Source organism: Vanellus vanellus, assembly GCF_965231255.1.
Source record: "Vanellus vanellus genome assembly, chromosome: 6".
Lineage (NCBI taxonomy): Eukaryota > Metazoa > Chordata > Aves > Charadriiformes > Charadriidae > Vanellus > Vanellus vanellus.
Window position 1 is genome coordinate 12,492,175 of NC_138911.1, and position 64,199 is coordinate 12,556,373.

The window sequence follows — 64,199 nt, forward strand, 5'->3', positions numbered from 1 at the left end:
AGCATGCAGTTGCAGACTCTCTCTAGAGCAAGATGGAGCATGCACTGAAAAGCTGTGGAGTAAGAGCATGAGACTGAGGGTAAAATGGCTACTTCATTCCTCAAACTGAACCTACCTTGGGTCACTCAAGTAGGAAATATGGAATCTTCTGTCTTTTTATTATGGCAAATATCTGGTGATAGTTTTTGGGGTGCTTTCTGTCCCTGATAATTTTTTATAATAAATTCTTCTTCAAGGTATACAACTACTAAAGTCTATTCCTCCTTTTAAATCCTACATTGCAGGTATTTTTAGCAGTCAAGGAAAACCCTGTATTGTCCCTCCTCAAACTCTCCTCGTGCCATTCTTTGTTGAAGTGGAGAAATGCTTCAGAGCCATGTCAGATGCTTTCGGCGTGCAGCCGCATGGACAAGCTGGCCCCAGGAGCCAGTCCAGCTCCAGGTTCCCACCCAGCAAGATGTCTCCCATCACACAGCGAAGCAGCAGCCAAAGGCTGTCCTCACCCACTGCAGCGCCTCAGCTTACCCTGTGAGTCATGCGTCGCGGGAGGGTATCTCTTAACCATAAATGGGACGTTTAATAAACCTGAGGTTTTTTAATCTTTAGATGTTCACGGCTATTCACAAAAAATGAAGTGCAGTCCAGCATGATCAGCTACATGCTGGGAAAAAAATACATTGCATTGAAGCATTGTACTTGTGCAGGGCCAGGATCTCTCAGTGGGTTCTCTGGCAGGAATTGAATGGTTGGCATCATATTTTTCTAGGTAAAAATACAAAAAGTTTATTCAGTAATACAGCCTGATGAATTCAGAGCAGCCTGAAGTCTTGTAACACCCCCTGCATGCACACATGCCTGTGTTGCCAGTAGAAACACCACATTTAAGAAATGGAGAATGACTTGAATTCTGCTATTTATCCCTTACTTTTCCCCTTTTCCTTACCAGTAATTTTTCGTCTTCCCATTGTGGAAATTGTGACCCTGTGGACACATGGTTGAAGTGATTTTATTTTTATTTTTATTTTTATCCGCTCTCCCTGGAGAAAGGGATACTGGGGGGTGGGGGTGTGTGTGTGGTGGCAGTGGCGTTGGTGGTGTGTGCTTAGACCAAAACAGGGGATGTTGATGTTGGGAGCTGCAGGTCCCAGTCTTTGTTGTGCTGGCTCCTGGGGAGGCATGGATGTGTAAAGCCGTTTGGTATGTGCTGCTGCAAGAAATACATGTGCAAGCATGATATGGTACCTGTGGGTGCAGGAGCATCTCTTTGGGAACTGGTTTGCTGACAGTATTGCTCCAGTGAAGCAGCTTTTAGTTGCTTCCCACCTCAGTTTGTTTATCTAAAAATGGGAATAGGGAACTTCCTAGAGAACCTAGAGCTAAATTTTTAATTATTCATAGCTTTTGCATACCCTTAAGGAGAGTATACGCTGCAAATCTCTGAAGCTGCATACCAACATTTCTGTGGTTTAAGCATCAGGGGAGCCCCTCTTCCAAAGACACTGCTGTATTTTCCAGGTTTATTTGTTTTGTGGCAAGCCTGTGTTCAACTGTTGGCATGCAGTGTCTCAGCATCTAGACCCCGCGACCCCTTTCTGTATGCAGACCCAGTATTTTTTCTCAGTGGAGCCTGTCCTTCTGGGGGCTGCATGTTTGCTGTTGGAGCTAGGAAGGTGCCTATCGTGCGTGCTGTGCTTTTGAGGTGCAGAAAGCAGCAGACCTGAACTCCACAGTCTGTTGAGAGGCAGGCAATGGCCCCCTCCCAATATTGGCACTGCCCTTACCCAAGGCACAGCTACACTCTGCACACAGAGCCATTCGCTGCTGGGGCTGTGGGCATGCACAGTGCCCCCCAAACCAGCTGGAAGGTCAGTTGGGTCACCCTGTGCCTCTTGGGAACAGGCCCTAATGCTTTACCATCAGCTCCTGGGAGACTGTGACATTTGAGCTTACGCTGGCTGCCCCAGCGCAGGGAGGTCAAACAAATTGAATTACTCTTCAAATTAGCTGGATACAGCTTTGATCACTGTCCATTTGAGACCTTGTGTGTTTTAGCTGGAAAAATGCACGCCACGTTCCAGCCACCTCCTCCAGCCAGGGGAGCTGTGATGCCACTGGCAAACGCGTGTGCTCGCAGAACATTACTTAGCTGGAAAGTTATCATTGAAGCGTGTCCTCTATCGAGAACAATCTCAGCTTCACTGGGCTTATCTCTTACAGATGTTAATTCCTTATTATCTTTACAAGTTCCAACAGAATAGTAAGCTGCAGTAAAGAGGGGATATGTTCAATTTAAGCAATGAGATTATTATGCTCTGAATAAAGCCACTTTTATTAATAATTACCTCTCTGCCGTGACTTTAAATTCAAACAGCTGGACAGCCTCTGCTCTTTATTAATTTCCTTGGATCCTTTGGCACAAAGCCCTCAATTCCTGTGATGTAATGGTATAAAAAGTTGGCTCCTGCCTGAGCTTCCACCCACAAGTTCTAAATTTGGAGCATGGCAAATTTCTGCAGATTCCAGAGACAGGCTATGCTCAAGACGTGCTGATGCCTTCAGTCCCATCCTATTGCACCAAACAACAAGATTGTGTGCTTTTTATAACTGGGATCATAAATATGACTCAGATGCACATGCTGTCTATGTAAGCACTTGGGGTTGGCTATCACTTTATGGCACTGGGAAGAAGCCAAGCCAAATAAAAATTGTTTTGAGTAAATATTACATTTCTAGAGCATGAATAACTTTTCTCTGCAGCCAACATGTCACTAATGGGAATAAGGAAGAAGACGGGGTGGGGGGAAAGCAGTAACTAAATCATCCCACTAAACACAGACAGTCTGCAGCAAGACCTGTTGTTTCGACTCGTCTGGGGTGTAATATCCCAGATAATTCGTAGCAGGTCTCAGCAAGGCCACAAGTGATGGAAATAAAAATAGCTATATACTTCAGCACCGTCCTGCTGCACGGCTCTCTCGGGTGGGATCTCCTCCAGTGGTATGTAAAGCAGGCGACCAAAGAACCAAGTGTCCTTTTCTCCCCCGCTCCCAAATGTGCAGAGGCTCAAGCATGTGGATTGCTCCACGGAGATCAGTGTTGCTACTCACATGCTCAACGCTTAAGTGTGTGCATATGTCTGTTGAGGATCTGGGCCAAAAGGAAGGATGAGTTTTTCACCCTGTGACTTTGGGACCCTGGGGGATGTCTGCATTGCAGAACACAGGGAAACAGAAAATGAGCCCACATGCAGCTTTGCACTGCTGCACCAGAAGGTGAAGCGGCTTATCGGCAGCTCTCTGGGGCAGTGATATGCCATCCCACCACCAGCAAGTACCACTGCAGGGCTGGTCAGCATGGCTGCTGGCTCTGCTCCAGCTCTTCCAGCAAGTTGATATGTCTCAGCCTCCCCCCACTCCCAAAAAAACCCAGTTACTCCTGCCCTTGAGCAGTGGTCAGCAATCATCTTATGAAGTGTTTCATCTACCTGAAATGCAAAGGGATAAGAGCAATGCTCTTTCTGTGCAAAATTATCAGGAAACATTCCCTGATAAAAGGCATCTTCAAGTGTCCCCAGAATAATAGCCACGTAGAAATAACAAGTGAGAGTCTAGCTTTGAAAGTCATTAGCAGCTTTCCCATTTTCCTGATGGGCATGTAATCCTGAGCATTGTGCGTTCCTTCATGTTGCACCTGTGAGCCTTTGCATATCAGATAAGTGCTTTCCTGAACTTTGCTGTCTTTTCCTTTTTTATAGGCTTCTTTGGCATAGCAGAAAGAAAACCTGGCTTTAAAAGAGGCATTCACACAGGAAGCAGTGATGTTGCAGGAGGATTTCTGAGTGAAACAGGAGAGCATCTGGCTTCTCAAAGTGCGTATTTCAGAGATTCCCTAAAACACGCTGCTGCACAGTTGGAGCAGGTGAGTGGGGAGGCATCAAGAGCACTCAACATTCTCATGTCCCAGCAGTCCCTATCAGAAGCGTTTGAAGAGCTTTTCTGTGCAGTGGGCTGGACTAGGGCTTGCAGATAAAATGTTTCGAGGGCTGGGAGCCCTGCAATAAGATGACAGCCTTGACGTCAGCAGACCTCTACCTCCAGGGACTAGTGCTGAGAAATCAGTGCCGATTTGCCCAGCTAAGGCAGCTTTGACTGTGTTTCCAGGATCTGGGCGATAAGTCTTTTTTTCCATGCCTTGCAAGCTGCCAGTGGTCATTTTCTGCCAGGAGAGCAGCCCAAGCAGTGTACAAGGGACTGACTCCCTCCCCTTTGTAATGCATTTTACTATTCAGAGAAACTTTTGTAACACAAGAAAGCATTTTTACATATTAGAGCTTCTAAAGTGCTAGAACAGTTGGAAAATCCTAATTGCCCTTAGTAGACAAGAAAAAAAAAAAAAACAGCAAAGAAAACATTTTGGACTGCAGTATTAACAAAACTGGGAGCTGAAGATCAGTTTCCAAGACCAAAAACATATTCAGGGAGTCCTGTTGTACTTGCAAGTTTAATGCAAACACTCAAGCCTTCAACAAGTGATTTGCACCGATCTGCAAAACTTGTTGCTCTGAGTTGTAGAGCTGAAGCTCTGAAAACTGTCCAGAGGTGCAGTGTCCAGGTCAGTCATGTTTAGATTTACTCCAGGATGTTTCTGGGGCTCCACATGCACAATGGAAGGGAAAACCTACCTGGGATTGATTCAGCATCCTGAATTAGAGATGATGAAAGAGGGCTTGGCTGGAGAGCAGCATGACTTTATGACTATGAGCTTAATTTTCATGACACTTTGGGGGTAGCTACGTGGTGACTTAGCTCCAGTTAATTAGAGAGCTAAAGACTGCTTCAATTTGTGGTTGTTACCCAAGAGCTCAGAGGAGATTTTCTGGCCACCAGGGATCGTGCATAACGGTGGAGGCACTGGAGGTGCCCCTGCGAGAGGCTGGCAGGGGATGGTGCCGTGGGGGCTCTTGTTGTGCAGGGGTTGCCCGGGTACACATGGCCATTTCCAAGGCCTCACACAGCAATCTCTGATTTGCACTTTGTGGGCACAATTTCAGTTTATCATGGTATTGCTTAGAGAGCTCTCTTTTTAGGGACAGCTGAGTGTTTTGAAGATGTCTGCGTGCTTTTTTAATGGGTAAATATCACTCACATTTCATCAATGGGCAACTGAGGCATAAGGAGCTTAAGGGACCTGACGAAGGTGATAGCAAGTCAAATGGTTTGGAATTTTGTAGCTCTGAAATATCATCTTTCTAAAACAGGAAACCCTCTCAGGAGTAGTAGGTTTTCATTAAAACAACAGTTCAAACCTGTCGATCTTGATATATCAGGAAAAAAAGGAATGTAGAAAATGTGAAAATTAGCTTAGTCTCTCTTAAACTAAACCACCAGGTTCACGTTCCTATGGAGAAACAAATACCCTGCAGGCATCACGGTGTCTTTGATTTATTTTTGGTGTCTGAGCTAAGAAAAAAAAACAAGGATTTTGTGGGCCAACAAAAGGTTTCCTGGAGGAAAAAACCTCCAGTCCCACTTCTCAAGAGTTTATGACATGAGCAGTTAAGCTCATGTAATCCAACTTAGCCTCCCCTACATTTCAAAATTGGATTAAAGTTCGTAAGTCATTGAGGGAAAATGTTACCCAACAGAGTAACTGTATGACTCTCAAATTAGCGTCAGGCCTTTGCAGCTGTGGGTGCAGACCCTGGTTTCAGTCACCTGAACAAATCGGGGTAACCAGTGTGCCCAGAGCACACGAGGGGGTGAGCTGCATCGCTGCTGCTCAGCCTTTGCAGTTAGGTGGAAGCCCACCAAGCTGTGATGACTGGGTATGCTGACAGCCTTGTCGTTCGTAAGCTGCCTGGTCCCTCGCCCTTTTTACTTTTCTTTGGTGAGATAAGTCATCCAAACCCAAAGAAAAGGTTTTGGTTTGGTGGTTACGTGTGCTTTCCTTGCATAGGAAGAGTGGGTTTTTCCGCCTGCAGTAGCAGTGTGTTGCTGCACGTACACGAGTGACGCAGCTCCGAGCGTGCTACCGACTCAGCTGTAAAAAACCCATGTAGTACCGCATCTGTGTGAAGCTGCCTTTCAAAACAGGATCCGCAGATGTGATTAATTACAAGCTTGCCGAGGAGAGGCTTTGCTCCCGTGAGCGGTTTCGGAGGGCCGTGCGGCGGTGTCCGGCTGCCATCTGGTGTCAGGGGCCACGGCGGGACAGGGCCCCACAACGCACCCCCCAAGTCACCCCGGCCCGACGACAGGGCGGTTGAAGTGGCAACCTCTGGTCTACATCCAAGCCGTGAGCAAACCCTGCCCAGACTCACCAGGGCCCCCCGCCACGGTATCTCCCGCATTCCTGCGGCAGATCTGGTATTTCTTATTGTTCTCCCCGTCTCTGGGGGAGCAGCTGCTGCTGCCTGGCCGGCCTGCCGGGGCAGGAGCTGGCAGAGTCCTGTGCTGCGGGTCCCAGAACTAGCCGGGGGCTTTGGAAAAATCGTGTCAGTCTTCTCGCCCTGTGTCGGCATGTAGGGAGTCGGGGCTCATCAGGAGGGGTGAGATAAAAATGAGAAAAGAACGGAAAACTGGAAAAGCAGCAAGTGGTCATGCAGCACCACTCGCCTGGAGGTGGCGTGGGCTCTGTGCGCCCTGCCCTGGGCCCAGCGCTCACCTGGCAGCTTTCCGCTAAAATAGCTGCACCGGTCTGCAGCCACAGAGCACATCTGATTTGGCGGGTGGTAAATGCCTGCTGACTGGTGCGCTGTCAGCTGGGTCGCAGGGACACCAGCAGGAGTGAGTGACTGGTCAGAGCAGGGTGAGGAGGGGAGGCAGAGACAGAGCTGTCTTCAAAGCTTTGCAGGACCGGTCCACACTCTGCAGAGACAGCAGAAATTCTGGGGAGCGGCCTGGCCCAAGGAGGGTGTTTGGCACCCAGTGTGGTTTTCTTTTTCCCTTTTCCTTTGGTGCGCTGTTCCGCCAAGCTGGTTCTCGTACTGCGCCCCACGCTTGCGCTCAGCCCTTGGCTGCCCAGCCCTTGGCAATATGATTTCAAGGAATGTATGCTCTGGATTTTCTTCTGCTGGTGGGGAGGATTTGCTGGCTGGAGGTGGCCTGAGAGCGATTGTGGGTTTGGCTCTTGCCATCTGTAATGGTGACAGTGAAAGGAGCGTGTGGGAGCACGGGCAGGCAAGTTTCTTTTGCAAGTGGGGCCACGTACAGCTACGCTGCGAGACCAGACGTGGGCTGATGGTTGTTCCTGGCCAGCCATCTCCTCAGGATGCTGCATGGGCCAGCAGCGACCCCCTTGGGCACTGTGCAACCCTCACAGGCAGGCAATGGCTATGCTAAAGCAAAATGGCAAATGCAAAAGATGCCATCTCCATCCCCACAGGAAGCAGCCCCACACTGAATGCCTGGGCCCCAGCACACCACTCAGCTATTTGGGGCGACCTGTGTGTGAGCTAGACGTGCCCCCCCCCCCCCATAATTTCCCACCTTTTCATAAAAAAACAGCCCAGGGCCAACACAGTCTTTCTGGCAGAGGAGAAAGCCCGGCTGTGAAATGGGGCATGCTCCTCCCTCGCAGGCAGACATGGTGGTCAGCTTCATGGCTTGAAAAAGAACTGAACGGCCCAATGCGTGGCTGGCAAAGGAAAGGGTTGGGAAAACACAGCTTCAGACTGCTCCAAATGCAAAATTTCAGTCCCAGCTATGCCATGAGAGGGACTTTCGAAAGGTGTCTAAGTACAGTCTGACCTTAAATAGTTTTTTAAGTGTTTTTTTGTTTTTCTTTTTCAGTCAGGACCAAGGAACCAACACCCCAGAGGCCCTGGGCTTCCTCAGCATTTGCACAGAGTGAGGGCTGAGCTGCACAAGCCTCTTTGGAGTGGAAAGAGAAATCCCCATGCTCTGGTAGGCATTGAAACAGCTAATAAATGTCAACACCAAGGAAGCCCAGGTGGCTTTTGAAACTGTCTCGTGTCAATGCTTGAGTTTTTAATCCCATCTGAGATACTAACATGTTCAAATTAGACTTGCTGGTCAAGTTAGGTGAAAGGACACGGACACCTTGGGCAACTGTGGGCAAGAGCAGCCAACACAGACCTGCGTGAATCTCTCTCGAATGTCCTCACAAACACCATGGTAGGTTCCCTGTGCTGAAATCTGCATTGCCTGAGCAAATCGCTGTCGTGCGCTCAGAAAATAGATGACAACAGGAATAATGGTAGGTGACCATTTGCACAAAGACATTAGGCCTGAATCCTGTAACAGCTGTTTGGTTGCTGTAGCTGTGACACGTTGCTCTATTAATTATCAATGATATTAATAACAGTGTGTAAAGCTGGTGCTAGAGCAAGTTCCTTTGGTAGGCAGAAGAGCGATGTGAGCAATGAGCATGCTGACTAATGTAGAAAGGGTTATTTTTTTGTGTGCTTGTTTTATTTATTAAGGAATTTGAAATAATGTCCAATGGGGAAAAGTGAGTGCAATTGTTCTGGGGTTTGTGATTTTTATTTTTTTTTCCTTTTGTCAACATTCTGCCCAGTCTGTCATGGGCTTTCGGCTGGCCAGCTGCTCATATCCTTTTACATTATCTCTGTCAATTAGACTAAAATATCAGAAAGAAGGGAGCAGAGGGGCTCTCGTCAAGTGGTCTTTCTGGAATTGTGCATGTAGATGTTAAACTGCCTCATTAAATCTCCCTCTCAAGACTTTTCAGGGTATATTTATGTGTTGTTTTGCATCATACTGTTCCAATTTTAATTTCTTTTGGACGTGAGAAGCAGTTACCTTGTTCCAAACCTTTTCTTTTCATCTTGAGTGTTAAAACAAGCACTGGCCTTGCCATTTTTTGAAGGATGTGTTCTATTGACGTACACAGAAAGCCAGTTCATAAAACGGTGCTTTTCTACACTTTCGCTTCCCTGGCATTTCCAAGTACTTTCGTACGCAACGTATGAAAGTCATGATAGTCTCTAAAGTCTTGTAGTGGCACAAACTTTCTGTTTGCATTTTACTTTGAAACTCACGGCCACATTAGCACTAACAGGAGTCCTCAAGACATGATGTCTGTATGGCTGCTCACCCTGCCAGGCAGGGAGCCCGAAAGGGTTTCAAATCACAGGCTCGTCTAATTTTTTTATTCTTTTCTTTTTTGTTGTTCTTTTTCTTCCCCTCATCTCCTTGCAACTTGAAGGGATGAGTCTGCGTCCTGCTCCCAAAAGGGGAGTACGTGTGAGCTGGCACGTTTCACTTCCTTCTCTCAGCTCCACTCCTGCAGCCTCGGGGCTTTTTTATCCTGCAAGTCAATGAACACTTCTCAGTAGGAGGAGGGAGAAGGAGGTGGGGGTGAAGCATAAAGGAGGCATGTACACGAGGCACCTGGGAAAACACTATTTACAGGTAAGTAACCTTCCTTACACATACATTTTTCCTTGCCCTGCTTCACTCCCATTAGGAAAGGTGTATGGCAGCCCAAGCTTTGTGCTGCAGCTGAGAGCTTGCTGGATGATGTATCTGACTGTACACGTTGTCCTTCTGTGGTACAGTGGGTTGCTGTGCTTTTTTTTATAAATATACCTGAATTAGAGTCAAGGCTCTGAGCATAAATTGCTCCTAGGCCAGTGGTAACGCTCGTGTTGTAAAATCCTTTTTCCTAGGTTCATGGGACATCTCTGGGACCAGATATATTGAGCGGAGATAAAGGAAGAACCGAACTGGCTCATGAACTCAAGGGTGATAACATGCTACAATGCCGGCAGTGAGGTAATCGTAATGCAGCAGGAGACCTGGTTCACTTTAACATTTTTCCAGCCTTTGTACGTCACTGTACTTCTCTCTTGTAAGTGGCTGTTGCAGTAGTTGAAGGGGAATGAAGCTGAAGGGTGTTTTTCATTGTCTCGGGACAAGTTCACAAGGTAAAACCCGTTAATAAGGCAAGCTGGGGCGCTTGAAGCCTGATCCACCACCAGATGGCAGCTGGAGCCCAGAGATGAGCCCGGCCCCGGCTTTTGTTCCTGCCTCTGCCGCCCACCCGCCCCGGGACGAGGTCGCAGCGGGTGCAGCCGGGCGGGGAGACGCCGGGGGAGGGCCAGGGGGGGCTCCCACTCCGACGTGGAAAGGTATTAAAAAAAAAAAAAAAAAAAAGGAGAGAGAGAGATCCACAATTACCAATAACCAGCATACGGTAGGCAGAGTTGGAAAGTCCCTAATTGATGAGTGGGGGAATTAAAGTCTTGCTACTGTTGCGGGAGATTTTCGTTCTATTAGCAGTGACAACTTTATGGCACATTATAATGCCTCACTTCTGTGGCCTTTACTGTATGAACAAATAATGACCTCTGTCCTCGAAGCAGCTAAAAGACCTTACGGAGATCCCCATTCCTGGCTGTGCACTGGTTTGCTCAAAAATTGTTTACTTAACTGCTTCACATATTTGAGATAAAAATCAGAGCAGTTATTTTCAGTTCACTTTTTCACTGAAACGGGTGGTGTGGCTCCTGCTGTTCCCCCCCCCCGCCCCAGGATACACAGCTTGTTCTAACACACTGTTGCTTTCCCATATAGGCTTTGCTTTTGTAGCTGTTCATGCAGGACCGCAAAACAGAAGTAATGTGAGTTGCTGGAAACTGGCCTGCTACAGTTTGGGAATGTATAAGTGCACGTCTCATAAATCAGCTCCATAAAATGGTCATAGGGCCAAAAAACCTCCGGTTTTAGGAGATAAAAGCATGGTATTGTGCTAGCGGTTTGTAGGACTGTTCCACCATCAGCAGCAGGTAAACCTGAATTGGATTGAGCCCTCCAGTGCATCCTCCTGAGGGTTCAAGACCAGCAGACGCAGCTTTCCAGTGGCCTCTGCATAGGTAAGCCTGGCATGTATTGAAGGCACAATGTTGCAAGACTTCTCCGGACAGAACAGAGACATCCACAGCATCGCGTTTCGTTGAGGATAGCCTCACCCTTCGCAGTCTCATTGGTTTCTTGAAGCAAGAGTGCTGTAACCCTTGGGCTCACTGGAAATGATACCACACCAGGGGTGCAGTTTTCCATGCTGCACTGTTTTGTGAGATGTGGTGATTCTGACTCACAGTGCATTTAGTGTAGCTTTAATGGACTTACTCTAACGTGGTATGTTTTGCTCAAAATGCAATTGGCTAATTTTTAAACCAACCTCTTCCCCCACTTTTACTGTGCTACACTTTGCACAATTTTCTTAATTTGTCAGAGCAATTGGGACAACAAAGCTAAAAGGGGTGACTTGTCTCATTGCCTCTTCTAACGAAGACTAAGAAATAAATTACTCAAGGCAGAGGTATGCAGATGACATTTTAATGAAGGGCTGTACCTGTACTCAGCAGACATGCTCCCCATTAATGTGCTGGTAGGAGCAGGTGTGCCCTCAGCCCAGGGCTAGCACTCTAAGCCTTGACGTGCAACTGCTGTATCAATTCATTTCCCAGCTGGCACGCTTTTTGCTTCAGAAAACAGCTAAACTGCACCCTCAAAATACGGTTATTGAGCAATGCTCTTTGTAATAGCTGAGCATCATTATACTGTATCAAGGTGTACTGAATACAGTGTAAGAATACTGAATGCAAGGTGTAAGAGAAGTGGTGCTGTTTAGATAAATTATAATGTATTATCTGTGTGACCACTGCCTTTATTATGGCTTTAATCCAAATTGCGTTGATCAGACCATTAACAGTGTATTTCTTCCATCACAGTAATACTTCCACACAACAGCTACTGGATTCTGAACTCCAGTAACCCAAAAGAAACCCAGGCAAAAAGACATTAATAAATTCAGAAACATAAATGACTTTGTATTACTTTATTAAATAGCCAATTCTAAAGAACAGTAAAAAATATGAAAACATGCAGCATTTGGTGTTCTTAAAAAACAACATTTGTCCAAAATAAAGACTGTTAGAAAAATTAAACAAGTTTAGCCCCAATACACCTTCTGCTCTCCACATAAAAGATGTTTGGTATTTATAAATACTGTTCCGTCTCCTATAGCAAAGTTTAACAATGTATACATTAGTATTTCTAGTACAGTTTTTTTCACATTTCTTCTGTAAACATAATCAATTTTAAAAATGCCTCGTTAGCAAGCTTAAGGAACTACTGCTTTCCTGTACAGTAAATACAAATAGGAAGATCCTGGATTTTCCAGCCATTCTAATCAGCACTCCATTTACTGAAACACTTAAGATTTCAATTAGTATAAAAATATAACTGGAGAATAAATGTCTGAGAAGATTCAGTATTTGAATGAGTCTTAGTTAGGCAAATTAAATGCTATCGACTTCCAAATCTGAAGATCACTTCTGTACAGCTTCTGCTCTTCTGAGATCCAAGTATCACAATGCCGTACACAAATGCACTGGTTATCCGTCTGAAACATTCGCTTCTTAATAACTAAAAATAATTTAACATTCAGCTGAACTAAAAAGCAGGTGCTAAGAGATGGATGTCCGTGTTTGGTGTACATACAAAGGGCAAAGCTGACTAACAAGCCACACCAATGGACACCTACTCTTCAGGAGAGGGGACTCAGTTCTCAAAATGTCTGTACAGTTAGGAAAAATACTATTTTACTTACTTCTTGTCTGGCGTGGGAGATCTACAAAGCAGAATCACAGACTTATTTCTGTTTCTGTAGGGAAAAGGAACAACTGGCTTTGTCCCTGGAGAGAATTTGGAGGCAGAGCAGTAGGTTCTTTGGGAAGCCTTGGTACTAGAAATGCTGAAATTATTTTACTGACAGGAATTAATTTCTTCTAAAGTAGTATTACTACATGTTTATCATTTCTATCTAAAACAAAAAGGTCAAATTTAGTTTTTCTCTTGCATTTTTTTTTTAATCTGGCCTCCAATTAAGAATAAGACAGAAGTGCTGCATCTAAAATAGCAGTATGTTATAATCAGATTTCTTGCACAAACGTAGCCTTGACGCAGATGGTATTTGGCCTGTACGTGCTACCATCTTCCATTCATTTGCTCCAGAAATCTGCAAGTCAAAACTGTGCATCTTTAAAACTATGAAGAGAACTCTCACATTTTTTTTTAGCACTTCGCAAGTATGAGACAGTACAAGAATAATCTTGCATGACTACTTTTTCCAAATGTTTTTTACAGCAGTATTTTGTACATGCCTATTTCCAGTTCTTTTGTTTGGTTTCCTGCAAACAGAGGAACGCCGGACACAAAATCCGACCAGCCAGCAGGTACCCAGTGATGCCAGTCCACCCTCGCTAAGGAAGAACGTATCTGAGCACTAAGCACCGTGCAAAGAGCAACAGACAGAGCAAAACTAAAAGGAGACTCAATGGAAGGAAAGGTAATGCTCTATCTCAGAGTTGGACAGAACCTCCAGGATTGATTTATCCTGGGTTCAACTTATTACTGAACCAGTGAAACAATTGCTTCCCTCACTTTTTCTAATGAAAGTGACACTGCGTGATTGGTTAGATGCTGTCAGAGTGTTACTGGCCAGTATGGAAACAACTCTGTCACAAGCTACATTTAAATAAAAATCTTCAGTTGAGAAGTTTTTTATAAAAGAACAGAATTTCTGGAAACATGAGGGAAAACAGCAAGTACTGTCAGACACCACATATTATAATTAATGAGCTCTGAGTAGACACTTCTATGTGGTAAACAGTATTTCCTTCGTAGAAAAGCCCAACCTGCTGAGCAAACTAAGATCTTTATAAGCGAGAAGCTGCTCTGTGCAAAGCAGAATGAACGAAGACGGGCTTCTATTCATGAACGATACATCAGCTACTGTCGTTACTCAGAAGTGCCTTTTTTCCCTTTCCAGCTCTTTTGTCTTTGCTCGAGTTCAGCTTCAGTGAAGGCGGCCGGGCCCCAGTTTGTGATTAAGTGAGGATTCTTGGAGCCTGGAATAGAGAGTACAATACTTGAAACAGGTGTTTCTGACAGGGACATCGCTCACCCACCATCAGTGGGACAGGCCGAGCGTCGCCACAGGATGATTTGGTAAGTGCTGTCTCTTCTATGACCAGAAACCCTCTCAAAGGTGACCCGAGGCCCTGCCTCGCCAAGGAGGAAGGAACACCTGGGACACTGTCAGTGAAGGTGCTTAATAGGAGTTGTCAACTGCTGCAGTCTTTTGCATCCTTGTCTCCTGCTTTCCTCCTGCACCCCAAACAGTTGTATCTTAGTAAACCCCTCTCCTTCTTGCCTTTAGAGATGTCCTTCAAGGAAAGCGACCCTTCCAGCACTGCATTACAAAGCCACTTTCCTCAGGGCTGGCACACTGTAAAGGCAGGAAATAAAACTGTTCCCCCAAGTCAAATATTTTAGCTATCTTTACTTCATGTTTTTGGCAATTAGCACTTACACTAACTGCATTAAAAACCCAAACCATGCAGTGTTCAGGTTGATCCTTGATTTGTTTTACATAAAGAAACAAACAATAATAATTTAAAAACTTTTTATAATATAGGGCCAGTAGAGGTAAAGACTTGAAAGTTATCAGCAGTTCTCGCAAATGTGATATTTATAGGCTACCGTGAAACCAATACGCTACAGGAAGAGGCAGACGTCAGTGCCTCACTAGGTGATCTAAGTATGAGACAGAAAGAATACCTATTTTTTATAACTTTTCTGTTAATAACTTACCAGGCTCTATTAGTCGAATTAATCCCTCATGATGAGCTACTTTATCTTTCCAACTCTTGGTGTTATTAGCTGCCGTTTCCAACTTTTTCTTAACCTCCTGAAATAAGATACAGCCCACTTGAAAACAAGAACAACTTTACTCTGTTTGTATAAAAAGAAAAAAAACATCCTTTTAAACCCGAAGACAGAACCACACTAATTAAGCCGGCACTCCATTTAAGTGTAGAAAGGAGAACTTCATTTCTAACCACCCTGAGTAATTTAATCATCACTAGCTGTAAAAAAGTAAGCTGTCAAACCAGAATCCAAAAATAACTAGGTTTTACAAGATTCTGTAGCTGCGCATAAGTAGGGTTAGTCTTCATGAAGACTGAAAGCATAAACTGCAGTTTCAAAACAGAAAGATGCATTTTCTGTTCCAAACTAAGACCAGCTAGTGGGTCTCTCTCACTATCAGAAATCATAAAATGTAAGCTGCAAAAATGACCGCTGCTGTTACACCCAAGCAAGAAAGAGGTATTCTTCAGTCTAAACTGGTCTTTGGCTAATTCCAAATGGTAAGTCAGAACGTTTAATTATTTCTAAAATAATGAGTCAACTATCACAGTGATGTACTCCATTATTTGTTTTGTGGATTTTATTTTTGGTTGGTTGGTTTTTCGGTTAGGGTCTTTTTATGTCTATTAGATTCAGCAATTTACTTCAGCAAGAGTAGTAAATGATGCTTCATATACAAAAAGCCTGAGATGTCATCTAAAAAAAAGTCAAGCATTAGCCAAAAACAATCTAACGATGGTGTTAGACGTAACATCAACATGCAAGCTGTAAAGTGGCCAGAACTACCCCACCAGGGCCCTTGCTTGCAGTCACTGCAGTATTTGTATTCTGCGCCAGCCAAGACAGCTCACTAGCTTGTCCTTCACAGAGCTAACCTCAACGGCACAGAGACAGCATAAACACACTCCCTAGTTAAACAGAAATCCAGTCGTGTTTTGTTTCCTGACCTAAATACACACAGGATCAACACCTCCCTAGCCCTAGAAAGTACGCAGCACTTCAGACCGTGTACTTGCTGGATTCTGACTCTTATTTCTTCCATGAATACAGGTACTGACCTTCACCAAAAACACCCAGTGAGCAGAGAACAGGCCTGGTATTTGGGATGCAAGGTACTGCTGCACATGGAGAGTCTGAGCTAATTCCTGGCTCTCCTTGACATCAGTTCAGCGCTTAAATAACTTTATGAGGACCAAGGGCCTGCAGTAGCACACTGATTTTTTTATCTGTAGAAGACAATATTGCCCCGTCACATCACCAAAACATTAAAAGAATAATAACTAATTCAAAAGCATAGGGCATTTAGTTATGACAGCAATGGGACTGCCTAAGCAGATAGGCTACAGTAGAAGACAAAAGTATACGGAGTATTTCAGGATATGACTGAGCTGGCTTGTGTGCGAATTGGGGCAAAAGAAGAATGGAGGTGGTGTCTCTGAAATGTGTCCTCTTCTTCAAACATATCCACTGGTCTAGGCCAAAAAAAAACCAAAAACGCAACACAACTATCCTACCTGTCACTGTAATTTTTGTGCCATACTAATCCTTAAAGCAGCATGATATTGATGAACTACTGAGTACCTGGCTAAGTAGACAGTTTGATGAACAGCTCACCTCATATTGCTCAAGGGCCTCCTTCCTTTCCAGTTCAAGTTGTTCCAGTTGCTGCATAGCAACCTGAAGAGCCTGTTCCTTTATCATTCTCTGGTTTTCTAGCTCTTGTTTCTCTGCTTCTGTCATCTGAATGGTCTGTTGCTGCTGCAAGTGCCATTTTTCCAGTTCAGCTCTCTTTGCTGACTCCTCTTCCAGTAATCTGCAATGGGGATTGCGATGTTAACTGCACTTTAAAGTAAGCTGTACACATTATGTAGCATACATACAGGGAAGCCAAGCTAATTTTCTTCTTTCCTTTTTTTTTTTTATTAAAAAGAAAATAAAAGATTGGGAAGCCAGGACAAAGTTATTGCTTCTCGGCCTGTCTTCAGCGTAAAGCTGAAAATCATGCCAGCAGTGTAAGCAGTCTGACTGCTACAAAGGGCTATTCAGAAAATTTAGTCAATAATGCAAATACACAACACTGAAAACCACAGAAGAAACAAGTATGCACAAGCCATCTTAATTGTCTTAGGAGGACTGAATAAGTGAAGAAATAAACCACACTAAAAAGAGCCCATGTGAGTAAGAGGAGATTCAACCCCTTATCAATTACAATTTAAACCTGTGAAAAATACAGCAGAAAGTCATATTTACAGTTACTGCTTTATAAAATACACAATTGAAAAGTCTGTACAGAGTGATCTCAGTTTTTCGACTGTTGACATGCACAACACATGATAGAAAAATAAGTGCACCTGCTTTTCTGAAATTGCCAAGTGCTCCCACTGCTAAGGGCTAATCAAACATATTTAAAAAAAATCATAAATACCAGCTTTAGCCTTCATAGCTTAAGGAAAAAAAAATAAAATCTATCCTGTGTTTGGACTTCAACTAGTCCCCCTTTCCAGCAGCATGTCCAAAATGGAAACAATCTATAATAGTATGGCACAGCTACTTATTATTGTGAGAGGGAGTGGGGAACTGAAATACATTTCTACTAGGTCAAAGCCACACCTGGCTTGAAGTTTCCTTACAGTCTCTTCATCTTGACGTGCCTGCTTCTCATCTTCCAAAGCTTCCTGTAGCTGTTTATACATTTCTTCCAGTTCACGTACTCTCTGTAAATACTGTTCCAGTTCAGATGATTTCTGAGCAACCTGCTCTTCCATTTTTTGTCTTACCTAGCAGCATAAATTGAGGACATGTATGAGCTACCATTCAACTCAGGTTTCCGATTTTTAAAATTATCCACACTTCCTTTGGATAACGTTTTCAGAGACAACCCTTTTCCTGCTGCCTGCAGAGCAAAACTGGTAAAATTGAGTCTAGATTTGTAGATGTGTAACTAAGAGCATTAAAAAAAATAAATTAAAAAATACAGGTTACTTACATTGCCCTACTTCATGCAGCACAGGATTTTCACATGTAACTTCAACCAGTTTGAACTTGTCACTTAGTTTACAGACACACACTAAACTGAAGGAAGAGAAAGCTTGTGGAGTGCCCAGACACAAAGGTCAGTCTGGTTTAACTATACTGTTTCTACATCACTGTGCTGGGGACAACAGCAGTCAGCTGGCTTTGGACCGAGTTGGGATAAAGCACCAAAACCTCAGCATTTAGCAATACATAACGTGTACTTCACAGAAGATAAGCACAGCTCCTGAAGTCAGCTTTCTGTCAAGTGTGCTAGGATGGCATGTCCCGCTCCACTGCTCTGCAGTCTGCTTTCCCTCAGCTAACCTAAATCCCACTGACCCAGAAAGTGATCGCATTCAGGAATTCACACTCAGCCCATAAAGCAGCACTGTGTGCACTTATGTATCTTTGAAAACTACAAGGATAACTTCAGTCTGCACTTATCCTTCAAAGTCAAATTTTTCCCATTTTCCAATAATATTTAGGCTTCGAATGCTATACCAATTGTACGCAAGCTGTTCCAGTATTTGAATTCACTTGTAAAAATATTTTATTCCTACATCTCTAATAAACGCAATGAGGGTTGCATTCTCCAGCCTCCTGCAAAATCTGCAGGATCCCTTCAGTGACTGCCTGCGAGGGAAGTCATTGCTGAACGCATTGCTCATGCTATGTAATTGTAGCAAAACAAACACATGCATCACTCACCATTTTTTCTCTCTCCAGCTCCAAACTGAAGCGATCTTGTAATTCAACTTGAGTCTGAAGTCTTTTCTTTTCTTCCTCAGCAGCACGAGCAGCTGCTGCTTCCAGTTGCTGCAAGAGAAGGGCAAGGGGTGGGGGGGAAGAAAAGAAGGAAAAAACAATTTGTCAAAACGAAAACATTTGGAGGGAATAGAATTTTATTTAACAATTTTTGGTTTTAACAAAAATGGAAGAAACCTTCAACATCATTAAGGCACCACCTTTTTTTTTTTTAAATGTCTGAGGCTATTCTCAATCTCTAAACGTAATTTTTAATCTTGTTACTTGCAAGACAATTTTGAATTCACCAATGAAAAGTCAATTATCAGACTTCCTCCAAGTTTCCTTTGAGTGCTACTTTGCACAACTGACAGAAATCGCTATATTTCCTTCTCTATCTCACATGGGATAGAAAACTATTATGGAAAACCACATCCCAGGCAGGACTACGCAGGAGTTCCAACAGTGAAAACATGTCAGCATGCATAGCGTTCATACAGAAACAGAAGTGAGAAACACGAAAATTGCCATGGGAAAGCAGAAGTGCCATTAACTTTGACTATAATAAGTGATTGTGCTATTGTGAATCATATCCCTTTAACATCCCCTAAATTGCCATGTAAGGTAAATAAAATTCTAGTCGATAATCATCACTTGAAAATAGGGGGAAAATTAGCCTAGTCAGAGCTAAGGCCTGGAGACAGCTGCTGGTACCTTCACACCTTTGTGCAACTTATTTTTTTTTTTTGGCATCTTGATTTCACAAATAAAATATAGTCTTCCCAGTTTTTCCTTTCATCAGGATTTCAATAACATGTATTTGTAGAATGCACGGAAGGTTAGAAATGTACAAGTACCAGCCAAAACTTTACCAATGCTGAAAACAAAACAATTCTTTCACAGAATTTTCCTAAGAAACTTATCCAATGGTTCAGAGGAAACATAAAGCAAGCACCCTTCTACATGTTTTGTAACACACTAGGATGGCGAAACTGCTTCCGCAGACCTTCAGGAAGCATGGGACACCCATCTTCTTTAGTATTTTTGGAAGGTACCACATTTAAACCACCTTCCTTCACACAACCTAGATGAACTAGTGAGATACCTAAATGCTTAAAACTGCCAAGCTAAAACTTTCATACCTGTAAGTGCTTGTGATATCACTCTAATCTGAAATAGATAGGAAGAAGGGAAGCAGAAGGCTCCTAGTTTCTGGTTTTAAGCTGTAGAAGACAGTACAGAATTGCTCCCCTTTGAAAGGCTTAAAGGATGCCAGTCTGTTAGAAGTAGTATTCTTCCCCTGCCAGAACATTTAAAAGCATGTAATTGTAGTCAAATCCAAGATGCCTATTTAAGTGAAATTTTCCCTTGATTTCCTTCCCCACTTCAAAATTAAACAAACATTGCCAATACTGAGTTGAGAGGGCGAACGTGCAGAGTCACAGGCAAGGGTGGGTGCTAGGCTTTTGCCAGAGAGCTCAACAAGAAAAAACATTGTGCACTCTTTATCAGCAACTTCCTGCCTAATTCATGTCAGAGGACATCATTGATTCCTGGCAGGTAAGGTTACTGGCAACAACCATGCAGTTTAGGGAGAAGTCCCAAATATTGGGGGTGGGGAGGGAGGGGGGAATCAACAGGAACACACCATTCCAGCAGGGGTTAGTTAACACAGAGTCTCCGAATCCCATGCAAGACCCCAAATTGAAACCGAAAAGGGTGCACAAGTCTTGCACATGCTCTCTTGGTAAGAAAACTTACCTTTCTGTTGGTTCAAACTCTGTACCTCAAAATTCCATTAAAAATATGAAAAAAACACTACTTTAGACAAAGACGCTTATTCTTTGGAAATTTTCTACTTCAAGAGCTATCAGTCACAGAGTGCACTTTGGTAGATGCTGCATAAGTGGTGGCTCACTGCCATCGGGAGCCAATCTAACTCTAAGCTTTTCAGAACAATTCAGCTTCCTGAACCGTTTATAAAGCTTTTTCCTTGAAGACTATTTTTCTAACTAATCAAACACTTCAAGTTCCTCCAACACAGTACCACCCCACTAATTCCACTTAGTCAAAGTGTAGTAGCTCATGTCGGAGACTAAACTACTTTCCTTGAGAAGTCATTTTAATCCAGTCCACTTCCAAAGGTGCTTCTTGCCACAACTCTTTTCAGTTTACCCATTGTGATTTCTACAAAACTCCCTGGAGCCTGTCAACATCCTACTGCTGCTTTGGGGTTGCTCTCATGTTGTCTTACCCCCTAACTTTTTCTCCATAAAGTAAACTCAACACAGAAATCCTATGATTTCTGTTAACAGGTATACTACTTACCAGTAACTTGCAGGTAACACAGGCTACCCTTTAAAGCATATTTTGCATTCTGAATCTTAAACACATGGTAAAATATAGGTGCTAAAAATAAATTTTAAAATGGTTTTCCACCGTCAGGCTCCATTTAAGGCAAACAGAATAATACCCACATCAATACTGTCAGTGCAAGGTTAATTAAAAAAAGACAAATTTCTCCTCACCACAAATTGTGACTTAATGACAAGACTTAAAAAAAGATACATTTTTGGATGATTTTATTTGCTTTCTAGATTCGGCACCTTTAACATGCTCTTACTATATTTATAGCCCCCCCCTCCCCCCCAAGATCATTTAAGTTTTTTTCTAACTGAGGGCTAAAATTAGTTAGTGTTTTTCACTTACGAAAACTCAAGCAATGATGCAGACTTGTCCTAATGGGAATGCAAAAAAAAGCAAATTAATTTAGGAAGGTAGTGAACAACAGAGTTTTAGACTAAGCACAGAGCAAAGATCGGACTGCTCTAGCAGCAGGGACTCAGCAGCTGAAATGTTAGGCAGCAGTGGGGAGGGAGGCATTTGACGGCATTCTGAGCTATTACCAAGGCACGCTCCTCATTAAAAGGTATCATGGCAGTAAAAGCCATAGTAACTCTTCTTGTAAGTCTTTAAAAAGAAAGATAGAAAGTGTATCTGGATGGTTATCAAGTCTCTGGGGAGAACTAGTGCAGAGGTACCAGTTGTTCCAAAGTACAAAGCTCCATCAGCACGCTCAATCTACTGTTAGAGCGTGCAGCCACAGCAAAGGCACCTCGGTGCCTCCTGCCAGCCGCCAGACTAAAAAGCTGTCTACAAGGAAAAGAATGTATTCAGCAAGTCTTCTGCTAATGTGCAAAGATTTCTAGGCCAAGTCTCAAGCTTTTAGAAGTCAATCCAGCATGTACAAGGAAGATGCATTTGAACAGTTTATAAATGGTTGCTATATGTCTCAGCTCTATAAATCTCTCCCAAACTAATCAAATTATGTCTATACATACTCACAAAAATCACTTTGCACCTTTGGAATCTTTGTAAATTGAATTTGTATCTCTGGAAACTACGTCTGTGTGAAGAGCTCCCCCACACATACAATTCACATAACATAACTTTGGAAAACTACGTAAGAATATCTTAATGGAAAGCCCCAAGTTTGACAGACACTTCTGACAGAAGAAAAGAAAAACCAAAAAACCCACAAGTAACTGAAAATACTAGATTCTCCAGTCCCCTAACACCATCCACTCAGCTGGGGCTTTCTTCTACACTAGCTTGGCAATACCCTCATGACTACAGGGGACAGGGCAGGGCCATGCAAGTTACCCCGCGCCTGCTGAACAGTCCTTAGGAACTGCTGCAGCCAGTGCAGAAGGAGTTACTGCAGGCTCAACCAGCAGATCTCTTGCTCAGGGGGCTGATGCCGACACCAGCTCACCTCCTCTAGAGGGGTTTGCTCAATATGTCTGAACACCTGAACAGGAAATAGATGCCTAATTATACTTCAAGAAGCTCAGCTCGACCACAGAGATTAAGCTTTAAGCTTGAAGGTTAGCAGCTCCCACTCTCACCTTTCGCACGGTCTCCAGTTCCTTCTGCTTGTTCTCGTTGGCCGTTTGCAGTTCTTTCATCTGCCGCTCCAGCTCTTCTTGCTCAGCTAACAGCTTCTGGCGCAACTCTTTTCGTTTTTGGCGTGCTTCTTTGTGGGGTGGAGGGCTCCCCGCTCTCAGCAGGTTTACAGTGGTCTGTATGGCTGGAAAAGAGCAAGACAAAGGGAGAAGAGAACATCAGTGAAGGAAAATACTAAACTTTCTGGATAGCCTCAGTGAATAATTACTTGTGGCGTTGTGTTGTTTGTTGGGGTCTGTCTTAATGTACTTTTAAATCTGAAATAACTGTTGTCAGTTCTCCTAATTCTCATCAGGCTAGCTGTCAACACAAACCAAAAGAGAGAGCCACTTGGCTTTCAGTATTGCCTGTGTGCCACAAGGATAAGGTCCGGCAATTCCAGTGCATTATGCCAATTTCAATATTGACTTCTAAGGGGCCGTGGACATACAAGTCACTTGTATGCCTAGCTGCAAAAAACACCCTCCAACACTTCAAGATTTCTTACAACCTAGATTCAGTGACTCTTATCAAGCGGTAAGATGTTATTTAACATATATATCACTCAATTCCCTAGAACCAACCTTAAATACTTTATTCTTACTGATACTCCAAGGGAAAACTTTCTCCCAGTAAGACAGTAGCTCTCATTCACTTATATTCAGTGAGAAAATATTCAGAGAGCAAAGCTGAGGAGTGCCAGATGATTTTTATATTTTATTCACCAACTACAACTGTGAAAAAAAATCTCCTTTCGGAACCAAGTAATCATTCGTCATACATCTGACTTTGGTGCAATTATACACATGCTTCAGGTAAAGAGGGAAGTACAAATGAAAGCACATAGCTCCAAATATTTAAATGTTGTACATACTTCAATACCATTGGCAACAGTGGCTTTACCTCACTCCACAGAAGAGGAGTGTGACTATCACTCAGCACATATCTGGGAAGGTCTCACAGGAGTACCTTCTCCATGGGAATAGAAAAGGAAGCCCCAGTTCCCAGCCTTATCCTCAGCTTATCAAACCATACTACCTCAAGCAAAACTGTAAAAGCAAAGCCAGTATTTTATGATGCTGAAATAAACAAGCTTTCCCTTTCTCCCCAAAAGCAACATTTTACAATGTATTCCGCCATCCCTTCCCCATCCCTAAAAGTACAGCCAATACAGAAAAAGAAAATAATAATATCCATTTAATTTTGGTTATGGCTGCCTAAAATGAGGCACCTAAATGACAGAAACAATTCCCCTTACATGGATCCTTAGTTCTTCCTGAGTCTCAGGCTCCTTAAAAATCCTTTCAATCTGCCCAAAACAGACGTCAAAAATCACAAGACCAAGATTTTAAAATTTGAGCAAAGCACAGCTGTAAGACTTCAGCTTACCTTAACTTTCACATAACTAAGATTTTTGAAACCTCACCTTGAATCCACTCCTGCTTCTTCTTTTTATCAGAGGCACTGATCTCAAAGCTTTTATCAAGACATTTTATGAGAAAAAGGCATTTCTTTCCATCTTTGTCAGGCAAGGCCTAGAATGGGTAACAAAAGGATTAGCCTAGCAAACACTGAAATCTAAGTTACATTGTCAAGCCCCATGTACGCAGTTATCTGTTACAGAGCCACAAATACCGGCACTAAATACCTTTTATTAAAAGGGTGTTTATAAACTGTTATATATAAAGTAAAAAAAAAAAAAAGGTCCATTAATGAAAGATATCAGGACACAAAAAAAAAAAGGATTAATTCTTATCTTTAGAGATATTCATAGCTTTTGGTGGCTTGGGTTTTTTTTACCTCTACACAACAGTTGCCATCCAGTATGATGTCTCCCTTCTTGTCCTTTAAATCTTCACTTACATAGTAGGAAATAATATTGGGTTTTAGCACAAACCATCGTTCCGTCCAATTTTTCCTTTTGTGACCTTTTTTCAACATATAGCCCTGTAAAAAGCAACACATCAGCTGAAATGCCCGGCCTCTGTTGAACCACCTGGTCTTTTGGTTATGTGGCTTAAAGGCCCAATAGAGCACCCAGAAAAGTTAGCTCAAGGCCCTGAATACTTCACCTACACGCTTCCGCTCCTAATACCAGCACACCGCTAATTGTTTAGCCCATGAGAAACTACTCCCTGTTCTTGTATCCAGTTTTTAGGTAACTGAGTTATCTGAAGAACTGAACACTTATCATTATTATGTCATTATCAAGCCATTATCATGACTCATCGGTCCTCCTTGGTGACCTTTACTATTTAATTATCTTCAGTCAAGCAGCGACGTTTGCCATTGCTAAGACTCACCTGCAATACTTTAATGACAGCTGTTATTAAAAATCAGTCCCGTGTGGATGCCTGCATCTATGCACTGTAAATCCAGCCTGTTATGGGACATTCCCAGGGACAAAGCAGAAGCACCTTTGTCCCGAGAGTGGCTCTACCCTGCCAACACACTCATTTAGCTGCACCCCATTGAAGAAGCGATCTCATACAGGATACTTCAATGAGAAACTGATAACAGAACCATACTCCTGGCATCTTTATTGAATGGGATATGGGAACACTGGTGAAGACTGGATTTTCCCTTAAAGGAATAGTTGTACCTCATTTTTAACAATGCCAAGATTTCGCTCACAGTATTCTATTTTCCTTGAAAGATGATCAACTCAACTTCCTATATAAGAAAAACATTTGTAAGCCTTAACAAGACTATTTCAAAAGAAGGACGAGAAGCCTATACTTTGCCACTGAGCTTTATACAAATAAAAGAATAAAAATTATAATCTTCTGTAATGACAATAAATAGGACTGTCATCATGAGCAAATCATCCAAGTCAGCCTCTATTGAATATTAACATATCTAAAATATAAGCAGGAATACTAAGTGCAGTTATAATAGTAACCCTATTATACATCATCCAGCATGCTTACGGCAACTCAAAGACCATCTCATGGAAAAGGGTGCACAGAGAATGATATAATAATTGGTCATTCTTTCAGGCGTTTGATTTTTAGTGATCTTATCAGGGGCACTGCTCTGACCTAGTCAGTTCTTAATCTAGAGTTTCAAAGTTTGCCAGTATTTCAGCTATACCTGCCATTTCTGAAACCGTATTCCCTAATTAGTTACATACTTTTGTCTGACTTCTAACTTCAGAAAGAAGTCAAGCCACAGATGAAACTGGAACACCTTCACCAATATAGCTATGAATACGCCATACAGAAAGCGCTGTATTCAAAGTATTACAAATCAAGAGGATGGAAAAGTTGGAAAGGAGACCAAGGAACATTTTTTCTGTACTGGCTTTTAGGTATAGCAATTTTGGATACAAGCAAACAAATAGATATGCTGTGGTATATTTAAGTCAAAGGTGTCTTTCTGTACATGCCTAAGGGGAAGAAAAATTCAGGACAGCTGGAGAAGCTCTTTTGTTTAAAAAAAACTAAAGAAACTAAACAAAAAAAAAACCAACCCCCCTACACATGCAGCTTATCTGTGCTCAGCTTTTCTAGACAGATAAAGGTGGCCACAGCCAAGGCCGTGCCTATTCCCCTGTGCCATCCCACCCCCTTCTCCTAAACAGGAATGCGCTGAGACATGGCTTTGTTTGCCGCCTCCATGCTCGGGCCTGAGGTCTGGGTGGTCGCAAGGGTGTGTGAAGGACTCCCGCAGCTTCACTCTTTCATGCCTTGCACAGTCTAAGTCATAACCAGGTGTTTTTCCCCTTCCTGATATACTGAATTGGCTTTCAAAGCCAAGTAATTCTGATATTTTCCCCTCAAATTTCTGCAAAATCTTTACTTGTTATTTCAGTCCATCAGCTGCCTCTCATCTTCCAAGAGCCCACTGATAGCTCCTGGGGATCTTTTCACACCAACTATCACATGAAGGACACAGCTTTCAGAAAACTAAATATCACAAATTTAATTATCATTGCTATCCACCATAAGCCTTGGAGAACCAGGATAAGTATATAATAAAAAGGACAGTACAACACTTGGTTACAATACAATATGTCAATAATTAATACCTTGAAGTAATCATATACTGCAATAAACAGGACAAACAAATAAACAGGTATCAGGGTACAAGCTGTGACTGAACCAGATGTCTGTAAGACACACAGGGAACTCTGTTCTCCATTAGGCCAGTGACTGTCCGGGAGGCGCTGGGCCAAATCTTGACACAAACTATTTTTAAGTGTCAAGGAACCATTCAAAGGCACTCAGACATCCTTGAGAATGAGGCCCAGCCACCAAGAGAGGAAAGAAAGGAGACAGTAAAAAAAAAAAAAAAAAAGGGGGGGGGGGCAAAGAGGGGGGAAGAAGAGGCACAATGCAGTATCAAAACTGAAAAGAAATCTGATTTCCTCACAAGTTTCAAGTGGAAGGACTGACCTGACACTGGTTATTTTATTTTCATGGTATTAAACAGCAGAATGACTTCATTTTGCCCTCGACACCTCAACAGACACAGAGTGTGTGTGCGTCCCCAGCTCTCACAGGCAACCAGCAGTTAACAAAAATAGACTTTTGCATTGTTCTGTGGATATTCTGAAAGAATTTCCTGTGCCAAGACCTTCTGATGATTTCTTCAGAACAGCTTAGGAAAGCCTGCCAAGAAAGCCTTTGTTTCTCTCCTCACCAAGAAGCCAAAAAATCAAAGATGAAAAAAACCCACTGTCAGGTGAGAGTCAATTTTAAATAGCTCTCTAGGTAAGCTCTGCTGTGAACCCTCAAGTCCCTGTGATATTTATACTTCCCATGAAGGAAATGCAGTTTTTAAAGCCATTCCTAAACTGATAATCCAGCCACTGAAAATCTGAAGAAACTGAAGTTTGCTAAGAACATAAAGACTACTGTGACTTCTTGTGTTTGAGTACAGGTAAGTTGTCTGTCACGTAGCCCGCTACACAGAACAAGAAGGGAGAGAGCTCTGGAGCTCTTCTACACCTTTTTGCCCTCTTGAAATGGGGCAACTTTTTACTAGGGCGTGTAGCGATAGGATGAGGGGGAATGGCTTTAAACTGGAAGAGGGCAGGTTCAGATTAAACATTAGGAAGAAGTCTTTCACTTTGAGGGTGGTGAGGCACTGGAACAGGTTGCCCAGAAAGGTTGTTGAGGCCCCATCCCTGGAGGTGTTCAAGGCCAGGCTGGACATGGCCTTGGGCAACCTGGTCTAGTGGGAGGTGTCCCTGCCTATGGCAGGGGGGTTGGAACTCAATGATCTTCAAGGTCCTTTCCAATCCAAACCATTCTATGATTCTATGAACTTAGAAGCAGACCTTTCAGCTGGAGCAATCCCTTTGTCCAGAACCCCTTGTTTGCATACAGAGGTTACCATCAGCACAACTCATATTTGCTACAACATAACTGAAACTAGAAAAAAAGCATTTTCAAAGATTGAAGAGCTTTCACCAGTTTAAGAACTGATTGTGAGTTGCAGCTATTGTCAGCTAACAAGCAGCTGATACGAGTACATAAAAGGCTGTATTTCAAGTCAGAGTACACTCCTTTTACTTTCTAAAAACAAACTCTCCCAACAAGCAACTCATTCATAATACTGCCACAATTACAGCAACCTGAACCGCAGCACAATTTCTCTTTTATAAAAATAAACCCATATTAAAGAAGCCTTATAAGTAATTTACCTGATTTCCCCCTGCTCATTTTCAATCAGGTTAAGAAATTTCAGTACAAGTTGAACATTTTCCAATTATTCAATAAATTCTTCTGCTTTAAAACATTAGTTCTCTGTGGTTCTTACCTGTTTGAGTACATCTAATATGAGCTCATTAAAGACTTCATTGATTGCCATGGACACCGTCTGTCGGTCCATCCCTTTACTGAACTGCCCACTTCCGATGAGATCAATCAGCTCCCATGCAGAAAGACCTTCTCGACTGGTGTTGAGAGCAATCTTATAATGGTCAAACTGCTCTTGCTGCCAGCCTGCTCCCATTGCTTCAGTGAGTTTTTTAAGTAAATATTCAATCTGTAAAGAAACACAAACAGAAATTAACCATTTTCAGCTCAGCAGGCATAGAAATCACGAGTTTCAGAGCTGTAATCTAAGCTTCTCTAGAGACTATCATTATAGCTAGATTCATGCTTTCACATGTAGGCCCCTAAACATAGGTAGTTAAATTAATAAAGATTTCAGGCTCCTGACACAGTTGAACTTTTGACTGCCAAGCCCATCCTGCAGCTACTCTCTTCTTAGTAAAGAAACAAAGAATCGAACCTGACAGCCTCTTTTAATATTTTAGATTCCTACAGAACACATGGGACCTCCCCTGCAACAGCTTCCAAACCAAGTGTGAGAAAGCAAGAACTCTCAGAAAGTATTCATGCAAGATAAAAAGCAAACAAATTAGAAAACATAAGAAAAGATGGTAGTTTGGACAAGAAGTGAAATGAAAAACTACCGGGATACAGTCACATATCTTAGTCTTCACCTGACCCTTCTTCTCTAGCTCTCAAGCACTCCATCACTGGACACAATCTTGGGAGATGTATCAAGAGAAGTAAAAGAACAAATTTTTCATGTCCACTTTTATTCTTTCCAAAATAAACTCATTTTCTTTTAGTCTTTCATCATTCTGTAAGCATTACCATGCACCGGGTAATAACACGAACAAGACTAGTCAAAATAAACACAAGAATGAAAAAGAGGGAAAGGCGGCTGGATTTCTTCTTTTGTCTGTTTTTTATGTTGTTTTTAAACCCATCACTGTTCTCCTTTTAAACTAGTTCGCAATATTTTAAACTAAGCCCACCTACAGCTCTGAGCACATGTAAAATGCTTTTAATGGCTCTTTAAACAAAATAATTGGCAAGAGCCTTCCTATAAAGACGTCTACACAACAAAGTAAAACCCGCGCTTCTAACTTTCTTTAACTGAAGTCACAGGATACCAATTATAGCATTTAACCCAGTTTTGAAGACAGACCAGGCTGACAGACCACGATACTTTCAGGTGCACACGGAAATAACACAAATTTCCTCAAGTGCTGCTTTTCTGAAGGTTACTCCTTCAGGACAGTCTCCTCCACTTTCAGTTTACCTATTTTAGGAGTGGTTTTAGAAACACTAAGTGACCCGGGAGTCTGGATCCCATTGTCAAAAATTACTATGGTGTAGAGCATGAATGTGCCTCAGTGAAAAGTGGTGGAAAACAAATTCACCCTACAGCTTTGTGGGCTTTTCTTACTATTTTAGCTCAGTAACTGTTCTTAGTCTCAGGGCGCCTACTCTAGTAGCACATGGACTAATGCTACAGCAAAATGGAGAAGCTACTGAAAGCTGCTGCATTGTCTGGAGGGAAGTTCCCGCTTGGTTGAATGAGCAGGAAGCACTTAACCCTCTGAGATGTGGCTGCAGTACCCTCCTCCTAAAGACTGTCTTAAGAGAAGATAGGCTGGCCACGCACAGAATACGCCTCCAGGGTGGGTACAGAAGTTGCAGAGAGCACTGCTTTTCATTTCAGCTTCACCAAGTAAGTAATTTCAGTATTTTTAGCTCCTCATGCAATTCTTACTAGCAAAGACACGATCTGAACAGAGGCCTCTGCAATAGTGGCGTTCACATTGTAGACAAGCACAACTAACAACAGGGTACGAGGCTTACGATAATCAGCAAAGGCAACTTTCAGCTCTGCGCTCTATCTCTCTGCCATTTGAGGAAAGCATCCCCCGGAGAGGGCAACTCCCCGCAGGCTGGGTGCCCAGGACACAGAGGGTGGCACGGGCCCCCTGCTGCCGCGGCGCCAGGGCTCTGCTCTGCGATCTTCATTGCTGCTCACGTTCAGACCGTTCACCAGAACGGGTCATAAAACTGTGCTTTGCAGTGATTCCACGCGCAGCTCGAGTCGCTGAAGTTCATACAGTCACATGATTGCAAGGAAATTTTAGCATGCCCTCCCAAGCAGCCAACGTATAACTTTTACTAGATGTCTGTACCTAATTCCTTTAAAAATCTTTAAAACATACTTTGCTGACTTTCACTCTCCAAAATCCTTAAGTAAAAAAATTAATACAAGGCTTTTGAGCATCAACTACCATAAATCCTCAGCATTCAGTTAAAGGCAGGAAGCAGCTTACTTCCTACCCCAGACATGTTTTACCAAAAAAAAAAAAAAACCCAACCAAAAAATGCCTTTCACAGCATGCAAGAACAGTAGCACTGTGAAGTTGTTTCAAAACAAACCTCCTAAAATCTGGATTTGAGGAGCTGAAATGAGCTCTAGCATCAATGCAGGAGTAACTTTTTTCCCCATGTTGAAAACGCATTCTGCCACGAGCTCAGTGCTTCTGAGCAGCATCAGTTCTGAACTATCGTCCTGTACTTTAGCTGAAAGGAAAGCTAAAATAACCGAGTCTTAATTAGGTAGATAATATATCTGCCAAAATGCCAGACAGCAATTTAAAGAAAAAAAAAAAATCATTAAAACTTAATGAACTTTAACTTTAAAATGTATTGTTCCAAGATTTCACAACTTATTACACTGCTTGAGGCATGCGGCTCTCAAATTCCTTTGGTTAATTATCTCAAAGTACTAGGACTCACTTGCAAAAGGACACACACACAAAAATCATACCCGAACAGATTTTTTCACTTTTTTGCCCAAGCCATATGAACAAAATGTATACCAAACTAATGGTCTGGAAAAGAAGCAATGCAAAACTCTTCACTAGTACACATTGTCATGTAAGGCACTAAAAACAAGACCACATATCCTTTCCTTTAGTGTAATTTCTACACATTTTACCTTATTTTGACTATTAGAACAGATTTAAACTTTTAAGTCTGCTAAGTCACCATCTACAAGTCACTAACATGACCACAAATATCCTATAATCCCATTAAAGTACATAAAACATTTCATTATTTTAAAATACATTAACTCTTCTTAACTGAAGAAAGACCTCTGCATATTACAATTTAATTTCTAAAATAAAAAAATAAAAAGCTTTATCTTGCATTCAGGTAAGTACATGGCTAACCAAAGTCCCCTGGAAAATTTTATCTAACATATCTAACATTCCTGCTCAACAGCAACAGTAAGTGTCGTGACGGGGTATAATTATGGAACAGTGCAAGGTAAATATAAAGAAGCAAGTTGGATCAGCGTGGAAGCAAATAAGAGACAATTCATTATGTGCTCAAATGAGGAACATCTGAGAGCAAACGACATTTCCCCTCCTCCACAAAGAGACATGTCAACTCAGCAAATAACTGACAAATTAAGTCTACTGGCTCAAACATAACCTACTCTTGTGGTTAAAAAGTAGAGTCTCGAAAAGCAAACATGAAGCAACATTTGCTGCTATTCTGACTGGACCTTACTTTTGGATGCAGACATAAAAACACAGTTGCTAACACTACCTACTCCAGTACAAATCAACTGGCTCCACAGTACGAAAAACATCTTCCATCTCAAATCCACAGAAACTTTCCAGCCAGAATTTTGCCAAGAGAAAACAAAAATAATATAAAGAACAGAGGCTCTTTAACATGAGCTACACAGCCTGTTTGGCATCTTCTTCAGTGGGCACTTTCTTTTCCCATGTTTCAATACCTATTTGTTTTTCTTTTCCAGGTATTCCTGGCACTATCCTCCATGGGGAATAAAGTATCATAGATGTTTCACATACTTTTCTGATATACAAGTGGGTCTCTTAGAAGATGAAAAATGAAAAATAACTCCAAGGAGGCCTTCATGCCCAGCAGAGCACGGCAGACAAGGCTATTCTGGTTCACACTATTCAAATAAGATTTGTGATATTAACCGAGCAGATGTAAAAAGTCTATTTGATGTCGAAAAGAGCTAAAAATCCACAAAATTGAGTGACCATGACGGCCTGCTCTGAAACCACAGCAACGGGAATAGAAAGTCCCTAAACCAAAAAGCCCATAAACACAAGTAATCCTATCTTGAAGTTAGCCATTATTCCAATTGGAACCCCAACAGAATACCTAGCAGTAGCTGATGGGATGAAGGTACAGCCTCTAGTTACCTTAGATAATTTTAATACTAAAAATCACACCTCTAGGAGCAGACTTAATGTGTCAATGTAAGACCACCTTAGTATAACGAGCCAGACAGAAATTAGAACATGCACAAACAATTTTTGTTATATAAGTGACAATCAGCTATTTTAACGTGATTTTTCCTTATTACCTTTTTGTATAATAGACCCTATGTGTTTCCCAAGAGGCATGCTGGCTGTGTTTGATGCCTAGCACCCAACTCTGCAGAACTGAAGTAAAGACAAATATCTAGACTCAGTGCGTTGATTGGCTCTTGGACATCGGGTGAAGAACCCTTATTTTTTAGGGACAACATATTCACATTGTACAAAATTCTGTGGAAGCCCATGTTACTGGAAAAGAGACATGAAAGCAATCATAACCCCTTTCACAGTCATCATCAATTCCTTTTTTTCATACCATCAGAACATCACTTACTTTTAAGCCAAATATGTTTCTTCCTTTCCACCAACAAAACTGCATTCATTATCCAGTGTAAGCCATTATCTTCTTTATTTTTTAAAAATTAAGTTACCATTAAGTAGTAAAATAAAGGTCAACTCAAAAAACAGTGTACATGTAAACATGTAACTCCTAAGGACAACTTGCTGCGTAAGCTGAAAAATATCTTAATTTTTGCAGCAATCAAGGAAAAGAGTAGTGAAATGGGAAGAACTGATGCAAGTCATGACTAAAAATCTTTCTAACCATCAACTTGTAGAGTCATCATGCATCAATTAAAACCCCAGACAAGCAGCTTTCATTCTAGTTGTATCGGTTTTCCTTTTATTTCTGAATGACCAAGGTTCAATTCCCAGTATTTCATTCACTGTATCAGTTTCTGATACTAGAATGCAGAACAACGAAGCAAACGTGGTCACAAAAGAACTTTTTCTGCAAGAAATGTCTCCAGAAGAATTACCACTGTACAGCTTCAGACTTTCCCCCTCCTCAGTCTAAAAAACACCACCTCATTTTCAAACGCACAGAAAGTCACGCAAGGTTTAGACCCTCTTCGTCCTAACTAGGAGGATTAGAAATGCCAGTTGAAGGCTAGAGGACCAGTGAGAAACAACTATACAAATCTTACCTCAAGAAGCCAGGTTTAAAAAGCAAAGACAGCAAATATGTTTGGCTTAATTAAAAGAAGTTATGTGAACACTAGATTACAACACACAAAGAGTATACAGCTTGCAGCGTACATATCTGCGAGTTTCACCATTAAGGACGGCCCAGAGACACAGCTAACCACAGGCCACAGCTTTCAGGAGATAAAGCATTCCCAAGGCTGCAGTCACATGTCCAGAAATAAGAAAGGGGAAGTGTTTGGAAACCTTTTTATAAACCAGAGAACGTCTGGTTAAACAATACCAAGGCACACAAATCATTCTGTAACAACCAAGAGGTGAACTCATGACAGACTAGAAATATTTCTCCTCTTATGGCTGCAGTTCTCTCCACCTTTGTTCCCTTTATTTTATCCTTCTCATGGAAGATGTAATGCCCACGAGAGCTGAAGGAAACACACACTTGGATGTCTACATCTCATGATCTAGTGGAAAAAATGGGTTGCAGGGAGGGGAAGGAGCTCCCCTCCCAGCTTTCCAGGCACATTAACCAGTATAGCTGCTTGGTAAAGCTCTGCCCACTACACCAGGAGGCAGTTCTGTTATTAGCTCAGAATTGCATTGATTCTGAAAGCTGTCCACCAGGAATAATTTTAACTACAGCGAACAAAATACAGCATCGTTTTCCTCCAGTCCATCTGTATCTCTTCAAAATACCACATTTACACAGTTCACAGAAGCATTTTACTTTGTGCGCACCAAGGCTTCTCACTTGGAGGAGGAGGGAGCTTTCAGATTTTTATACCATTTTGCATTTCCCTAGCACATAAGCACCTTTGCAAAATAGACATTCATGGATCTTTGCTCCTTCCCAACTCTCCTAACTGCCCACCAGTGTCCAGCAGAAGCAACACTGGAGCCCAAAACCATTACTAGCTGAGCCCAGTGCTCTGCATAGCCACCAGTTCCCAGCTCTTTGTGATCTGACTTCTCATAGCATAGAGGGATCCTCTCAAGCTTGAAGTCACATCCCAAAACTGCACACCCCAACACAGGCCCTTCCCCATGCTGGATTTTACTAACCTTATTCCCATCAAGTGCAGGGCTGCCATCTCTCCTTCCACGGCCTGTGAGGAGCGCAGGCCAGACACTGCCTCTGGCTTTCAGTCTGGTCTCTACTAAATAAGAAACTTCTAGCCCTTTTGTCACCTCTCTGCTACTTTCAGATACCCTCGTTGTAACCAGTTTCCTCACTTTGCTCTTTCTAAAGCTTTCCTCAGCCCGTGTCTCCGAAATCTTTCCAAAGTAGCCTATGTTCCTTTCTCTGGTTGAGTTGCAGCTGCTCTGAATTTGCTGCCCATTTAGCACCTGGGCAGGGAATCAAGACTTAATACTTTGCACATGGGGGTAACAGTCCCCACCACAATCACTTGTCTAATATGAAAGCAGCATAGTGCACAGCAGCACTAGTGCAAAAGTACATAACACGGGCAAGAAGGAAGAACAGCCTCAATCTTTAGTCAGTGCAGTGCAAAGAAAGTGAAACTGCACCCAAGCAATTTCCAGATATGAAATTGTTCAAATGAGTGCAGAAACCACTTATTTAAAAAAAATAAAAATATAAATAACAGACTCCCAAGCAGGTCTCAAAGAGCAGTTCCTCTGAGAAGGAGGAAGAGGAGAAGGTATCCTCATAGCCACATGAAGTTTTATCAACACATTCACTGGAGACCTAAGAAGTTCTCTCTGCTATAATCTTCCCATCCACAAGATGGGTTGCAAAAATCTTCAAGGGATCACCCTTCCAACCTGAAAGTATGAGGCAAGTTTCCTAGTTATTTATAAAGAGGAAATAAAATCTCCAAAACCCAAAAGCCTATGAGGTGGAAAGGAGGAAGGAGGGGAAATGGATGGATCCCACACAAAGGGCTCCAAGCCAGAAACTGCAGTAAATTGCAAAATTATCAGCCAATGATAAGAGCAACAGACAGGAGCGAAGGAAAGCTTGCTCCCTGGCGGGGAAGCTATAGTCACCCATGAGAGGTTTACACTGGTCTCACCAAAACATAAACATCACAGAACAGCAATGCTTCCATCACCCTCTCCTCCGTTCTTCATTTTGCAAAAATCCCTTCACTTTATACATGACATGCCAGCCATTTTGTAATTAAATGACAGCATGCAATAGAAAATGGTGAACACTAAATATATAATCAAGCTTTATTATGACTTCAAGAGGCATAAAAAGTGGAAAGAAAAATACCTTTACGAGGTACCAGTATCATTATGAACACTATTCAAAAGAGTTATTTTCAGATAGAAATTCACAGCACTAAGACAACAACTACAGGTTTGTAAATAATATGCTTTGCAAATCTGGAGTTTAGCTTTAACATTAAAAAATCCCAGACATAAGAACTTAAAAGGCTGATATGAAAGGTCACACAGAGAAAAAGCAAAACTGACCAAAACTGGGACTTTGCATCTTTACTTCTGGAATTTTGTGTAAAAGCGTAAACGAGTAGATGTGGAATTTTCCAGAAGCACAGAGAACCCCAGGAGGACAATGCAAACTAGAAACAAGTGTGTTCAACAGACGGCAATTCCTCCACCGGCTGATTACATTACCTGTGTGGTGTAAGGCAAAAGGTTAGAGTGAATACAGGCATTGTATGCAATAGGAACAGAGCAGCCTTTCTTTGTCAGGCTCTGCAAGCTTTTTTTAAACAGTATTGCACAATTTAAACCTTGCCGTAATCAAGGAGATGCAGACACAGATCCACCCTGAGAATTTTAAAAATACTCCAAGTAGAAGAGCAATACAGGTTAACCCTGGACATTAAGGATGGGAAGGAAAGCAAACAACAGCAGCTATGAAATCTGGAAAAGCTCTTTTGGGCTCAGAGCCGATGCTGCAGCCCGCCTCCCAACAAACAGACACATTGACATTACCCACCATCAGCTAGAGAAGGCAGAGTGAATCTGGGGGCTTGCAGGTGGAGAGGGAGCAAGCGAGCAACACTGATGCCCCAGAGCTGGCAGGTCTGAAGCTTTTAACCTTGCCAACAAATAAGGAGATGTGAAATATCTACCCTCAGGTAAGCCAGGTTGCGCAGTAGGGAACACAATGACAAATAAGAGATGTGGATTTGAGTCACAGTTTTGACATTTATTAGCAGCTCTGACCTCCTACCAAAGCCAAATTGGGCACCATTAAGAAAGGAGCTGTCTTAGCTTTTATAACCCTGATCCCCCATCCCCCAGAACTGACAGAAAAAAACAGGAAAGCAAGCAAGAAGACCAGCCCTGTCATAACCAGTCTGGCAAAACCAGAAACATCGTACAGAGTGAAAGCTTCCTGCTAAAAAGTGAGAAGGCAAAACCGAGCAGTTTATTTTGATAGGAGTTATCTGTACATTATGGTTTGGCACAACAGCTTGGAGTCCAACAGTTATGTCGTGGTGGCATGTAAATCAGACTGGTTTGATCCCTGACTGTGCAACAATGTGCAAATACTAATTAATCAGTACTCCAGTGCTGGGATTCCTGTATACAGTTTTGCAAGAGATTATGCCTGATCTTTCTGTGTCTTCCCTCACCCTTCCCCAAGGGGAGAATTGTGGAGATACCGAAATCTTGCTTTAGGGTTAAACTACCTATTTGAGTGTTGCCCATACTTGTTAATGAACTTAAAGTAAACTTAAAGAGATCTCTCTGGTATTATTCCTTCAACCATTTCAAGCAAGAGTGTTCAGGTGGTGGCTGCTTTTGATCAGAAACAGACATCATCATCAAAGTTCATACTTCTCCTTTTCATCAGGAGGGTGACATGAGACTGAAGACTCATCTTGCAAGTCACGGTAACACAGAGCAGAAGGGAGAATCTTTTTTCAGAATCACACTGATCTATTAACTGTGCAAAATTTGAATCACATAGAAGAAAGCGCAGTGATTAAAGATCACATACATGCACTACTCACGAGTGAAGCAAGAACCTCAACAGCTCTGAGTGCTGGTGGTACTGGGACTAGTCTCCCCAGCACCAGTCAGTCCTCACAGAAAGCAAAATAAGCTAATTACTGGGGGACAGACAACACATCCCATTTAGTCCAGGTTGTTTAAATGACAGACACACACAGCCATCGATATCTAAAGTATCCTGTGGGAATCCCTGCATATGCACCCAGGAAGGCCTTACATTATTAAAAGAGGGGAATAAAAGTTTTATATTAAACAATTATTTTATCTCAAATCTCTAGAGAGTAGCAAACATTAACATAGTTCAACTGGACATTAAGCAAACTGGTGTTAAACAGCTTAAGTTTTTGTTTCTTACCTCCTCTGGTACAATGATTAAAGGGTATTTGTCCTCTGATAAGAAGTTAAAAATAACCCACACTTTAAATGCATCTTCATCACTAATCAGCAAAGGACTTTTGGAGAGGTTCTTTTTAGCACAGAGAGTCCAGCACATCCTGTTGAATTCAACTTTGTCAAAGTTTCCTTGAACCTAAAATAAAGAAATTGAACAAAAAAAAAAATTAATATGCATGAATGGCACAGAATAACAGATGGACAAAGTTTAACAGGCTAAGTCATACAAAAAGCACCAAGAAAATTCTAGTTTGCAAGGAATGTCAAAGCCCAAAAAGAGCACTGTAGCAGCCTAGTCTGGCTTCCTGCATGGGGTCAACTAAGGAATTTCTTCCAGCAAAATCTACATCCAACCTCCAATTTCTGGTTGAGTTAATAACACCCTGACTTCATGTGAAGGAGGCTACACTGCTTTCTGCGTTTCGCCCAGCATGTTAGCTTTAGCTTCCAAACTATCTTCACAGCTGTCGTAGTTTCTAGTGCGCTGAGCTACTGAGATTAGCCAAAACTGTATGCGGATATGTTAAAAGTGATATTGGAACAATAGCTGGGAAAGACCTTTAATATGTTTTTCCCCTTCATGTTACTCAAACATAACTTTTGTAGGATATTCATAAACATGTAATCATTTTTTCTTGAATGCTAATCCACTTTTCTCAGACTTGCAAATCTTCTCCTTATTGATAAAAATATTCCTCTTGTTTTTGTTATCCTTTGTCATACCCAGCAACCATACATACCCATCTTTGAATTATTAATATACGCGAAAGCTTTCATTTCCTCTATTTCCTTTTTAAACCCTCATTTATGTTACAGACTAAATCTATTTATCTCCATACAGCTTAGCAATGCTCCTTCTTTGCCAACATGTAACTAACAAAGGTATGTTCTGCCCTGTAATAGAAGTCCCTTGGGATTTCGGAAAGCATGTCTAAGAAACAGGTTCTTGTACCTCTTGTGGTTAGGACAGCAGTAATGTTCAGTGACACTTTCTTAAGACAGCCCAAACCATGCATCTTAGATGCTTCAGGGCCACCATTGCAAAGTGTTTGATTTCCTATCCAGTCTGGTAAGCGGTCAAATATAGTGGAGAGTGAGCCACAGTGGCCGAGTCAAAGACAGACTAAGGAAGTGGATGAACTGATGTGGTTGGAGGAAAAGAAAAAAAAAAAAGACAGAAGTAAACAGGAAACCAACCCTATGCCAAGAAGCACTTTACAGTACAGTTTCCAGGACTAAAAGTGAGACTATGAAAGAAAGCCATAGACTTTGGACATGTGTAGAGCAGGCCACCAATGTAAGCGATGATGCAAGAGGCCCGCGACAGGCTACAGCTGTCCTTTGAAGAAAGTAGGAGCTATAGCTGCCACAGCCACAAGCCCAGCATCCTGGCTGTTTGCACAAGAAACACGGGTCTTACATGAAACACCAGCGAAGCGAATGAACACCCTTTGGAAGAAGGGCTAGAAGCCAGGTTTCCTTCTCGTTCCTTCAATTTGCCAGCGCCTCATCCCTTGGCTATTTTTGCCTATGCGTTTTCCTGTCTGTCCTCCCCATCCTTCCCAATGAAGCTGGACTTCTTTTCTAAAACAACTTGACCCACCCAGATGATGAGCAGTTCCACCTTGGAAACGTCCTAGTGGTTATGCTACTCCCAAGGAAGATGCCGAAAGGGTGGGAAATCTCCTTTCCTACAGCTTGTGGGAAAATGCTCTAAGCACTATAAATAAGGTGGGTTGCTCTACGAGCAGCTCATGTTTTAAAGCACAGCAGTAATCAGTGACCACAGGGAGACAGGCAGAGTAAGGCACAGGCCCTGGCCAGGGAAAAGGAAAGTGTGTGGTTTCTGCTCATGTAGCAAAGCTGGATCGCATACGCCTCAGAAACTGGTGTCAAAACCCAAGTCACCTACAGCACGTTACTGCCACCAGGATTAAGCAGCAGCCAAGCAGGAGGTTTCAGGACCATTTTGCTGCAGGGGACTAAGTCGCGCTGTGCCAGACATCACACTTTAGACGTTCCTTTTTTTCAGAATGCAGACTTGATTCTGAAATGGACTTCATGGGACCCACGCAGTGTCTGGAGTGAGTGCTTACGAGTTATTCAGGAGCGATAATCAGATGAACGCACAAGTCCCTGCTCTCCAAAATAACTCTAATTTTGCATCTGTGTTTTTTTTCTAAATGATCAGGCTGTCTAATAAACAAAGGATACAATCACAAAATTGTTGTTCTGGGGACATTGGGAGTTGGGGATGGAAGTAAATAGTTCTCTTTAATAAAGAATAAAAATTGTCCTCAGCAATTTCATGTAGCAATACCAACTGTTCCTGGTAACCTATGTTCTACAAGTACATTTGCATTGGGTGGGAGAGGAAGGAAGGTGAAAATCCCACAACAAAACCGAAATTGCTTTAGAGCTAACTCCGTGCTACAAAAGTCTCGCTGTGCTACTTTGGCTACCTTGACTGGCAATACTCCACTGTACGTGGCTACATAATAATTACTCTGAATGAATAACCTTTCTGAATTTATGAGAGATCATTTCTAAGCATTGTTTCAAAAATTAAAATTATTATTTGAAGTTTCTAAAGTTATACTTCAAATTATTTGTAAAAGTACTTCTAACAGTTAAGAAACTGTAAAAGTATAAACTTTTCAAAGAGAGGTACTGATGTCAAAAAAACCAGTCATATACAAATACATTGCATTTTTCGTTACATGAACAAAACACATATTTACAACACCAGATTGGGTCAAAGACTATCCTGGAATTTAAACTTAAAGAGGACTCCCCAAAACACCTTTAATTACTGTGAGACTCTACTATTAATCCTACACCAAAATCATTTTGATGTGAAACTTAAGAAATTTACGACACTCAACTGAGAAACCAGAATTTCAATTGCGTTTGGCCAGAATACTCATCCTACTTGCAACCTGTGTGAATATCACACAATTCTGTTGCTTAATTAATGAACAAATCTGGTACAAGAGACTTTCCTGTGCACTAGTATATGCTTTAAACTGTACTTCATAATTTGTCCAAATTGTTTGAAGTCACCATTTCATTTGGAAACTTCTACGGTACTCCACACTATTAACTCTACAGCAACTATCACTTTTATTTGCGAATCTGTCCAAATGATGAAACATGCAAATGAAATGACCCCTCCAACCTTAAAATTGCTTAAACTCAAAGACACAAACATGATACGTAAAAGACGCCTACCTTCCCCTTTCTAAGTAGTTTCAAAAAAAAATTTAAAAAAAATGCAGCAAAACTTATACAATTTTCTAGATCTTGAATTTCTACTAATATACAAAATATAATTTACCATCATCGATATCCTACCACATAACTCTAAAACATAAGGAAATACAGAAAATATTTGCCTTAAGTACCAGTAATCAGATCAGTTCCAAAAATACAAGCATTTGCAATGTAAATAGCATTCACTAAGTTGCCTGGAAGATGAGATAACCTGAAGTTTAGAATGATCATAGAATCATAGAATCAGTGAGGTTGGAAGGGACCTTTAAGATCATCAAGTCCAACCATTAACCTACCCTGATAAAAACACCACCACTCCTAAACCATGTCCCTAAGCAGCTCATCTACCCTTTTCTTAAACACCTCCATGGATGGTGAATCCACCACCTCTCTGGGCAGCTTATTCCAATGTTTAATAACCCTTTCAGTGAAAAAATGCTTCCTAATATCCAATCTAAACCTGCCCTGACATAACTTGAACTCATTTCCTCTTGTCCTATCACTTGTCGCCAGGGAGAAGAGGTCAGCTCCCATCTCTCTAAAACCTCCTTTCAGGTAGTTGTAGAGGGTGATAAGGTCTCCCCTCAGCCTCCTCTTCTCCAGGCTAAACAATGTCCTCCTTTGTCTCACCCCCCCAAGACTCTTCCCTGCTGTAAATAAGGCATGTTGTAAAATACCATCATCCCCACCATTGAAAAGGAAACTTTTTCAGTTGGTATTAAAAGACGTACATTGTCAATAATGTAATGTGCTAAAATATGTTTATGAAACCAAGTAAAACAAATTATTAAGACATTATACTGGCAAGCGACAGCTCCCTCCTGAAAGAGACACTTGCGAAACAAGAACAGTTTGTTTCAGATGCAGGAAAATCCTAGATATATCTGTCTGCTAAGTAACAAGCAGCACAATACTAGAAATCATCAATAAGGCAATACTAATTATTCAAACTATTTATTCAAATTCTCTATTTGGATAAAGGATATCAGTTGCAACCAGTTTGCCTCATTAAACTACTGACTTGTGCCTTTTTTGATAACTCCATCATTCTATGTAAAGGGGCTTTATTGCAGGATAACACAGGGTAAGCCAGAACTAAAAAATATGAAAAGCTACAACTGCATTTAAGAGTAAAATAGAAGTGATTTCTAAAGGTTACAAAATCCTCTCAATAAAATTACAAGCCATAGTTACATATCTGTTTTAAAGAAATTTAAGGTTTAATTCTTTAAATATTTTACTAATGTTTTAAAGCAAAATATCTTGAGATCCAAAAAATCTCTCTTGAGCAGGTTGCACTTGCTCAAATCAATTAATTCACCGGAAGACTGGTGACTGGAAATTGAGAGAACTTCCTCTGTGTCTGGGGGTATAAAGCACCGGTCCTTCTTTAGTAGCTTTGCTTACTAGCATAAATTAATAGCATTTGTTCTACAACCACCTCATCTAAAAGAACAGATTACGCCTTGGAAGAATGAAAAAAGAAGGGGTTTCTTGTTTGCTTTTTTGCTTGTTTGTTTTAAACAAAGGAGACATGCTACGAAGCACTGACTTCACCCCGTTGCATGTTGTCTTTTGGCACTGATGTAAAGTCATCTCTAAAAAATGACGTGTCACAACCAAGACTTTTCCAGTCCGCAAAGACAGCCTTCTGTCTAAAGACTTTCACTAATTTTTAATAGTACATTTCTAAACGGTTTACAAGCATTTAGTCAGGATTAAATAACATGAAGTTACAGGTAATTTAATCCTGTTCCGTAACACTTTCATCTTTTAAGAAGAACTAATGGCATGGGTATATCAGGCAATTATCAGAAGCCAGATCAGTGTATGAATAAAACACCACAACAAACTACATGCAGTCATGCTCTTCCCTTTCATGAGAAAGCAAGGTAGCTTGTCATTTGTTGTTACCATGGGGTAAGAAGGTACCCCAGAGTAGCTAAACACTGCAAATTCACACCAACTTGCATATATAGCCAGGACTTTCATTTTCAAATAAAGAGTTATTCAAATGCAATTGCTCCTTATTTCCAGAACTGTTCTTCCTATAAACACCTTTTAACAATAAACCATGTTTATATTTGAAAAAGCCTGTCACCTCTCTTTTTTTTTTTTTTAACTTACTGGCTTGCTATACTCTACAAAAGGTATTAACAACAAACACTGTGGCTCAGACTCTACTACTGTAATCCTTCAGTCAAAATATAGTAAGGCCTTTTCTCTTTCCCCAAAATTTATATACAAACTGCTTGGTCTCCATTGAGTCTCACAGGAGCTCAGACAGCCAACACAAAGTGGAAATGAGACCATAAACTTCTAAGGGACAAAGCTAGATTCTCCAGCATCAAACAACCAAGACATTAAGTGGGTGCCTTTATGTGTATTAACAGCCAACAACTCCCACACATAAAACAGGACACTATTACTGGGTATGAGAGAAACACCGACTAGAGAGGCAGAGGAGCTGATAAGTCTTAGCTAGATATATGAAGCTTTTCCTGTTTCCAAGCTGCCAGATTGCGTTCATTGTATAAATCACATTTTCCACCAGTATTAAATGTAGATTAAAGCAGCAGCAAAAATCAGCAAATCAGGCTAAGGAGTTTGCGTAATCTGCAATTGCTGCATTGGACCTTTCAGCAGCATGTCAGTTCAGGGCTTCTTAACATTATTAAAGAAAGCAAGCATCTATGTTTGCCACAACATCAAAGTTTGAGGGTTTCTGGGGTCAGCCCCCAAGCATACGAGAAGTCAGTGGTATTGAAGCTGATATGTTTGCACTATCACGTGGGCTGGTTTTTACCGACTAGGCCAGTCTCTCAACAGAAGTTGTCAGAAAAAAAGCCGGGAAGATAATTTCTTTACTTTCAGAAATTTCAACCTAAATCTCAAATGCATGGCTCCCAGAGCCCACATCTGACCCAGTGACTACCTACCTTAGAACAAGATGGAGAGTAGGGGAAACCCTGCTGGCTTTCCAGAGCTTCCCCTAAAACAAGGCACAACAGAAGACTGAAGAGTGCTCAGACACGAAAGGGAAGAAGTTATAAGACAGAACTTAACAACACTCCCTAATGTCACCCCTTGCAACTATTTGAATGGATCTATTTATTAAAATAGCTTGTGAATAGACATTAAAGATACTTTTGCACTTCCAGCATGCAAAGGAGTCTGTGACAACATTCTGTTATAGCTGCAGTATCAAGTGGGACAATCTATAGCTCCAAGAGACTTTCAAATAAACTCAAGCTGAGGTGCTTTATTAAAATGAACACAGTTCTGCATGAACACAGCTTAGATGATGACCAGATGTAACAGGAAATAGAAGCCAAGGAGAGAAAAAAGAAGTAGAGAACAGTGCACTCTTTGATTTTAAGGCACAGGCTCTCCAGAGTACCCGCCCCATCACGACTCCACACAGGCGCACTCACAACCAGTGTCTTCACACCAGCATGCTTCCTGCAAGCAGAAGTCTACTGTAAAGACACTCTAATACAAAATCTGATAAAGAGAGAAACAGAGCACAAGAATTCAAAACTTACCTTTTCCAAGATGAATTTGTTTAGATAAGGCATGTAACCCTGATTGGAAACTGGTCCTTCATCATCGTCCCTAAAGTGCTCCTCCAAGGCCACTGGATCATGGGGAACATTTAACACTGTGCACAAGTTGTGAGAAAGGACCTAAGGACACAAGAGAAATCAGTGACACTGCTGTCAGCCTTAACCATGCTACATTCCCTCCAGAGCAAACCTGTGATTCACAAAACCATGCACAGAAAGTGACACCTTCATGTCAGCACAAGTTCTGCCCTGTGGATTTTTGTTAAAAACCCAAACATAACTAAAAAAGTTGACTTCAAGGATTCTAGGGCTTCAGACAGTTGCACGTTTACAGAAGCAATGCAATCACAGATAGGTCCATTCCTACAGAACTGCAGAAGTTTCCCTTTGTACACATATACTTATGCATTTGAAAACCAAGGAGAGGCATGCAGAAACACCAGAATAATATTTACAGAGTGCAATTAGATAGCTACAGAAAACAACCACAAACACCTAGCCTTTGAAATTATAAATATTTACTACCTAGTGTAAACAAGTAAAGAAGAAAACACCTCAATATGTACCTTTACTTTACAAAGAAATGACCACTCAAAGTATTAACTACAGATTTCTCTTATCTGCTTGCTTTTGGGTTGCTTTTCAATGTTCACCCCATTTTCAGTTGGCAAAGGAAAGGTAATGTTACAGAAAGGGGAGGTTTAGGCGCGCTTCTCAAATTTTTATTTTAAAAATGTATTTGCATGAATTATGTCAAGAGCTTAACACCCACCAGCACTCACGTCTGTTCTTGAGAAACGACCTTCAAGAAGAGGCTACACGCTTGATTTGTTTTAAGGAAGCAGTATTATTGAAAACTAACTGGTAGCCAACGCATTTCAACTTCAACTTAGGCCGAGTTTCGCACGCACAAGCTAACGCCTTGGTACCAACAAGAGGAAGGCAGAGCCTGGGTAGCAGTGACTCTTGTGCAGCCAGCACTTTCCTAAGAAAGGCAGAGCACCAGCCTTTTCATTGTTCACATTGTTTCGAGTCAGGTCAGTCCTGTAACACGCTGCCCACTGGCTCTTAAACATGCTGTCAACTCAGGAGCTCTCTCCCCATGGCATGATGCAAAGTTAAGCCTCTGAAGACCATGGACTGGCTACAGGACCTGGGTTAAGGATTTAACTTCACATGCCCAGGAACGGTCTAAATTGAAAAACTGTAACTAAGAACCAAAGGCAAAACAAACCCAGGTAAAACAAAATTAGGCAGAAGTAAACCAGATTGCATCTTTGAAAATGCATGCTGCTTGTGGTATTTTTTTTTTAAATCAACAACTAGACGGGATAGAACGCAACTGAATTTTGGTGTATGTTTTACTTTTTCACCATGCAGCACAGAGTTAAAAAAAAAAAACAACCCACCAACATGATGCAAAGAGAAAGCAGTAAAAAATGTGCAGAAAATTTATAAGTGAGTGTGTTTAGATGAGCAGACATAAAGCCGTCGAGATGGGGTAGCTGCAAAACAAGAAGTGAAAGTCTGAAGTCGTCAAAGCCTAGGAAATCAAACCTATGCCCACACTTAAAAAGTCTGGGCTTTCCCCCCACCGCCCCCAAAATAATGTATATTTACTTTTCTTATGTATGATAAGGAGACATGCAGAGTCTAAGCACCAGCTAGCATAAAATCCTACAAAGATAACCCAAGGTGCAAGTTCAGTTCAGAGGAGAATTCCTCTCTACGTACCTCCAAAGTTACACTTTCTTTTAGAAAAGTACAGATTTCCACGAGAAATACATATTATCATTGCCATATGCTAACATTAAGCCACCGGAGCCAACCAGGTGCAAAAGTTTAAAAACAGAAAAACGATAGCATCAGCAACATTACAACAGCAGCTGTATTTCCCAAAGTAGCAAACTAGCGTTCAGAAGTTACCGCATTTCACCCTACCCTCCATCAATAGTATATTTCCCTTCAATCTATCCTTATTTTTAACCGCCACATCAAATCAAGTATTTGAGTCCGTGTGATTTACATATGGAGGGAAAAAAACAGTCTATCATGCGTGTTTCCCCTTCTATTTAAGGCTTCTCTTGTTATTTATAGAAGACTGAGGGATTCTTGAATTTCTGAGAGATAAAGATGATCTCAGTTTTCCAACCAGACTGTAGTTGCTAATACTATAACTAAAAAAATACTCAGCTAATAAAAATAATCTAAAAGCATAACTGATTTAAGCTTATTACCAAAATAACTTAAAAGTCTCGATAAAACACTTTCTCATCATGTCCTTTCTCCATGTTTCTCTTCTCCCTTTTGCAGCCTTCTCGCTGTGCTTGGGTCTGTCAGAAACCTAGGTGGTTTCTGCATCAAGCAACAAATTTACCAGGAAAGAATTCCACTTCCAATCATTTTCTAAGACCTGCCTTATCTGCGATCTCTCCTGTGCCCAGTGCTCTCTTTTCATAACTCAGGAAATTCCTCGGCGCCTGCCAAGGCCTGCCACTCTCTAACGCGGCCAAACGCCAGCTGAATTCTTCAGTTGCAGGGTAAGCCTGAAAAATTCTGCACTGAGGTCTCATTTTGTTTTGTTCTCTCAAATCACACTATCTGGACCATGATATACTCTATTTTAATGATCAATTTAAAAAAACAAAACAAACAAAAAAAAAAACAACTAGCTGAATACTAGGTTAATCGGAGTACGAAAAATCGCCTTGCCTTGCAGAAGCTCTGTCAACCATGAGGAAATTTTGCACCAGTAAGGATTATTCCCCCCCGTGCCCACAGGGTTGCTAGGCAGCTTTTTCTTTCAGCACTTATTATGCTCTGGATGCCACATTTAACAATTTACCTTCATGCCAGAACCAACTCCTACCCCAGGCCGGAGACTCGTCTCCATGCTGCAGCAAATGGGTACAGTGGTGGTCTCCAAACTGTAGTCCGTGAGACAGTACGAGCAGTTCGCAAAGGGTCCACAAAACCAGTGCACTCTTGGCACATTTTTTCCATTTTCAAAGAAAAGTTTCATAAGAAAGATGCCTAGTAGTGCCCAGGGAATACTGAAGGTGTTCTGCTCTAAATATAAATAACTGGATGAAACGTGCAAGCTGAACACCAAAGGTTGTTACAGACTTCGTATTTACTTTATTTATGGCCAGTCTCATGCTGCTACACCTGGAGTGCAGATCTCAGCCCAGCTCCTACTCCCCTGAGCTCCCATTTTCCAAAACATTGATCTTCCAAAACTTTAGGCACGTGTTGAATTGTTACCATCTGAGTAGTTCCATTTAACCTTGTCCATAAGTGTGATCTGCATTTCTAAAGGGAAGAGGAAGATCTGCTTAGACTACTTAATGCTCAGCGACAAAAATTTGGCCCAGACGATAGTAGGGGCATTAACAGGGCAGACTAATCCTACAGTCGCTATTCTCAGTTTCTTCAGTACTTTTTTCTTTTTCTTTCCATCTTTCAGGGGGGTCTTCTCCCTACCCCCTCTCTTTCTAAGATTTTAAAATGTTGGCATTGCAGATCCCGACAGCTCCATTCAGTAGCTTCGTATGAATTCATTCCAAGACATTCTTGGCTCATCTCTCCCTGACATCCATGTCAGCAGCTAGGCAGCCAAAATAAGGCTACTCACAAGTACTTTCCCTTTTCCTTTTTTGATCAGTGTGGAAACCAGCATCGTATATGCCCCTTGCCACAGGCAAAAGGTCTTCGCAGTCAGGGTACGTCTTAAGCATACAGTTTCTTGCATGACAGCATCTCCAAAGACTCCGCCAGCTCAAGTTCCTGACACTAGTGCCCTCCACCCACATCACCCCTCCGTTCCTTCATTTCACAGAATCACAGAATGGTCAGGGTTGGAAGGGACCTTTGGACATCATCTAGTCCAACTCCCCTGCCAGAGCAGGTTCACCTAGAGCAGGCTGGACAGGAATGCATCCAGGTGGGTTTTGAATATCTCCAGAGAAGGAGATTCCACAACCAATCTGGGCAGCCCGTTCTGGTGCTCTGTCACCCTCAAAGTAAAGAAGTTCTTCCTCGTGTTGAGATGGAATTTCCTGTGTTCCAGTTTGTGCCCATTACCCCTTATCCTGTTGCTGGGCACCACTGAAAAGAGCCTGTTTTTTTCATTTGCTCCCTTCTCCCTTGGGCACTCACAGACCCCTTGTCACCATTTTCGATAACCTCACCCCTCCTCTTGCCTTCATTATCACCACATCCCCTTTTGCCCCCAATCACATACTGGTGCCAGCCTGCATCTGTCCAATTGCCAAGGGAAGTGCCTTTCTGCCCCATGGCTCCTGGCCCTTAGGAAGAGCTCTCAGTAAACATATTTGATCTACTGCATCTTTCTTCTACATCTTCCTTGAAACCGGTTGACAAAACCTCAAGGACAAAGGTTAAACAGGCTGCTGATCCACTGGCAGCTGCTCCTCTCAGGTGCGGTATCATGGCCCTGTCGTTTCCTAATGCCCCCCATTTTGGTCTACAAGATGCCTTGGTTTGCCAGCTCTTCTGGAAGAGGGGCATCTCTCCCGTCGCACCTTACAGACACGATTCCTCACGGCTACCCTCATACAAATGCTTCTGAGCTCCGCTAATAATGTCAGAGTACAACTCTCTCATAATGAGTCATCATGACTAATTTCCTACCATCCTTCAATGTTGTACAAAGCCAATTGTCCGGCTGGGGTCCTGCCCACTCGTCACGACCTCTCAGCCCTTCCAGTGCCTTGCTACATTGTTCGAGGTCTTCCTCTCTGTTCGGACCATCCCTCTTGCCCCTGATTACACCATTTTTCCTCTTCCCACCAGCCACTGACTTCCCATTTAGTAAAAAGGCAAAACAAAGATAAGAGGCATAATAATCCTGTAACATCCCAAATATGATTAAAGACTGGTTTAAATTTTCTAAGCCTGACTAGTAACTTTGGTCACCCACATATTATGAGCCCAAATGAGACAATATTTTCCCAAGGTGCTCACCATGCATGTCCTGCAGATACCACACCAGGAATCCAAGACTTTAAAAACCCACCCCAGTGGCAGCACACAAAACAAAATAAGAACAGCCAAATAACGCCACTGCCTCAGCAGAGACAAGTCACAAAGCAATGTAAGGAAGAGTTTCCAGAGTGTAAAAACTAATTGGTACATATTCTTTCAAAGATCAAATCATACACACATACTGCAAGAAGTATTGCTGGCTGCTAAGTGTAACTACATTTAAAACCGCAGTGGTTCAAGATCCGGATGAAAAGCAGATTGAATGTTGGCACGTTACAGAAACTTTTAAAATAAGTCAATTTTAAAATTGCAGATTGCAAGAAAGATTAAATTGGATTTAAGTATAGGAAAACAAGTATTTGCGTGTAGCTTGTGCTCGAACCGCAACAGCAGCTATAACTGCATACACCAAACATACTTTAGTCTTGCTACATCAGTGTTTGAAAGAGCTGAAACACACTGACAAAATAACAATTGTGTCCATATTTAAAGGGGTAATTTAAGAATAGAATACACAGATGATTATGCTGATGTAGAAAAAGGGTAAGGTCTGCAGCTAGTAAAATTTCTGGAGATTACTGATTAGACAAAAAAAAAAGAAAATCAGTGCATACTGGAAGAAGATAATATTCAAAATTACAGAGAGGACTGAGTTCACTGTCCCTTCTCTCAGCAGCTCAGACCATATACAAAAGATACAAATGGATAAAAGGCATCTCATGAAATCCTTACTATTTCAAGCAAGTCCTAGTTTTTCCTCCAAGTATTTGCTGTTTCTCCAGACTACAAACCAGACCCAATTCACTCACCTCCATCCCTTTGATCTAGATACGTTAAAACCAATGTGCGATGCAAACCTTTCACTTTAAGGCCTCAGCTACCTAACACACATTAATTTTTCTCCTAGTATTTAATGAAAATTATTTATTTTTATGGAAGTTTCAAAGATCACTTCTAGATAGAGAAACTAGAAATCTCTCTAACAACCAACATGTTATCCTTCCAACTTTCTGTGCAACATGATGGTAATACCTTGCACTGGATTATACAACTCAAAGATCCATTGTCAGTTACTTTTTCTTACTGAGGAGTGAAGAGTTCAGCAAGTTACAACACTGTATGCTGTTCTCAGAAAACAAATAGTTTTTTATTGTTTTTTTATAATGGAGTTTCACTAAATTATTGAACATATTTTTCTAATGCCCCAGGTCTCTACGAACCTGTTTATCTCCAAGCCTCATCTCTCCAAGGGTGCCGTACCTTCCTCACAGTAATGTGGATGAGAAATACTTTATTGTGAAATACCTTCTTAGTACAACATAGCCCTAAATCAATCAGACGGGAACTTCTGTTTTGCTGTCCTGCCTACCCTGTTCTGCTGCATCGATGTGGAGCTACTGCCATAACGTACACCTTTTCTCCCCAGTAGGACTATCAGTTTGACATCACATTCATCATCTGCCACAAAAAAGCCTACGGAAGAACACTTTCTGCCTCTTTCTGTGTTTCTGTGTTTCCTGAGAACTTACCCTTGGTGGCCACAGAAGAAGGCAGTAGCCTTATTTCAGACTTGTTTCTGCATTACCAGATCCCCCACTTGACACTTCCCTCAGGAGCCTTTATATCAGAGACAGAACTGCGCAGACCCACAAAGACCCACTTTTTTTATCCCTTCTCTCTCACAGATAGACAGAATGAAACATCAAAACTGTTTAGGAAGAAATTCGACAGGCAACCAGGGGACAAGTTTAATCTCCTCTCTCCTTTTTATTTTTTCACCTTTTTTAAACACAAGCATTTGTAGACATGGGGCTCTAATAAGAAAAGTGACTATGCTTCAGTTTGGAAATACAACCGCTGCTCTAATCCACCTACATCAGTCAATGATCTTAGAGAAGAAGTCATGACATCTCCATCAGAGCAAGCTGTACAAGCCCAGCAGCACCCTGGCTGCTTCTTTAGCCATTTAATTCACCCCAGCACCTGTACGACCACAACAGCTTCTTCACTGACCGGCACACCAACACGTGATGCAGACACACCTCCCGGGTGATTGCACTGAGCACACAAATCACGGCAGTGCATACAAGGTGTGGTAGTGTGACAGGAAGACAGCTTTCCTTTAAAAAGAAGGACAATAAAAAAATGCCTCTCTGCAACCTACTTCAGTTAGTCCTGCAACACAGATACTCACTTTCACGACACCACCTGTAAGAGATTTGGGACCTGCACACATTTTTGGCTTGAGCTCGCAGTCAGGTCTGGCTTCTCACCTGATTCCTGCCCCATAGTCACTTCTGGCCAAGTTAGGCTGTATCTCACAGCCTGATCACCCCGAGAGAAGAAAAGGAGAAGAGGAACAGGCTGCTTGCAGCACATTGCTGTGTTGTGGACACTTATTACATAATGCTGAAAACAAAGTCCATTAGCAGCTGACCACACTTGGAAATACTGCCCACAGCACGGTCACTCTCACTTGTGGAGCCGATCCCAAAGGGAGCAAACTTCAGCTAATTGTTGCGGCCGACACAACTCCAGTACTCAGTACAAGGACCCACAGTCTCAAATGTCAACAGGTGTTGCGTTCTTATTCAAAATATTTATTTAGCCAGATTCCTGCTATTATTCCCAGGCCAAGACGGTCCCATAAAGCAGGGCCAAGATGGGATTGGATTCAGCAAGCTGCCTAAGAGCTCTTTTAAGAGCACAAACATTACTTCAGCGTATAAGCTAAGAAAAGAATGGCACAGTTGGAGCCTCTTGACTAATTCTCCTGTTTATGTCCAAATAAGAGAGCTCTGTAGAACCTCGCTCTCCCCTTGGCAAGCTACGAATTTCACTTGGACGCAGCCAACCCCTATAGATGGGACCTTGTGGCTATCCCACAAAAGATTTTGGCCAGAAAGGGTACCAAGGACACACAGTTGAAAGGGGACCAGCAGCACAACAAGGGTTTGTGCATTGACATCTCAGGGAGGACGAAGCACTTGCCTGGGCAGAATGAAAATAAGCCTCCTCGAGCGTGAGGAAGGGCCCGCAGAAGCCTCCCGCGGGACAGAGACACCCCGGCCCCAGAGTGACTGGCAATGCCGTGTGACGAGCGGCAGCCTCAGCAGGGAATAGGCAATTCACGGCCCCCAAGTGAGCTTCGAAAACGGGCGGCCGTGTCCCCTCATCTGGCCCTGAGGGTGACCACCTCAGACAGGCGCCCCAGGCCGAGCACCCCCATCTCCACTGTGGAGGCGGCTGGTGGGGGACAGCTCACGCCCATGGCGGCAGCCCCTCACACCCTCATCGTGCCCCGGCCCCGCACCGCGTCCCCTGGGCTCGCCACACCTCTCCCCTCGCTGCCCCCCACAGGGCCGGGCCGGGCCAGGCCACCCCACTTGCCTTGAGCTGGGACTTGGAGACCTTCCCGCTGCGGTCGAGGTCGAGGGCGGTGAAGGCGTGCCAGATAGACTTCAGCAGCTCCTCCTTGAGGCCCACCATGGCCGGCCCGCCGCCTGCTGCCGCCCTGCTCCCGCCGCCGCTCTGCCTTCGCCTCGCTGGGCCCCGCCGCGCCCGCCCCGCTCCGCACCGCCCCGGGGGCGGGTGCCCGGCCCTGCCCGGCTCCGCAGGCGCCGCCCCGGGAGCCGCGCCGTCCCGCCTCAGAGGCGAGGGCCGGGGCGGCCTGAGGCGCTGAGGAGAGCGGGAGGCTGGCGGGGTGCGCGCGCCCGCCCCCGGGCAGGGGCGGCCTCCGCCGGGTCCCGTCCCCGTCCCGCGGCCGTTCCGACAGGGGACACCCCGCGCCTGGCTTTCGCAGTAGGATGCACTCACACAGAGGAAAGTAACTTTCCTCCGAGGCTGCTTCAGGCCCAAGAGTTCCAAAAAAAAAGCAGGTTGTAACGAAGGGTGCGCACAGCTGGAGTGAAAGTGGTTTTTTGGAGGGGTTGTTTTTTTGTGCGTGCATGTGTGTTAAGTCTGCAACGGCACGGGTTCAGACTGGGCAATGGCGTGAGCGGCCGCGGCGCCAGGCCATGGGGTGTCCCCGTGCTGCGGCTGCGCCTCGTGGCTCCCCGACGGCTATTTCTCTGGGGATAACGTGGGCAGCTGCACCCAGGCAAGAAGATAATGCTGCAACATGTATTGCCTTGAATACTGATCATCCACACTGCACAGCTCATGATCAGTTTCATGAACTTTAAACAGAACCATTAAGATCCTGAATTCAAGACAAAATCTTTTTTTCTGTGTTTGTTACAACTGTTGTCTCATTTTAGTCTTCATTCAACTGCATCATCAGAACAAAACCAGCACTCTGCAAGTGCAATAGTTATGGGCAGGTACAACAAGATGACTGTTTTGCCCCAGGTGGTGCTGGTTCATTAAGATCCTGCTAAGAAACACCCTCAGACTGTACAGCATCACTTAAAACGAAATTTATTAGAGCTAACGCTATAACGGAGAGGACAGTATAGGTAATCTTACATTCCTCTGAGCTGTGCAGCATCAACCAGGTCTCGGATCAAGGTGCAGCACATCTCGCAGATCCTGCCCATGGAAAAATTACAACATTTTGGTCATTCAAGCTATTAGAAGATTTTCTTACAAGGAAACAACTCTATACATCGTTTCTACTGCCAAACAGAAAGGATGCTGGTCACAGGAAAACCTCTTCCTGCATTTTCAGATGAAGGGCAGGACACGCAGGAGGGATAACCACAGATACCAAGTAGGACCTGCCCACAGGCTCCTCTGGTACAATCAACTGGGTAAATTTATCCCACGTCCATGGGACATGTGGCCCCAGGTGGGCTCGGAGGCCAGGCTGGATGGGCAGCGTGGTGCAACACAAGCCGAGGAGGCACAAGCAGGCTAACTTACACTGATCCTTGATGGATAATGGTCTTCTGATCAGGATCACTACAAATGAGCAGATAGTGAAGTCCACTGTAGGAAGTAATTTTTTAATTCTCATATGTGATAATTCAGAAAATTAGTTTTCTGTATGTGCGAAATTGGAGACTAGAATGATCCACAGGTTTCTGGTAATTTTTATTCTTTAGTGTCTTCTCTAGCTTGCAGGAAACAACAAAATTACTCTAGAAATGCAGAGATGTAGTCTGTCAGTAGCACAGTGAACGTCAAACACTACCTGCTTTATTCAGCAGGCATATCCTAGCAACCTTTTCCCCCTCATTTTTCTTAACCTTTTTCTCCATTGTTTATTCAGGACTTTGGAATCCACATTTTTTTTATGTTCTTGCCTCAAGATGGATGGTGTGAACTATACAGTTAACATCAAAGATCAATTGGATTACATTTCCTAATGAACCCGATTTGCTAACATTATAGCTGTTAATATTGCCAGAAACATCTATTATCCTGAAATATATTAGAATTTCTGCAATTTGACCACAGCTATTCCACTTAAGGTGGAAGGAGGCAACTTTTGTATATGCAGATAACCTAACAATTTTATTTGGTAGCTGAGCAACCACAAGGTCACCAGTAGATACAGACCATCCCTGTTAAAGTGCATTAAAATGCAGCTAGGTTCTGTGACATCTCACTGAGGAAAAGCAATTATACATTTCGCACATGAATCTCCTCGTGGCAGGGACTTAATTTATGTTTTGAACAGACTTCAGTGATTTTTGGCAGCTCATGTTTATGAAAACAATAGAGTAGAAAAATAAAATTAAAGCAAAGTGTCCCACAAAGTGATTGTAAAAGAAAAAAAAAACAACAAACACCAAAACAAAACCCTGTGTGCTTCTCTTCATTCTTTTTGCTGGCTTCTGTTATTCCTGATTTAAGTGACACGCTAAAATCCTTTGCCAGAACAGGACTTGTTTTCCACTAAGAATATAAATAGTTCCATTCAGGCCAATAGGTTAACAGTTCATGCTTAAATGTTTCATTAAAATTAGTAGTTTACATAAGCCTCAGCTACTCCAGCTTTTGGTAGGGTAATCAAAAGAATAGTTACAATTTATGCATAAAACTAGTACATGCTTTTATATAGGCATACTCATATTTAAAAGTTTTTATAGAAGTTTATATGGAGACATAAACTTGCTGTTGAACAAACCCTTTGTTTTTTATACTCACCCAAAATAGCTTTAACAAAGTGACAGGACTAACTGCATCCACACCCAAAGTGTGAGTTATTTTAAGCAGCTTTTCGTTTTAACGTGCTAGCCAGAATCTTTACTTATCAAAGACTTTACATTCTAAACCTTTGAAGATAAGATTGACATATAATCCATAGAACATTAATTAGCAGTGATCACACCTAACCATTAAGTCCTTGATAGCACTACGTAAACACTTAATTGCTTGCATGGTACAAAAGTAAGTTCTGATGCAACTTAACATACTATTGCTTTTCTTGAAAGTTGTCTGAGGTCTCAGCAGCTTTACTTTAAATGTGTGCTTATTCTATTCTTGTTTGCTCACCACAGTTAAAAACATGACTGAAGGGTGGTGAGGAGATCAGGGAGGGAAAACTGGCTCACAGTCACTGGCTCACAGAGTGACTCACACTTTCAGGAAGAAGCTTTAGTTAGACCCTGCTGAGGCTCAGCCTTAAGAGGTCAGTCAGTTTTCTCTTCCTCCTCCCTGCAGAAGCTTAATTAATCCTTGTTAGCCAAATAATAAGTATTTGTCAGGGAGGTTCTAGCCAGAGGAAAGATTACGCATTTGAACTGTTACTAATTTTGTTTTATGCCACTGAGTCAGTTAAACTGCCATCAAGGAAAGAATTCAGACACATCAGCGACTCACGGTTTTCTGCTCATTGTTAGCCCAGAGAAAATCTTCCTGAACTGTGGCTAAACCAGTCATTTTCATTCTCCACAGGAAAACTAAATTGAAGCAAACAGAAATTAAAGACCATTAAGCTCACCTTGTAGCAAACTGTGTTTCCAGTATCTGCCATTTCATAGTGATGTTTCAGTAGAAAATAAAACTGAAGCAAGTGCCAGTGTTCGTGATCAATGTGTTATAGTTTCTGAACAGATTAGTCCCACCATAAAACATCTTAAGGAATCACTGGGGGACAGTGTAAAAAACAGTACGTATGTTCAGCATTATACTGTAACCCAGTCCTCAAGCCATTTGAGGAATTTGTTTTTTCTATTATTTTTAAATACTTGAAAAAGTTTTCTGTCTGGCCTAATATACGTGCCTCAAACATTCTCACTGAAACTATGTAGAAATTAAGCGTGAAAGTTAGTTTAGGTGAAATAGGAAGCAGCATTAGATGCTGAATCAGAATGGCAGTTCAGTTTCTCCTACCAAAAAAGCAGCTAAATTTCCATTCATTTCTAAGACTTCTAGAGCAATCTTTAGAGCGATTCCAGCAAAGCACACCTACTTTACTAGTGTTCTGCTATTTATACACAACATATGCATTTTTATTCAAACATGACAAAAGAAACATAATGAAGAAGTACAATACAGAACATTAAGTTACCTTTCATTTCCTCCCTGGTAACACACATCTTACTCTACGCCTGTAGCTGATAAGGTTTTCCTCACCCAGTTGCAGAACTCACTGTAGAACAGAATACCACAGAGGTACCTTACTTGTAAGAAGAAAGAGGAAATTAAATCCCAGGTGTGTGCTGCAGTAACCGTCTGATACCATGTTTTCGGATGGAAACTGGAGAGAGAAACGGTCAATGGAAAAAGCCATTTAAGCAAGGTTAGTGTAGAAGACAATATTGACTCAGTGTCTACAAACCCAAAAGGAGATTAAAATCCCATTTGCTAAGGCATGGAACAAGTACATGGGGAGATTCTACCCTAATATATCTTAACACTAAGTAGCTGAGAGTGAAAAAAGACAAGAGGAAACAGTTGCAGAGGTAGTAAGATCGCCCAAGATCAGTGGTTAAGGTTAGGGATAGGAGGGCATTTCTCCTGTCCCCCTCATCCCTATCCTGCAGGATACCTGGCCTAAAATACTTTCATTAGCGGTGCGTTCTGTAGTCTGTAAATCAATAGATGAATGAGATCTTCCCCATCAGGATGCAGGCTGAACACACAGAATTTTTTCCTTTGCATAAATGGTAATTCAGTAACAGCAGCAGTTTTTATGTCCATTAGCCCACCTACCTGGCAATAGCCCTAGGGATACATAGATCATTGATTAGAATTAGGCCAGTTATTCTGCTTTCATCTTCAGTCAGAGAAGTCAGTTTTGACCAGCATGATAATTCAGATGTCATGCTAAATATTGATGCTGCGTATCAAGGGAGGCAAATGGCTGGGAAAAGGAAGATCTTTGCAATCAGTTCTTCAGCTTTTTCAAGACTATCCAGAATCTCAGATAATTTTTTAAGCGTGTACAACCTCAGATCTCTGAGCAACATGCTACACAGTAATAAATTGCTTCCTGTTTAATTAGGCACAGCAATATTCTCTCCTCGAGGCACCTCCCTTTCCCCTACCCCAATCCCATTATACTTTGGGAAGATAGCATCTTCATCCAATTCCACTGTTTAAATAGAAGCGGGACCTTAATTTCCTGTGTGCCATCCTGCCAAGTCACTGATTCTTCCTCCTTTCTCTCCGCAGTGTTTTTTGAGATGAGAACCTAGGTGTCAGTTCGGCAGTCTCCAACCGAGGGAGCTCGCTCACAGCTCACTCTCGGATGGTTTCCACAGTTCACTGAAAGAAGGTAAGGTTCGGGCAGGGAACAGCCCTGCTTTTGGCTCTCACCGGCCGTTGCTTTAGACCCAATCCTTGAGCACAGCTGTAGCAGTGATATTCATAGGTAGCACACATGTAGAGATTTATTAAGAACACATATGTGTTATCTACCAAATCACATATAAGGTGAAATCATGAGGATGCCTTTTCCAAGTCTACAGAACTGAGAGGGTGGGTGCAGATGAAAAAACACAAGTCAACACTTACCTGAGCTACTGCTGGCAAGAATGCTTAATCAGTACTGCAGAGCAAGATAATGATCTCTAACAAAAATCAGGGTCGAGTGTCATATTAGCACACAAACACTTTTAAAGACAAAAAGTTAGTGTACAGTTGACTATTTTGTCCAGCAGGTGTTGCTGGAGACTACAAAACACATTAAAGATAAGGCCAAGCTGGTCAGCTCTTGCTAGGGGGTCAAACAATGCACTGCACATTCTTTTTTCCCCCAGTTTAACAGGAAGAATAGGGTCACTAAGTATACTTTTATTCATGAAACTTTTAAATGTTATAGTCTAAAGTAATGCTATCTATGAAACTGAAATCCTATTTTCAAATATACAAGTAGTACCTACCTCCATTTCTAGGTGGAAGTAAAGCTTGTCTGTAACTTCATAAAAAAGCCAAGTAGTAAGTTTTTCAGGTTCTACATCTTACTAATTCAGATCCATCCCAGCTAAAATGAAACACATTATTAGGTCCGTGGTAATCAACAGCTTGTATGTGGGGTGAGGGAAGCAGGAAAACAGCGAGCTGAGAGGGCAAGGTCAGGTTGGATGGGGCTCTGAGCAACCTGCTCTAGTTGAAGATGTCCCTGCTTATTGCAGGGGTCGGACTAGATGACCTTTAAAGGTCCCTTCCAACCATAACTATTCTATAATTCTATGACACTTGGAAACTGCAAAATAACCCTAGACAAATGCTGTGTATCGACAGCTTAACATAAACAACACAAAAAAGAGACTAAGATGAGCTTAGTAATTCATGGCAAAAATTACTGGGCTTTTGATATGCAGCCTATGAAAGTAGAACAATTCCTTGTTGTGCGACAGCTTCCAACTGGAAGGTGCTAACTTCTCTTTACAGACATAATCCTTGTCCATCTCTTGGCCTTCATGGCTGTAATCAATGAGTAGTATGCATGACTATCACAGTATTATTTTCTGGAAAAATTATTCTCCAAGTAAATACAATTTTGTTTTGACAGTAATGGCATAAATAGAATTTCATATAGTATTTGAATACATGTGACTCAAAATATTTTTAAAAATATAGCGCTTCTGATTTGATCATAATGGTCTAGCCTGCAAACAATGAAAAACTAAGGACCATCAATATTTCTACAAGTAGTCCATGGAAAGGTTTAATTTACAAGATTAATTATCCAAAAAGTGAATCAATCCTTGATACTTGAAATTCACATTAAGAAGTTGGGGGGATTAATACTTTTTTCTGTTTGTTTCTTTCTGACAAGAACTAGTTTTGTACAGTCCAATGGAAGACAATTCATCCACAAACAAATCATTTAGATGGAAGAATTTCAGAATATTTTTTTGGAAAGCAGCATTTGTCAGTGTTACATGGTGTCATGTCTTTACAGGAAACTAATTCTGTAAGAGCTTTAGTCCACCACATCACCCACTCCTTGGGCATGAGATGCAGCCAGGCTAAACAAGACCAGACAGGTAGTGTTGTCCAGTAACGTATCATTAGAAGATGGTTAACAGACAGTGGATTTATGTTCAAAGACGGAAGACAAAAGCAGCAGACGTATCTGGAGGAGGTGGGGATCTAAAATACCTGCTTTCAGTTATTTTTAGGTTCTTCATGTATTTCTTCAATTAGACAGGGACTCTGATCAAAAAAGTTAAGGTACTATGCTACCTCTGTATTGGAAAATTAAGCTAGATGCATTCACAAGAAAAATGGTTAAACATTAAGTGTAGCTATTTTGAATAACACATTTGCCACCCAACTCTAATGCTTGTTTCTTAAACGGAGATAAAGCTTTCTTCTTAAAGTGCTGAAGCTCATTTTGTTATACCATCCCTGGCAGAATTTCTTCAACTGACATCTGACTTTCTACGTTTTGCGAGAGGCTAGTAGCTGCTTCTTCCACCTGAAAAGGTGGCTTGCTACATACAAGTTTTGCCCAGATGTTGTTTTTGCAATAAATTTGTAAGCTACCAAAATTACTGTAAGATTGTTTCTATTAAAAAAAGAAAATCCCTTCAAGGTCAGTAAAAATAGGTACCGCTTCTCACTCAGCGAGCATCTGAATCATGAATCACTGAATGCTGTGGTATTCATGGGAAGCATTTAATGCACACTTTCCAAATTCTCTTGCCACTGTTAGGGCCAGGATTCTCAGCCATGCCATTGGCCTCAGGAAAGCTTATGAAAACTTGAGATGAAATTTCATTATTCTTATTATTCCTATAAACTACTTAAAACCCCTGAAGCTTCTTTTTAAACATTCTCCTTGGCACACAGCAGAAAAAAAAACATCCAAAGCCACTTCAGTTGCATGGTTTAGGCTAGGCACCCCTTCCATAGCAGATACAAAACCTGTGACCAGCAACAGAACAGAACCATTTAGGTTGGAAAAAACCCTTAAGATCACCGAGTCTAACTGTTAACCAACACCTCCAGGTCCTTTTCCGCCAGGCAGCTTTCCAGCAGCTCTCCCCCAAGCCTGTAGCATTGCATGGGGTTGTTGTGACCCAAGTGCAGGACTCGGCACTTGCCCTTGTTGAACCTCATACCATTGGCCTCAGCCCATTGATCCAGCCTGTCCAGATCCCTCTGTAGAGTCTTCCTACCCTCAAAGCAGGTCAACACTCCCACCCAACTTGTGTCATCTGCAAACTTACTGAGGGTGCACTTGATCGCCTTGTCCAGATCACTGATAAAGATATTGAGCAGAACTGGCCCAAATACTGAGCCCTGGGGAACACCACTTGTGACCAGCCATCAACTGGACTTAACTCCATTCACCACCACTCTTTGGGCCCAGCCATCCAGCCAGTTTTTTACCCAGTGAAGAGTACACCTCTACAAGCTACTGTGTACAGCTTGTTTGTGCAGCAATACCTGTACTGATGTGGTTACAAGCCTCTGAAAACAAGTGATGCAAAAGCAGATAAATTTGATCTACCTATGATAATTATTTATGCTATAGGAAAAGACAGTCTCATTTAGTTTGATTCCCATAAATTGGTATTTATGACTGCTGAGAAGTATGCTTTAAGAGAGGTCTAATTTAGTGTAGATGAACAACAAAACCAGATGAGATATTCTAAGTTTCTCACAAACTATTATACAAAGTAAAAACTTAAAGATATTCCAGTCCATTAATTTTTACTGATGAGAACTGTATATTCAGAGTTACCTAAACCCAAGTCTCTGAATTTCAGTCATATATGAACAGCAGAGACCTCTTACAAATTACTTAGCACTGTAAAAGCTTCCCCAATAGACTAATCTGTTAAGCCTTTATTAATTTTACCGTATCTCTCTTCTTTATGCAAGGTAAATACATATGCATATTTGCATCCATGCCACAGAACATGCCCTTATTGTCTTCCAGACTATTCCAACTCCTCCCACTGTTTTCTTCCCAGCTTCTAAATAAGCAGTTCTCTTCCCATTTTGAGCAATTCATGCGTTTTCCTCCTTACCTCAGACCACGGTTTTTCCTCACATAGTTTCATCTAGTCCTCCATCTTCACAGTCACTGGTTCCATTTCAAATCTTCCAGGGGCTTCATCTTTCCAACACGCAGTACCAGTACTCTAAAACTGTAGAGACAGACTGCTAAAGATACCAACACGCAGACTGTGGTGCTTCTCTAACATAACTATCAGCGAGTATATTATATCAGTCCCACTCTCCTGAGAGGGAATCACAAGCATTACATGGGAGCAGGAAGCAGATCTAATCAGGACTTGCCAAACTATATTCCTGACTCAATATTTTATTTCCACAACTATAGAGTTAAATAAGTGTTAGACAATGTTAAACAAAACTTTAAACTTTAATATTCAAATTCAACACTAGTAAGAACAAATAGAGCACAAATGGGAAACATTGTTTAAACTAAAATTAATGAAGAGACAAGCCAGTAATTAAAACAGGTCTATTTTTTAGCAACATCTGTCAGCCTAGGTCCAACATCAGCAGAGGTTCTGACGGTAACATTCTGTTCATTTTGGAACTTAAAACTGAATAGTTAAGCTTTGTCTGTTGGCATCTCAGACTGCAGTTTCAATATAGTATACTATAAGCATAATCAAACTTATGTACACAAACAATGAAAAACAACCTGAACAGTTACACTAAACAATTATTTACAAGTACTCCAACATAAAAAATATACAATAGCCTCAAGAGTGAACAACTGAAGAAAATATCAACATTTAGAGAACCTTATTAGAAAAAATTACAAGACATGAATAGCCAAGACATTAACAATTGCACTACACTAATACAGAGTCCAAATATTAAATTGGTGCATTATTTCACAATGCACTAGCTTTAAGAGAAAAATGCTGCCTTCACTAAAATGCAGCTTAGATTTGTTTCACGTAATTGTTTTAACAAGAAGCCTATTAACACAATAATGATTGTTTTAATGCTACAGTTTTACAGCGAGGACAACAAACTAAAAATAGCAGCAGTTCCACATGGCACTTAATTCCACAGTTTTCTAAGCTGTGGTTTATGCAATGCCTACAAAGTGCTCCCAGTTGAATATACAAATAAAATTCACAATAAAAGTCTACCTGACATCAGGTACATTGAGTGTAGGTGGCCTTAAAGCCTGTCTTTCAAAATTTATTCCCCTCTGCTCCAAAAAAAAAAAATAAAAATCAGTAACTATCAAAGCAAGGCCCCTTCCCTCCCTCTCAAAGATCATTAGGGATATTACTTCTTATTACAATGCCGTAACACTACAAAGCAGCACACCACTATAGTGGTCAACCCTGGGACGATGTAACATCTAACAGTGTAACCGAAAGGCTTATTGATTAACATCCAGGATCCTCTATAGACAAGATAGTAACCAAGTCCATTAACTCAAATGGTTAATACAGCTAGTCAGCCATATTGTACAAGTAAAAACCCAGAAGCAATTCCTGTAAAACTAACGACACTGATCAAAGACAGGACAAGAAACCAGGAATCGAATGCTTCCTTCAATTCCTTAGGCTTCAATCCAGCAGAGATGCTATAGCCATCCTCAGTAGTTCTTTTAGACCTCATAGTTAGTATATAGTAAGACTAACTGAGCGGTTCATTTTCTTTCCAATGAGTCGAGATGGTCTATTTTGTGTCGTAGATCTAGTTGTCATTCTGTCAGTGAACAGCGCTCGCTCCTCAGCTGCGGCTTTTGCCAGCTGTGCCTTCTTCAGCTCCCTGCAAGACATTGAGAGATTCACACCTGTGCAATGACATCAGTAAGGACTACAAGCATATCGCAGCAAGAGCATTTCAAATTAATCGCAGCAGTTCAGAACTTAAGGCTTGCCATCAATTTAGGTCATACTAAGACCATTATCATTTGCATCCACCTGTTTACAACCCAGAGGACAGAAGTGGGATGTTCCTTACTTGCCTAGGTGTTATTTCTTTTGAACAAGAAAAGTAAATGAGAAATTCATACAACTCAGTCAGATTTTTAAATCCAGCCTTTTATAAGCAGCTCAACACTTCCATTACCACAACATGGTAGGATGCTCTTTACTTTCTAGTACACAGTGTACGATAAATCAC

The 64,199-nt window shown here is 41.9% G+C and overlaps 2 protein-coding genes and 1 long non-coding RNA gene across 3 annotated transcripts in view; 1 reads left to right on the forward strand and 2 right to left on the reverse strand.

Annotated features, from left to right (window-relative positions):
• Nucleotides 1–11,817: 11,817 nt before the first annotated feature.
• Nucleotides 11,818–53,296, reverse strand: SWAP70 (switching B cell complex subunit SWAP70). Its single transcript, XM_082485545.1, has 12 exons — nt 53,115–53,296; nt 44,697–44,837; nt 37,841–38,014; nt 28,173–28,400; nt 24,207–24,353; nt 23,833–23,941; nt 22,370–22,551; nt 18,426–18,533; nt 17,313–17,479; nt 16,317–16,515; nt 14,646–14,742; nt 11,818–13,900 (listed from the first exon to the last, which is right to left on the reverse strand). The coding sequence occupies exons 1-12, from the start codon at nt 53,211–53,213 to the stop codon at nt 13,791–13,793; spliced, it is 1,761 nt and encodes a 586-aa protein (XP_082341671.1). The 5' UTR covers nt 53,214–53,296; the 3' UTR covers nt 11,818–13,790.
• On the forward strand, nt 13,951–26,920 carry LOC309673693. The gene is made up of 3 exons (XR_014269334.1): nt 13,951–14,000; nt 15,753–15,814; nt 26,841–26,920. It is a non-coding gene; the product is annotated as an uncharacterized lncRNA (long non-coding RNA).
• Nucleotides 53,297–63,578: 10,282 nt separating the features above from the next.
• WEE1 (WEE1 G2 checkpoint kinase) overlaps nt 63,579–64,199 on the reverse strand; it is a gene marked incomplete at its 5' end in the record, with an annotated part of 9,639 nt that continues 9,018 nt past the window's right edge. Inside the window, one exon of the mRNA XM_082485864.1 lies at nt 63,579–63,842. Within this exon, the coding sequence (XP_082341990.1) occupies nt 63,692–63,842 (151 nt within the window). The 3' untranslated portion in view covers nt 63,579–63,691. The remainder of the gene's footprint in view (nt 63,843–64,199) is intronic.

Bases quoted from the DNA above. Each gene is read 5' to 3' on its own strand.
- SWAP70 (XM_082485545.1), bottom strand. From the start codon at position 53,213: ATGGTGGGCCTCAAGGAGGAGCTGCTGAAGTCTATCTGGCACGCCTTC. The intron at 38,015-44,696 runs GTAAGTTTTGAA...TCTTTATTTTAG, and splicing joins ACAAATTCATCTTGGAAAAG to GTTCAAGGAAACTTTGACAA. The intron at 13,901-14,645 runs GTAAGTTATTAA...TCTCTATTCCAG, and splicing joins AATTCGACTAATAGAGCCTG to GCTCCAAGAATCCTCACTTA.